Genomic DNA, 71,305 nt, shown 5'->3' with positions numbered 1-71,305 from the left:
AGCCAGAAGCCAGGCTCACATGGCTGGTGAGCACAGCGGTGGTGGTGGGAGCCTCTCCCACCTCTGCGGCAGTGCTAAGGCCCGCTCCCCCTAAGCCGGCAGTCGGACATCCCCCGAGGGGTCCCAGACTGCGAGAGGGTGCAGGCCGGGCTGAGGGACGCCCCCTCTCCCCCCAGTGCACGAATGTCATGCACTGAGCCCCTAGTATGTGAATAAGTTTAATTCTTTCTTTTCTCATTTTCTTTCCATTCCCTTCCCTTCTTTCCTATTCAGGGAAAGAAAGGCTGCTGTAGACATTGAGACATTGAAGCATGCAACACACTGATGTTTTACAGAGGGAAAGGCAGGGGTGGGGGGAGGGCAGGAAGAGATTAACTGAAGAACTTATATGCATAACAAAACTCCGAGCTGTCACCATATGTCAGCTCGCCGAACCCCTACAGCTGGCTTCTTCGGACGCTAGACACGCCCCCTACTTTGCTGAAGGAAGGACCCAGAAGGGCCAAAATGCACAGACAAGGTCCCTCCAGTGTCTCAGCCTGAAGACCTAGTGAGCTGCACCGTCCCATCCGGACGCAGGCCCTCCCGGTGCAGGTGTGTGCGCGCACGCTCATGTCCAACATCACCGAGGCCCCTGAGTCATCGCTGCTCAGATGCTCTCCTCCATCTCGGCCACGTCCCCCGTCCCCCAGGGGCAGATGGCTCCACCTCGACTCACTCCCCTGACTCTCCCCAGGCTTCTCACAACATTCTACAGCAGGGACGCTTTGCTACACATTCCCGGCCCTTGCCAGGATTATTAATTCAACCACCCATCCATTTATTATAAAAATAGCGAACATTTGTGGAATATTCACCATCTGCAGGCGCCATGCTAAATGCTCTACATATGGTAAATTATTTAGTCCTCCCAAGAGTGCTATAAGGTGCATGTATTATTACTTCTGTCATGTCCTTATTTTTAAACTGCTTTCTTTTGGGTTCTTTTCTTTCTGTCCTGATTTTCTCTCTTATACCTTTACCTCTTATTCTTACTACTAGGATCCATGCACTGGTGGGGTCCCTCGGCCTGGCCTGCACCCTCTCACAATCCGGGACCCCTCGGAGGATGTCAGAGAGCTGGTTTTGGCCCAATTTCCACAGGCCAGGACGAGGGACCCCACCGGTGCATGAATCTGAGCACCAAGCCTCTAGTATGCATATAAGATCTTTGGTTAATCTCTCCCCGCACTCCCTCCTCTCCCCTTTCCTCTGAGATTCATCAGTCTGTTCCATGTTTCCATGCCTGTGCGTTGAGCGCCTGCTCCCTGGTGGTCAGTGTGCATCATAGCTACCAGTCAAACGGTCAAACAGTCACTTAGGCTTTTATATATATAGATTCCTCCTTCTACCTAGAATTTTCATTTGCAATTTCCTGTTTGACTGTGAATTGAGGCCGTTCACGTTGTCTGCCCCAAGTTTTGCTACCATGGTCTGTTTCATGGGTATTAACACTGGGACCCCGGCACGTCCAAGCGTGAACATTAATGACAATGGCTTTTCATTACAGAAGCCAAGGTTACATTTGTTACTTCCATGGGTAATTTCCATTCTTAAGTTCATTAAACTCTTAAAAGTAAAAAGGTCAATAGTGATTTATTGTGGTGACAGCAAACTCAATAGCAGCCCTGCACAAACAACCCTCACGCCTTGACCTATGGCGAGACTAAGAGCTAATGAAGGGGACTTCCCAAGGCGGCCAGCTGCCTCTCAGATCGTTTTTAAAAGTCCAGTGTTACATACAAAGAGGACGTTCCCAAGGCCCGCCATGGGGTGAGGAAGGCGGGAGGTGGGAGGTTAGAGCCCCCGCTGCCTGGATCACTCCGCGTCCCCAGATCTGGACCAAGGCTGGTTTAATGTGCTAAACACATGTACATGTGTAGACCGTGCTTTCATCACAGTGTTGTGTCATACTGCCAAAAATAAAGTAAAAAATAGAAAAGCACTCTGGACAGACATGGCTCAGTGGTTGAGCCTCAACCTATGAACCAGGAGGTCCTGGTTCGATTCCTGGTCAGGACACATGCCTGGGTTGTGGGCTCCATCCCCAGTGTGGGGTGTGCAGGAGGCAGCCGATCAGTGATTCTCGCTCATCATTGATGTTTTCATCTCTCTCCCCGTCTCCCTTCCTCTCTGACATCAATAAAAATATACTTACAAAAATAGAAAAACACAAATGTTGGCCCTCAGATGACTCAGGCGAGGAAAGATGGATGGCAGCACAGAAGCAAGCCATCTTCCAGGGGCAGGTCCAGGACAGTGGGGACTCCAAGACCCAGTGCGTCCACATAGTGGCACCAGCCTGGCTGCCAGTGGTGGGAGGAGGTGGGCACTGGGAAAGCTCCCTTCCAGAGCCCCGCCCAGCTCGGTGTGCGAAGACCAGGAGTGGTCATGGCCAGGGAGGGTCTGTGAGAATAGGCTCCCTTCATGCACAGACGCTCACGGCCTGGGACCTGAGCTAAGGAAGCAAATACACCTCACCTGCAGGCTTCCTGCCTCACACCCCAGTCTCTCACCTGAACCAGCAGGGGAGTAAAACCACCCACCATTACCGGGCAGGAAACAAGCCACTCTTTTCTCTCCCCCTCCCCCATCTTCATCTGTAAGATAGAGGCTTCCCCCTCCCTCTTCTCCCTCCCTCCTCCACCTCTTCTTCTTCCTCCTCCCTCCCTTCTCCTCCTCCTCCTCCTTCATCCTCCTCCTCTGCCCTCCTCCTCCCCCTTCTCCTCCTCCTCCCCCTTCTCCCTTATTCCTCCTCCTTCTTCTTCCTCCTCCCTGCCCTCCTCCCCCTTGTCCTCCTCCTCCCTCTCTCCCTCTCTCTCCCTCACCTTGATGTTAATAGGGGCTCAAAAGTAATTACGGCAACTCTCTAAGATACACATTTGCATTTTTCTCTGAGTACTTCCCTGCGTCTAATAGACGATTATAAGCAGAATATGTTGAGGGCACTTTAACAAAAGATTTCTAAATCACACACAGGCTCTCATGGAACACAAACATCGTTGTCCATTGCTTCCCAACCCGAACTGCCAGAAGTGCGGCGATGGGTCCCAGCATCATCTCCTCACCTCATTACCGCCTAATTGAATTAAAGCTAAATGTGAGTTTATGCTGTATAAGTGGGAATCGCAGGTAAGGGACAGGAACACTCTCATTACTGGCCATCTGTTTACGAAGATGCAGCAACCGCGCAATTCCCAGGCCCGGAGGCTGAGAACTCACGGCGCTGGTTGGTAGCAGACCTGAGCCCCGTGCCATCAGCCACCTTCCCGGACATTTCCTTTCCTTTTCTAGAACCACTGCTTCCCCAGTGTCCCAACAGATGCCTGTCCACTGGGCGGGTTCAGTGGATGACTGACAGGTGAGTGAGCGGCCAGCATCCTGAACACAGGACCCTGGGACAGAGGAGGGGGGGCCACTTCCGAGGGCTTGAGGAGCACACGGTCTCCACGAAGACCCTGGGGGGTAGGAAGCATGACCTGTTGGAGGGAAGGTGGGCGGCTCAGCGGGCGACAGGAATGAAAGAAATCAAGGCCCGAGGCTGGGGAAAGGCGCCGGTTCCAACAGAGCACGCATCTGAGGGGAGGTTGAGTCTGGAGGGGAGGTCGGGGACAGGAGCGAGTGTCCAGGGAACCGAAGGAAAAGCCCAGGCTACCAGGGCTTCTGGAACACTCTTCTCCCGGCTGGCTGGAGGGACACGGGGTGCGGCCCTGCATCTGGCTGTTATGATTTATCGGTGCGGGCTCGCAGCAGGTGAGGACGCGGGGTGTCGATGGCACCTGCTCGGGAGTTAATGTTGCGCAGCTAAACAGCATGTCTGTCTATCTCTGCCCGGTGACCGCGGCTCACACCCAAACGGGCTTTTCATTTTCAACATCTGGACAGCCTCACGGGGGCGAGGACGAGGTGCTGCGCAGGCACCGGCGCTGCCATAAAGTCTGCGGAGACGCAGAGCTCGCCGCGGACAGGAACGCCTCTGCCCAGAAGCCTCCGCCGGCACAGGCACCCAGCGTGACGCCGCGTCTCCGTACCGCTTTCCTCCCGCAAACACCCTCCTGGCATTTAACGGCTGCTATGGCGGGAAGGAGGAGAGATTCGCATAAAAAGCGCACTGGCGGGGGGCGGGGGGGGGAGTTTGGGGGGGATACATGGGCTCTCCCCAGGCAGGGCCTCTCCCCCCCCTGGCGTGTGCTCTGCTTTATGACAGCGGACATGGGGGGGGGGCGGTGATTTCAGCGAGGGAGTAACTGTCTACACTGTCACAAATGGGCAAAAGGCATGTACCTCAGGCAGGGAGAGACAGGAATGAAGAATCACCAAGTGTCCCACGGGCATTTGAGACACACACGGAGCCAGTCAGCGCACAGAGGCCGTCTGTTCTCTTTCTTCTCAGAGGTCGCCAGGGTTTCTCATCGCCCTAACGCGGCAGAGATGTTCTGATGAGCCTAAGGCCTTTGTCAACTCTGGGCCACCGCCAAGGCTGGGCCACCTGCTGGACCCCCACCCCATCCTGGCAAACAGCATCTTTCCGGCTCCAAGATGCAGCTCACGTGTGTGCCAGAGCCCGGCCTGCCTGGACCCCCGGAACCGAGCTGGGAGCCCTCTCCTCTGAGCTCCCATAAAACCACAGACAGAAACAAAACAAAACAAAACAACCCGCAAGGGATGCTTCATTTACTCCATGTTCATGACAATCATCCGTTCTTCAGAGCTGTGCTCACGCCCTGGTCTCAGCGACCGCATCTCCAGCTTCTGCCGCCTCCAGCGGGCCACACCCCTGGTGCCATCGGGCAAACTCCCAAGATTCCCTGGGGGAGGCCGGATGCGGAGGACAAAGCAAACAGCATCTCTCTACGTCCGTCCCCCGAGAGTGTATGACCCCGTCCAACAAGAACTCCCCCAGGGAACCTGTCTGTCCTTTTAAAATGGAAATCCATGGTCAAAGCTGACCGACTTTACTAAAACATGCCAGGACCTCTTAAAGCCACAAACACGGCGTTCTTTTAAACGTTTCCTAGACAGTCAACGCGCTCTACGGAAAGATACAGTCTCTACGTCGCCTCTATTTTTTGGCTCCAATTCGATAATAAGCTACTGAAAGCCAGAAGGCTCACCCTTTCAATTCCAGCGTTCTCCTCTGTGGAGCCTGCTGTATTCACTGCATTAACCTGGCTAACCTTTGGTAAATATTGATTGAGTCAAATTAAATTGAAAGGTGGCCCTGTCTGCGTGGATTTCGGAATTGCAAACAGTGTCTGAGTGGTGAACGGGGCCGATTTCCAGCTGCGGTTTGAGGACGGTGCGTTTCCTCCCTCGGGAGCTGGGCTATGGAACCGCTCCTCACCGGTGAAGCGAGGGGTGGGACGCCCGGGCAGGCCTGTCCCCGCGGAGCTCCGGAGCAGGTGAGGGCGGTGCTGCGTGGACGTGGAGTGGACGTGGCTGTTAACTCTATCCCCTTAGCGCTGGGATGTGATGGCGATCTGGGCACCGCCACATGGCGAGACGAGGCCACGTCTACCTCAGTATGTTCCAGGCCTCACCTGTCATCTGTACCCCCCCCCTTGACGCTTGTCTCTCTGTAACTGGACAAACAATGGGTCCGGCTGCCTGTCACTACTGAAGCCAATGAAGCAGAGACAGGGCTGAATCATACATGAGCGTTTGTTCCAGTCCTGCCGGCAGCGTGGGAGCAGCAGGTCAGCCACAGAAATCTGCTCTGCGCCCTCTAAGCAGCTGCTTGTACTGGGCAGAGTACACGGGAGAGTAGGCATGCAAAAGGGCGGGGTCTTCAAAGGGCTCAGTGACATGCAAGGGCCGGGATGAGGGGCCCATAAAACACTTAGGCTGACCTGTCACAGGATGTCCTGAAATTGGGGTCGGTTTTGACTTTAAGAAAAATCAAAGCATGGCCCCATCCGGGAGAGGAGAGGCTTTCTGGCCAGCCTGGCTTGTCTCAGAAGTCGAAGAATTAAAATTCTGAGTCGTAAGTGAGAGGCCCGGATCATCTGGTAAATGAGGGAGGACGACAGGCCAGAGGCACCGCCCCTCCACCCTCCGCCTGGCCTTTCTCCAGCCGCAGGGGAACTGGAAACGGCGCCGAAGAGGCAGAGGGCAGACCGGCTTCTTCTCGTGGCGCAGGGGGTACCGGGAGCATAAGCTAGTGATTCCGCCACAGCAACCTACGTAATAAGAGCTACACGCGACAGCTGCTCGCAGGAGCTTAGATAAAACCAGGGGTGTCTGATCCATGGTGGGCGATCCCCGTGGGAGCAGGGCCCCTTTCTAGGGGGAGGACACCCACGCTGATGTCTGGATGAGCCACCCATCCAAGCTCACGCCATTGCTCTCTGAGGAGGGAGGCCACTGGGATGGGAAAACCACAGGCGTGGCATGTGGCCTCTGGAACTGGCAGCCGCGGGGAGTGTCACGGTGAGCCAGAAACACCCTCTGGAAGCCTGGCTTGGCTCCTGCTACAGCAGGGCTCACAGTCCGGCTGTGCAGTGATGGGAGGACGTGCTCAGTCAGTCACCCAGGAAAGGAAGTGACACACATGCACGGAACCTCGCACTGCCCCTGTTCCAATAAAACGTTTCTCCCCGGCCCCTTACAAATGTTTCCCTAACAGCTGGGAAGAAAGCTCGACAAACACGTGTTGCGTGAGCAATGGTGTGTGCGTGTGCTGTGTGGGTTCCGAGCACCGTTCCCCAGGCCCCCAAAGAGATGGGCTTGGTGCTGGCTTCCCTGAGGGATCTTAGTCTGGCTCAGCCTCCTCTCCTGGGATTCCCTGTTCATTGTGTGTGTGGACTCACAGCGCCCTCTCATGGCCATCTGTAGTTACATCTGTAAAGACTGTATTTCCAAATAAGAATGTACCTACAGAAACTGGAGTCTAGGACTTGGACATATCTCCTGTGTGTGTGAGGGGGGAGGGGGAGGAGGGGGGAGGCGCGCACTATACAACCCACTGCTGTAGTGGCGTTTCATCACCTTCCAATAGCTGGCGGTCTGTAGCTATGCCTATGTCACCGGTGGTCTGTGCCTTTATCTCTGCCAGTCTTGGTAGAGAGGTGGGGATGGGGAGGAGAACCATTCTGAAACACGCAGAGCACTGTGGTCTCTGAACAGGCCTGCCCTCGGGAGAAACTGTTAGCCAGAGCCTATCTGGTGTGGGGTAAGGAACACCAGCTCCCGTCGGGCCTAGGCGGGCCCGTGGGAAAAGGAAAATACCAACTCCCACTCGAGACACTCTCTCCCACCCGCGGGGGAGGAGAAAATAAAAAGAAACACGGCGAGGCTCACAGTCCGGAGTCACAGGCTCACTGAGGGACTGAGACCTCATCACAGGACTAGAGCTGCTTCCCTCCCACACCCCACACCACCCATTTCCAAAGACATGCTGCAGCAGGTCCTGTCGCCAAGGACATCCTGTCCTGCTAACAACAAAAAATCACAGGGGCTACTAAAGGCAAAAGCACAATATGGAGACACAGAGCAAACATCAGAGCCAGGCATGGCGGGGACGTTGGAGTTACGGGACCAGAAATGTAAATCAATTACCACTAATATGCTCAAGGCTCTACGTAGGGTGGGGAACATCCGGCCCGCGGGCCACATAACGCCTGCAAAATCATTTGGTCTGGCCCTGCCAAGGCATTAGGGTTGAGTTAATTAAATATTGGACCAAATAGAGCAGGCCAATTTTTAAGGTGATAATTTTGTATGGCCCGCAAATGGTGTTATAAATATCTAAATCGCCCTTAGCAGAAAAAAAGGTTCCTCGCCCTGCTCTAATGGATAAAATAGACGGCATGCAAGAACAGATGGGCAACGTAAGCAGAGGGATGAAAACCCCCAAAAAGAAACAAAAGCAATGCTAGCGATAAAAGCGCTGTGACAGAAACGAAGACTGTCCTTGGTAGCCTTAGCAGTAGACTGGACACAGCTGGGGAAAGAACCTCTGAGCTTGAAGAAATCTCAAAAGAAACCTCCAAAATGGAAAAGCAGAGAGAATAATAATGACTGAAATAACGGAACAGAGTATCTGAAGGCTGTGGGACAACTGCAGGAGGTACAACATACGCATAATGGGGATAACAGCAGAAAAAGGGAAGAAGCAGAATGTTTCCAACAATAATGAGTGAGAATTTTCCCCAATTAATAATCAGCACCAGACACAAAACTATAGATCCAGGACGCTCAGAGAACACTCAACAGTATGAATGCCAAAACCAAACAAACAAAAACAAAGCTAATCCTATACCTGGCATGTCACTTACAATTTCCAAAAACACCTTATGCACAGAGAAACAAAGGTAAGAGTTACATCCAACCTCACCTCAGATGCATGGAAGCAAGAAGAGAGTGAAGCGAAATATTTGAAGTACTGAGAGAGAGAAAAAACCATGAACTTAGAATTCTGCACCCTGCAAAATCATCCTTCAGAAGTGAAGAAAAAAATAAAGGCTTTCTCAGACAAACAAAAATTGAGAGAACCTGTTTCTAGTAGATTTGTCTTACAAGAAATAGTAAAAGAAGTGTTTCACAGAAACTAATATTGGTCAGAATTTCAGACCTGCATCAGGAAAGGAAGAACACCAGAGAAGGAAGACGGAAGGTAAACTAGTTTACATTTTTGTTATAATAACAACAGTGCGTTTGGTTACATGCTCATTCATGAGTGATGAATGACAGCAATCGCACCAGGAGTGGGAGGGAGAAAATAGATTATTTTCTTATTTTACGGTACTCACACTACTCATAATGATAAAGTGTTATCTGAAAGTGGACCTGGATTAGTTGTAAATGCATACTGCAAACTCTAGGACAAAAACTAAAAAAAAAGAAAGGAAAAACACATATAAGTGGTATGCTAAGAAATGAGAGAAAACAGAATTATATAAATACTCAATCGAAATCACAAAAAGAAGAAAAAGTGTGGACGTCAAAAAAAAAAAAGAAAAAAAGCAAGTTCAACAAAGAGAAAACTAATAAATATGGTATTAATCCAACTATATCAATAATCATTTTGAACATCAATGGTCTAAATACACCAATTAAAAGTCAGATGTTGTCAGAGTGAATAAAAAAATAAGACAACTATATGTTGCCTACAAGAAACCTACTTGAAATGTAAAGACATACAGATTAAAAATCAGTGGAGAAAATAAAGCATGCTAACACTCACTTTTTAAAAAATGGAGTAACTCTCTGAGACACAGCAGGCTTCAAAGCAAAGAAAGGCACCAGGGATTTTACAAGGATAAAGGGGTCAGCTCTCCAAGGAGACACGATAACCCCTCACGCCCATGTGCCTAACAGCCGAGCATGAGACTACGTAGGGCAAGAGCTCACAGAAATGCACAGAAAAATCAATGAGCCCACAGTCCTGGCTGGAGACTCAACCCTCCATCAGCATGGACAGGTGCAGCAGGCAGGAAGTCAGCAGGGACAGCGCCGAACTCAGCGGCATCTTCAACCAACTGGATGTGATTGGCACCCAGGCAACAGCAGAGCGTTCTCCTCACGCCCACGTGGAACATTCACCAAGACGGCCCCCAGTCTGGACCATGATCACCCCTGAGCTCGTTCAAAAGAACAGAAACGATGCGATGACTGCTCCTGGGCCACTACGGAATTAAACTAAAAATTAGTAACGACGATAACTGGAAAATCCCCAAATCCCAAGGGATTGAACGGTACTCTTCTAACTAACACATGTCAAAGGAAGAAATCTGAAAAAAATGTCTTGGGCTCGATCCCCGGGAGGGGGGGGGGGGGGGGGGGGGTGCAGGAGGCCAATCAGTGTTTCCTTCTACATTGATGTTTCTCTCCCTCACTCTCCCTCTCTTTAAAATTCAATTTTTAAAAAGTCTTTCAAGAAAGCAAGCTGGTGTGACAGCATTAATATCCTACATAGAAGACTTGAGAACAAGGAATGTGCCTGAGTACAAAGTGAGGCACTACACATTACCAACCTACTTGATGTATTAGAGATTCCTAGAACACCCAGAAAAAAACAAACAAAACAAAAAAAACCACCGGAATTGTTTCTAGTGTACAGGAAGCACTCACCAGAACAGATCCTATTTTATGGGAGGTTTGGAGGAGATCTAAGCTGCATGTGCTTTGGCCACATGGATTTAAACAAGAAACTGATAACAGAAAGGTATTTGGGAGAAAAAAAAACCTCACATATTTGGAAATTAAACAGCACTCATAAATAATTCAAGGCTCAAATAGAGAGTCAGAAGGATTTGCAATGGAATGGAAAGTAAAATATGACAGTAATCCATGTAGATGAAATACAGATGGGCCTAAAGAGATAGCATCAAATGTTTATATTACAAAGGAAGAAAGTGATTATATCAGTGATCTAAGTTTACACCTTAAGAAACTCGGGGGGGGGGGGGGGGGGAGAAGCAAACGAAACCAAAACAAGCAAAAGAAAGAAAATAAATAAAAAGCAAAAATCAATGAAATTGCAGAGGAGAAAAAAGAAAATCAATGGAAAAAATGGTTCTTTGAAAAGATCGATAAAAATGATAAACCGCTAGCCAGATGGAATAAGGACAATGGAGAGAGGACACAAACTGCCAATATCAAATGACAGGGGACCTGGCTATGGAGCCTCCGGGCATGGCAGGAGAAGAAGTGGGGACAAAGTTATGCCCATACATCACACAATCTTAGTGTAACAGACAATTTACTTACAGGATGTAAACACAAAAGCTCCATCAGAAAGAACTGGATGGCTGAATAGCCCTTTATCTGTGAATTACATTCACAGTTAAATGTGTCCAGACACCATGAGGGAAGAAATATGAAGAATCAATCATCTAAACATCTGTTTGCAGAATCCAGTAAAAAGAACAGTGGGTTAGACCCAAAGAAAAGGGGCAAAAGGAAAGACCAACAGAAGAAGACAATTTAATAAAACAGAGAACGCTTAAAGGTCATGTATGAATGTTCAAGAACAACAAAGTTCTACACGCAAACAGGCGTATCATCCTTGGTCCTGCGCCAGTCATTGCCCGGGGCTCCTCATCTGCTAAAAGGCCTGGAGGCGGCGCGCAAAAGTGGGCACAGCTGACATATGGGGAGCCGTGGACAGGAACTATCCATTGCAATTGGAGGGATTTCCTCAGGGCGCCTCTGGGTCCCAGCACCCCGGTTTCACCGTGAGCGTCTTTAGCCATTTTCAATCTGTACCTCATCAGCTGGCTGGCAGCACCTGCGTCTGAGGGAGACGCTGGGAAAATGAGCTGTGCAAAAAGGGGTCCTGGGTCCTGCTCCTCCCGGAAACCTCTCCCACTCGGCAAGTGTCTGTCCCGCAGACCCCTTACGTGCTTCTGCTCCGGTCAAATACAACGCTTTCCTCCTGATAGAGGAGGCATGGGGAGTCAAGCCCAGAACTACCCACAAGGCCTTGGGGTAACCACTTAACCGCTACAGGCCTCGGTTTACTTTTCTAGAAAATGGATAAAATGAAAATTGTTATCCGGCCAGTTCTGGGGAGCCCTCATCATGTTTGTGTTTCTACTGCTGCACGGACCCAAGACATTTCCCCCACGAAAACACCGCCCCCCGCCTCCGGGCCCTCCCAGCACGAGTCCTCCTTCTCTGTGCTCCAGGACTGTGCCCAGCACGTGAGCCCGTCCAGCTGTGCCCGTGGGACTAACGTGCGGCTTTCTAGGTCAAGTCCAAGCCTGTCTGTCTTCTTATCCTGGTTACAACTGACCTCGCGTGGAGGGATCCAGTGGTTCTCAACCCAAGGTGGTTCCCAGCTCTCCTCCTGAGACATTTAGCACCATCTGCAGGCAGGTCTGGTTGTCGCACGAAGGGCATGTTGCCTTGTGGGTAGAGGCCATTGCTTCTGCCAAACTCCCTACAATGAGCAGGGCAGTCAGCACAGCAGAGAACAACCCCGCCCCCAGTGTCGGCACAGCTGAGGGTGGGAAGCCTGCCTGTGGGCCCTATTGTCTGTGACCTAATCAGAGACCTCAGGGTGGCCTTCCCTGCCCAGACTGGCTTCCCCAGGGGTCCGTCTCAGCCATGAGAAGGGAGTTCCCAGAGGAAGGAAGCTCCCAGCTGGAATAGCAAGTTTGGGAGGTCATGGGAGGCTGGTTGAGCGAGCGAGGCCCTTTGCAACTGCATCCATCTGCTCAGGTGACTAAGGACACGAACACCATGGGGGCCGCCAACGGAAAGTTAGAGACGGTAAGTGAACAGTTGAGCTGACTGCATTCGCTGAGAGCAGGGAGCACAAGGCCCCCACAGAAAGCCCCATCAATAACTAATCACGGCCCTGAAGGAAACGTAAAAGCCGTGAGTCATTTCGCACCATTTACAGACATCTCCTTCTCAGCCCTGCAGACGGAGGCTCTATTTGCCTTTTGTGGAGAGAAAGCCCTCCTGACGGGTGATTGCTGTGGCTTTTAAGGATCTTTGAAAGCGTCATGGAGGGGGTGAGCTCAGAGAGCCCCAGGAGGGTGCCTGCAAAGACGATCCACTTTGCACCGCTCCTGCACTTCCTGTTTCACCGTGAAATGCCACCCAAAGGCACGAGGGCGAGGTTCCGGACACAGGCCTGGACTCACATGCTTCCCCCTCACACAGGCCGAGGGCGTGGGTCTTGGCCAAGGCTCCACTCCTCTGCCCAGACGCCTCGCATCTCAACAAATGGCATCGCTTTCCAAGGAGACGCAAATACCACAGCACTCTCATAGAAATGTGTCCTCACTGATGATTTCAATAAAACCTAACGAGTTGGCTACACGGGACCATCTTTTCCTTATAGCAGCAGCTGGCCGGAGTGCCCCTCTCACAGACTCCTTCTCCCCCTCCATCGTGAAGTTTTGGGGGGTCTTGAGGACTCTGGCTGCCCCCTGGTGATTCGGGGGGCTCTGTGCTTGCCTTAAGTCCAGCTTCCTCAATCATACTCTTTTAATAGTCTCTTAGTCCCATTAAATCCCACCACGGCCCCCACGCACAGACCCTGCCCACCTAGCAGGGAATCTCCAGGTGCCATTAATAGGGTCCCCAGAGGGTTTGAATAGATTTCTCACTTCCAGTGGTACTTTCCAACATTCTGGAGGGGACATAATATGCTGTCTTGATATTTTCCAATTTGGAGATTCCAGCGATTGTGGGACATATTCCCTGGGAATGACAGGTCTGCCATGAGCACAGAACCCAACACGACATACGTCCTGTAGAATAAATGAGTAACTGAACACTCACCATTTACTGAACACGTATACTTACCAACTGCTTTTCACATATTATCTCAATTAACGCTGACAAAAATTTAGCAACATGAGTGTCTTTGTTCCAAAAGTACAACCTGAGAAAACAAACGCTGACCGGGGTTCCACCCCAGTGCGGGGCCTCACAGCTGGATTTTCAACACTGCCTGACCCAAAAGCACCTCACGGGAATGGATAATGGAGGGAACGAGCCAGTGACTGAGGAAGTGAACATAGGAAAGGCCCAGTTCTCGGCCTTGTGTGTTGCGTCAGGGTCAGGCACAGTGACTCCCAAACAGGCTGTATATTGGAGATTTTAAAACAGGCTGCACGGGCTCCACCTGAGATTCTGATGGGATGGGGTGAAGGGAGGGCACTGGGCTTTTTTAAACCTCCTAAGTCAGTGGTCGGCAAACTGGCCCCTTGAGTGTGGCGCTTCTACAAAATACCACATGTGGGCCTGCACGGACAGCGCAATTGAAACTTCGTGGCCCATGCCACGGGGCCAAAGAGCCGCATGTGGCTCGCGAGCCATGGTTTGCCGACCACTGTCCAAAGTAATACTAATGGACACTCGGGTTTGTAACCACTTGGCTGGGGAAAGGACATGTCTCACGGGCCACTTGCTGGGTGGAGGAGACGCAGCTGTGGGCTTATTGCGGAGGCCGAGACTGTGTTCACACTCCATCAGGTGATTCTCCTCCAGCGAGTTCGGGCACCACCGTACTAAAGGCGAGGCAGCTGCTTAAGTACCCCCTGCCCTCGGATTAGGACTGGGCCGAGGAGGGCAATAGGCCTGATTTGGCAGGAGGGTCCAGGGAGGTAAGAGCCTGTGGCCCCACCTGGCGGGGACGAAGGGGCCAGTGGCTGGCGTAAGAAGATGCTCTTGACCCTTTACAGACGGGCCAGTAACCTGGTGCTCTTCAAGCTGACCACCTTTAAGTGTCTGTCTCCGGGGTCTTGGGTGATTGATTTGCTAGAAACGGAAATGTGGGCGCAGCCATGTGATTATTTGGTTTGCACATTTTCTTGGCTGTGACAGTATTTTGCAAGAAGAAAAATCATGTAACAGAGTATGTTAGATTTTGGGGGGTTTTTTTTGTATTGACTCATTTTAATTTCCAACTTAGGCGGGCATGACCATGACGTCAGGTTATGTTAAATAATCTATTCTGTGGAATGGCGCCTACAGACTCAAAAGCTGCCCGTGGGTTGGCCTGGCTATTGTGGCAGGCCTTTAGGCGGACAAATGAAAATAAGCCGTGAACTCTGGCCGCTAATGGAGCAAATTCCATCTGCAGAAACTCACATCACATCTCAGATTAGCCTCCTTCAATGCGAACACGAGCAAAGGGCTTGTCTCGGCTCAGGGCAGCTCCAAGGCCTCACTGGGCGCCTGCTCTAGGCGGCGTCCTGCCCTCCATGCCTTGGATAGAGACGCACCAAGCAGACGTGACCCTGGCTCTCAGGAAACTTATGTTCTAGTTGGACGAGAAAGACGGTGAACAAACATTTTTAAAAATTCATATTAAAAAGCGGGCAAAACCCAGCATAGACCATTTTCCCCAAGAAGACATACAAATGGCCCACAGGCTCAGGAAAAGGCGCCGGACATCACTCATCACCAGGGAAATGCATATGGAAACGCAAAGGAGGGATCGCCTCACAGCTGCGAGAACGGCTATGTGGACCCTGAGAAAGAAGAGAGAACCCCAGAAAGGGCTTCCTACCTGCCGGGAGGGCTCCCCACGGCCCACCGAGGCTCCGGGTTCTAGAAACAGTGAGTCCCCAGCCGCTGCCACCGCTGCGAGGCCTCCCTGGTACTCCCTGCGCCTCGGGGCGGAACTCTAGGTTCCCCACATGCCTGCTTGCCCTGCATTTCCGGAACCCTTTCAACCAATCGGCTCCGACCTGCCCCGTCCAATCAGAATTGCTCCCTGACAACCAGTCAGGAAGTGGTAGTACAGACCAATCAGAGCTGTGTGATTCAGCCCAATCAGAACCGTGGGAATTGGGGCACCTTGTTTACATAAAAGGCCCTTCTGTGCAAAAGAAGTCCTCCCCTTTGGGAGGAGCACCCTTCCTTTCCGTGTTTATTTTTGCCAGAAGCTGCTTTTCTCGGGTTTGCAAACTGCCTCAGTAATGGCTCTCCTTTGTCTTTTCAACACCTTTTGGATTTATTTATGGCTGTTATAAAAATAAAATAAGAGAGAGAGATAAAAGTGTTATGATGTGGAGGAAAAGGAACACTCATGCACTTTGGTTGGGATTGTAAATTAGTGCAGCCACTATTGGGAGAAAAACCGTATGGAGTTTCCTCAAAAAATGTAAAATGTAGCTTAAGAAATTAAAAATACAACTTTCATATGATCTAACAATTCCACCTCTGGGAATACATAAAAAGGAAACAAAATTATTACCTCAAAGAGATACCTGCCTTCCCCATTTCACTGCAGCGTTATTCCCAAGAGCTAAGGTATGGCAGCAACACAATGTCCCTGAGGGATGGAGGAACAAAGAAAACTTGACTATGTTCATGTGAGGCAATATCTCTTTTTAGTTTTGATTTGCATATATATTGGAATATTTTTCAACCTTTATAAAAAGGAAAATCCTGTCATTTGCCACAACATGGGTGAACCTGAAGGGTATTATGCTATTAAGCTAAATTCTAAGTGAAATACGCCAAACAGAGCAAGACAAATATTGCATGTTATCACTTATGTGTGGAAAAAGGAGGAGGAAGAAGTGGAAGAAACAGTCAAATTCAGAAACAGAAAGCAGAAAAGTGGCGGCTAGGGCCAGGGGGTTGGGGGGAGCAGGCGGATGTGGGTAAAAGTGAACAAACTTGCAGTTAAAGGAAAAGAAGGTCCAGGCATCGAAAGTAAACACTGTGGCTAAAGTTGGAGACACTATTGTGTCCTTGCAGTTTGTCAGAGAGTGGAACTTCGAGGGTCTCACCATCAAAAAGATAAGTATGCGAGGTGATAAGATCATTAGTTAGATGGGGCAATACTTTCACAGTGTGTGTGTATATCGAGTCATCACAGTGCACACCTCAAATATCTTATGATTTAGTCCATTACACCTCAGTAACTCAGTGCTGGCAGAGTAATCTTAGGGGGTCAAGGCTGACTTTGGGGTGAGTGGTCAAGGAGGTGTCTCTGAGCGGTGATTCTAAGCCATGCGGGGCTTCATTCCAGCTAAAACGGAAAGCCATTTGAGGCCGTTGAGGGGAGTGTGTGTGCCGCCTCAGCCTATAGATGACCAGGGTAAGGCTGGACCGGCCCTTGTGGTTCTGATTGCAAGAGGCACCTCAGCAATAACCATCAGGAAACTGAAAAATAATGTTTAAAAAGGGGGAGGGGGGTATTGCTCACAGGTCCTGGAAAGTACATGGCACACCTGGGGCCACACAGCAAAGTGGGGGAGAGAGGACATGGGTTTGGGTTCTGCCTTTATTGGGGCAAGGATGGGGGCCTGGATATCTCGGTCTCACTCTGTATTGTGATTAAACTTAAGAGCAGGACTTTAAAATGCAGAAAGAGAAAAAATCAAGTTGCCCAAATAGTTAGTGAAATCAACCTAGATTTCCAAAACAAAGGCACCTGGGGGGGGGGGGGGCAACCTGGCTCTTTGCTGGGTCCTGCTGACATGTGCTTATACACAGCATCTTAAAGTGGGTGCCTCCGTGATCAGCGTGGGCACTTGTGAAACGGCGAGGGCTACGCCCTCCATCTTGCCCCGGATCCTCCATTTTTGGGCAGCAGCCTTAGCCATGTGCTCGGCAAGGAGCTTTTTCCCGGAAGCCCAAGCCTCTGCTAGCCACACCTAGGATTTCTTTAAACTAACCAATGACAATCAAGGGAAGTGTGCGCCATAGACACAACCACATCCTGTGTAACAAGACCCAGACTTGAGCCTGGCCAATTGGCAGGGCCCACAGTCCTCTCTCCTTCCCTTACTCCAACCCCCCTATAAACCCCTCTCCCCACAGAGCTCACTCTCTCTCTCTGCCGCTTGCCGCTGCGTCGGCGAGTGTGGTCGGGGAGCCGAGCTAGCTCGAATAAAGACTCTATCTGCTTTTGCATCGGACTCGGCTGGCTCCCTGGTAGTCTATTGGGGATCCTGAAATCTGGGCATAACACTTGCATGACAAAAACAAACAGGAAACCATCTGTGGGGGGTGACACCCCGGGGGCCATGGCCTCGCTTTGGGAGAAGCGCTCCCAGCAGCTCAGAAGGACTGTGGCGGACACAGTGGTGGGTGACAACAGTGAACCTAGCTGTGCTGCCCTGGACAAGTCCCAGCCTCTCTGGGTTTTAGTTCCTCCAACTATTAAATGGGAACAGCACCTCCGCTGTGAGGCGCTGGGTGAGTCAGGGAGTCCCTACAGTGGAGGCAAAGGACACTCGACCTCCCATCTTGGTGGCCCTTCTGTGAGCTCTGTGACTGAGTGGCATATGCTTGTTAAAAAAAAGAATGGTCTTGCCCACCTCCGAGGATTCCCTTTGCGCTGTTCCTTGGAAAGAAACTAGGGAGTACTGTCCTCCACGGGGGTCTGGGCAGCCCTTTCTGAGAAAGCAAATGTCGAACTGCGGACTGAGTACCATGTGGCCTCAGTTAAGGAGAGCGGCCTTCCTTCTGCATAATTCCTTCTCCCAGCTCTGAGCTCTGCACGCAGCACACCCAGTGGGGGCTTGAGGCTTGAATGGGAATGAATTCATGCTTCCAGTTCATCCCAGCTGGAAATCCTAAAAAGTCAGGCCACCTCTCCCTAAGTCTACCTTTTTGACTTCAGTGTTTCTCTTCTTGTTTCCAAAAACCAATTTCATCTTTATCTTCTCCTGCTCAGATTCCTAGCACACTTTTAGAGGCAGGGAGGGAACCGCCAGCTTGAGCTAGCACTTTGCTATTTGTCAGGCTTTGGGCGCCCTCTAGAGGCCACGGGAATTTCTGCCACAGGCACTGCTCCAGGGCGGGGTCTCCCCAGGGAGGGTTCCCCAAGCTCTCTCCCTCAGTCACAGGCTGCATTGCCTGTGTCCCCTGTGGAGGGGGCCTGTCCTTGGGCAGAGCGGTTAACGGCGCCCTAGGGAGAAAGCCTGTTGCAGGGGAAAGGCTTCTAGCCTAGGGATTTGTCGAGATCCATTTAGCACCTGCTGTGAGTCATTCATTCATTCATTCATTCCTCACATTTTTATTTCAGTATCAGTAATTTTTATGTCTCAGTAGTTCTGGCAAAGGTACCAAATCATAAAACCAACCAACCAACAAAAAAGAAAAACAAAAAAGATGCTGAGAATGACAACAGACTAGACCATTATCTTGGCAGGCATTTTGTTTATAATTTTTATCATCAATAATAGAATGTCACTGTTTTACATTATATATTTATATATTATGTGTGTATATATATGTATATATATACATATACACATGTATATATATTAGGTATCTATACTTCAATAGAAAGAGACATAAAAAACCCTTTTCAAATGAGGCAAGACATGTGACACTTGGCACTCTTATTTACATACAGAGATGGACTTTCTAAAGTTAGAATGGATGCTCAGAGGCCAGAGCAGGGTTACAAAGACAGCGGAGCTCCCCTGTAAAAAAGAGGCGCCCCATGCGGCTGGACGTTTATTGCCACGAGTTCTCGCGAGGTCCAGACAGCAGATTGTAGTTAAAAATGGCATCTGGTTTTGGGGAAGGACAGTAGTCATCAGAGTCACCCTGACCAGCGGCGATGCGGTCGGTCTTCCGACGACCAGGGAATGACGCGGTGCTGATGGAAGTGGGAGCACACAGTGAAATGCACGGACTCCCCCTCCGGCTGGAAAAGGAGAAGTTGCTACAAGCCTGGGGTCCTGCCCTGGCTGGGGCGCTAGTCCAGGCAGGGCGTATAGCAGCCTGCGCTACGCTGCAGGAACCGAATCCCTCCTGGGAGAGGCTGGCACTGCTCATGGTTAGGGGAGTCTATGCCCATCGGGAACTTAATACCCAAAGGACCCCTTGCCCCCCAGATAGAAAGAACAGATGAGAGAGTGAGGCCCCGAGGGAAGCCCTCACCCCTTGGTGGGATCTGCCTTTGCAGATCATCCATCGCCTGCCCCCCTCTCGTTCTTTCTGGAGGCCCACTCTGCTCTCCTGCAAAGTCGCCTCTGCACACATCTCCAGCCTCTGCACGGGGTTGCCAACGCCACGCTGTGGCCACGGGAGGGGCGAGCCCGCGTTTGCTTGGCTTCACGGCCTGAGGTCAGGGGCCAGTTTCCACACTTTCTGAGAATGCTGCCGAAGCAGGAGGAGGGTTCTGGGATGATGACATGCTCAGCGTTCTCTGTCTGCTCTCACGCCTCCAGCAGAAAGGTCCCCTGTGTTAGTCATCCCTGCATCCTCAGTCATGGTTCTCTGGGCTTCCTTTAGCCCATAGCGTGCACTCAGTCTCAGGGACCTGATTAAACATTCTGGTAAGTTTCAAAACTATCCCTTAGGCCACTTACCAATAACGCATGCAGAACCCTGCCCCCGACCATGGTCCTTCCCTCCGATCTCACTATTGCTCCTGCTGTCCTGTAGGGTTTTTGTTGTTTTTAATCCATGGTGACCTTCCCTAGCCCTTTAGTTCCCTAAGGCAAGACGACGTTGCTATTGAAAGACACCCAGCACCTTCCCTGAGCTCCCCTGAGGTTGTGGAATCCAGCTTTCCTCCATTTAGATGCTTTCTCCCTCCACGGACGGAGGAGCCGCTGGCCACGTTCATGGGTTTAATTTTCTGCAATTGCGTGCAATGCTGACCTAGCATTTCTTTGGAAGTACACCCGCCCAAGCGCCACGCACGTGAACATCAGTCTCGGCGCCCCGTTCTGCCAGCTTTAGTCGAAGTCCATCTTCCCGACCACGGACAGACTGAGCCATCTCAATAATGCATGGAGCAAGGTCTGGAGGAGTAGGAAGGCAGCTAGTGGGCCAGCTCTCTCTAGGTTCCTCTGTAGCATCACTTCTACCCCCCTACCTGCAATCACCACCCCCCCCCACACACACACCGCTGGGAGGCCGTGGACTTGGGGTTTCTAAAGCATTCCTTCCCCCTTGCTGAGAAAACAGGAGAGGAGAGCGAGGCCTCGCATATTCTTGAACAAGGTGGCACATGGAGGCTATGGAGGGTCCAATTTACACCAATATGTTCACTCCGCACAGAGGTTAACCTGAGTTCTGAAATGCTTGTTTGCAGGTACTTTAATTTGAAAAATGATAAAGCTATGCGCTAGCCACCCGCTGGACACGCCTGGTGAAGGTGGAGTGCGCCTGACCCCTGCCAACCACTGCGGGTTACAAGGGCGGGCTCCCCAGCTCCAAGTTCTGTGGCTTTATTTTCTCGAATTTTCTCTAGAGCGAATCTCGGATGGAGGAGCCTCCAGGTGGCCAGACAGGTTGGGGCAAAGCCTGTTTTGATCCCTGTGGTTCCGGGCTTTCCCAAACCTCCCAAATGGAAGTTTGGATACCGGTCCGCCCTCCTGCGTCCCTCAGGCCTCCTCTCGGCTCCGCGCTGGAAGGGCCAAGCTCCCGCCGGTGGGCCTTGGGCGGGCCGGGCGGCTCCGGCCGCTACTTGAAGTAGTTGAGTCCCACCACCAGGAAGAACTTCTCCAGGAACAGCTCGGAGTCCAGCACTGCGATGTGCGCTGCGCGCCCAATGAGGGTGTTGGCGGTGTTGGGCAGCGCATGGAACACGTTGTGCCGGATCAGTGTGCAGTCCTTGGCTTCCACCAGGGGGCGCAAGAGGTTGTTGATCATTTCTGCATAAACAGGCCCTGCGGGGAGGGAGCAAGCCAGGGGTGCAGGCTGAACTTAGGGGGACAATGTTCACTGGGTGAATGTAGGGGTCAGGCAGACTTAGGGGAACTCACAGAGGAACCTGGAGAGACACTGGGTGTGGGCGGGTTCCTATCCCTGGGCGGAACGTTTGATGGGCCCCACTAGGCAGAGTTTAAATTTCATGAATGCACGTCTGCTTTTACTATTTTTTAAAATCTATACTTTTATTTCAGGGAGGAAGGGAGAGGAGAGAGAGCTAGAAATATCAATGCTGAGAGAGAATCATTGATCGGCTGCCTCCTGCACGCCCCACACTGGGGATCGAGCCCACCACCCAGGCATGTGCCCTGACTGGAATTGACTGGGGACCCTTCCATCCACAGGCTGATGCACTATTCATAGAGCCACATGGCTAGGGCTTTATTATTATTTTTTTAATCCTCACCGGAGAATATGTTTCTAATTATTTTTTTAGAAAGAGAGAAACATCGATGTGAGAGAGACCCCAATGTGAGGAACATCGATGGCTTGCTTTGTGTGGGCCCTGATTGGGATTGAACCCGCAGCCATTTGGTGTATGGGACCACACTCCAATCAACTAGCTACCTGGCCAGAGCTGAATGTTTGCTTGTTAATTTTTTTATTTATTGATCGGTTGACTTTAGAGAGAGAGAGGAGAGGAGAGAGAAACATCGATTTGTTGTTGCACTACCTGTGCATTCATTGGTTAATTCTTGTATGTTCCCTGCCTGGGATGGAACCTGCCACCTTGGTGCAGGGGAACCAACTGAGCCACCCGGCCGGGGCTGCGTTTGCTTTTTCTTTTCTTCCTTTCTTTTTTTTCTTTGCGTTTGTTTTTACGATTGTGCGAATGAGGCGGGGCTTACCTGTGTGCCTGTCCTTGAGGGCGGTTTTGCACATTTCGATCCTGGCGGAGTGAAATGGCACGTAGCGATCTTGGGGTGAAGCCACCAGCACGACATTTTTAAAATACTGCAGACCTGCAATGAGCCAGGGGTGCTCTTTACCTGGCATTTCAGGGTGCGTCCTCCGATCACACAGCCTGTGCACCTGCCCTGAGAGAGGGCGAGCGGGCGAGCAGACTGACACCAGGTTGTGTGGGTGCATGAGGGCCTTCCGGTCTGCGAGGCCGAGCAAAGCATCTGCCGCTGGAGCTTTAGTGCCACAGGAAAGGGGGGGGGGGGGTGGTGGTGCTCATCGGGGGGAAGCGAAGGCACACAGAGCAAGCTCCCGGACAGGGGAAGCCAGTCTAGCTTCTGCTCCTCCTCTGCCCGTTCCAGTGACAGAGGGGCCTCCAGCACCGCTGGGCCCTTCCTCACTGCGGAGGGGCTGCCCGGGAAGGACCCGCCTCCGCTGTCAACATAAAGGGACCGTGTTTGTCTGCCCTTTGTCGTGGACCCGCACCTGGTGGAGGGGCTGTGAGTGGCCCCCAGACCCGAGCTTGGCGGTTAGGCGCGGAAAGGATCCTGCAGAGACCCCCGCACGCACACCTGGGCTCCGGGGGTGATGCCTTTCACCCGCCACAGGGAGACTGAGTTCTCCGGTGGCTCTGGGCCTCCTGGGAGTGCAGAGGCTGTGCCTCCGCTCAAACCCTCCTGTGAGTGAATCACCTCGCGTGGCGGAAGCCAGCGGGTCGGACTGGATCTCAGCTCACACTCAGGCCCCACCGCGCGGGGAGCCACTCACCTGTCTTCTGGCTGAGCTGGTAGAGGAAACATTTGCGCAGATCGGCGTTATCCCTGAAGGTGAGCTGCAGGAGGGAGCCCGACTTCTTCAGCTTCTGCATGAGCCACAAGCCTGGGAACCAAACCAAACCAAACTCACACACACACACACACACACACACACACGGGGGCAAATAACTGGGGAGAGCAACAGTCAACTGCACCTTTTCATCAACATAAACAGAGGAGGGCAGCAGGCATTTAGCAAACGCATGGGAAGTGAGGGGATGTCTGTACCTTACACACTGGGGACAGAGACACAAAATCGCCCTGTGAAACAGCATGGCGGCAGGCTGCGGAGTCCTGAAATTCCCACACTCTCCGATCTGCTTGTCCCTGCCCCTAAATCCAGGCTAAGGAACCAACCCTAAATACAAACTCGCATAAAGAATGCTCCTTACAGATCCAGTTAGGGTCTAAAAAGCGAAAGTCAACCTCACATCTCAGAGTCCCTCCTCTTCCCGTGGCTATGCCGACACTGACACAGATGAGTATGAGCATCATGTCACCACCACAATTTTTTTATAAAAATGCAAGGACATAAACAAGATACAATGTGCACATATGTGATCATTACTGCCATGTAAATGTGTATCATATATGCATATCATATATATGGTGTGTGTTTAGAGACATATACACACATACACATGTATGTCATACATGTAACCATACATATATACACACATTCGGTCCATTTTAAAACTAAGGAAACGCAGCAGCACAAAGACTAAAGGTCTGGGCTAGAGTCCTCACTGAGTGTCTGGGTTAGAACTTGACGGCAGGCTTGTCATGGGAGTGATGTGATTGAACGCCCTTACTATAGACTCCGCCCCCACAGGCATTTGGCTGAGTCTGCCTCTGGCCTCCCCTCCCCTCTGCCATAACCGAATGTTGTATTCCCCAAGTTCATATGTTGAAAACTAACCCCTCAATGTGATGGCATTTGGAGGTGGGACCTGTGGGAGGTGCTTGGGCCATGAGGGTGGGGCCCTCCTGAATGGGGTTAGTGCCGTATCGAAGAGACCCAGAGAGCTCCCTCCCTGCCACTGAGGACACAGCAAGAAGAGGGCCATCCATGAACCAGGAGCCCGGCCCTCACTAGACAGTGAAGCTGGGGTGCCTAGACCTCGACTCCAGGCCTCTAGGTCTGTGGCCGTCCATGGTGACTGCGACAGCAGCCCCAACGAACTGAGACTCCCATGCTCTCTCCTCTTCACGATCAGCTTCTTGAACCTTTTCCAGCTAGCACCCCAGGGACATCACCTCCTTGTTCCCAGGAAATTGGAAGCAGAAGAGGTCCTGGGTCCATCCAGTCCAACCTCATTCAACACAAACCAAAGGCCGCCTTTCTCAGCTCAGCCCTCTCTCCACCGTCCATGCTGGAGGAGGCTCCAAACTCACAGGGTCCCATCAAGAACAGCGTCTGGACCAACCAGAATGGCTCAGTAGTCAAGCATTGACTATGAACCAGGAGGTCATGGTTTGATTCCGGTCAGGGCACATGCCCAGGTTTTGGGCTCCATCCCAGTGCAGGGTGTGCAGGAGGCAGCTGATTGGTGATTCTCTCTCATCATTGATGTTTCTATCTCTCTCTCCCTCTCCCTTCCTCTCTGAAATCAATACAAAAATATATATTTTTAAAAAGAGCAGCGTCTGCCCCTAGCCTCCCCTCCCCTCTGCCCCGGATGAACTCTGGGCAATGCCCGGCGTGGGAGAGTCTCACCTGTACTGACCAGGGTGCTGTTGTTGTACAGGGTCCCCAGGTGCGGCCCGGACAGCGACAGGAAGGTGTGCAGCTTGCTGAGGTAATAGCGGAACCGGGGCCTCGTGAGGACCGAGCGGATGATGATGTTGCCCAGAGAATGGCCGATGAAGCTGATTGGAGAGAACTCGGGTCAGTGAGTGCGACTGCAGGCCCCCCCGCCTGAGGGTCCCGCGCAGGGAGCGCCGGGGTCAGCGCCCTGCACCCCCCACCGGTTTGGGGCACTAATCCATCCCCACCAGGTGTCCAAGCTCTGGCCGGGGTGAGCGCCAGCCGGGTCTTCATGAGTGGACCCTCCTGTGCCCACTGTGGTCCGGAGAGACATGTGGGCATCTTGCCCAGCTCCCGGCCCCGTCCCTATGTCTTCTCTCGTCCACTTGGGTGTCCGTTCTGAGCACTGAACCGCCCTGGTCATCCACAGAATGCAATCCCATCTCCCATGAGGTCCCTTTCCCCTGTCATTCACTCATCATTCACTCGCCTGCTAGGCACTCGCCACCGCCTGCTCCCTGCCCACATGGGTGGACACCCATCCTACATGCTCCAGTCCTGGTCCCACAGACCACAGATCCAAAACAGCATTATTTTCAACTTAAAGAATTACTATGGCTCTAGCAGGTTGGCTCAGTGGATAGAGCGTTGGCTTGTGGATCAGAGTCCCGGGTTCGATTCTGGTCAAGGGCATGTACTTTAGCTGCAGACTCCTCCCTGGCCTTGGTTCTAGTTGGGGTTCGTGCAGGAAGCAGCCAATCAATGTGTTTCTCTCACATCGGTGTTTCTCTGTCTTTCCCTCTCTTTTCCACTCTCTCCAAAGATCAATGGGAAAATATCCTCGGGTGAGGAATAATAACAACAACAACAACTATGGAAACCCTGTCACCTGAGAGGGACACCTCCAGCCTCTTCCCAGCATGCCCTGTGGTTGCCCCTGACCCCTGGAGGCCTCTGCGCCCCCACTTGTGAGGAGGAGGGCCTGAGACTTTACCTCTGAGGTCTAAACGGGCTGATGCACGTTGAGGGCTCGCCACGCCGCCCCACACCCCAAGGGCAGGTGTTAGCTCTCCCTCCCTGGTGTCAGGCGTAGAGCAAGTCATCTGCTACGGAGGCAGCACACGACGGACACCCCTTCCTGGCAGGGCAGCCGCCCAGCTCTGCCCCCTCAGCTCAGCGCCGGCCCCGCTCCACAGACAGAGGCGCAGGGACAGAAACCCGTGAAGAGATTCCGTGGTGGAGCCCAGAGTCGGACTCCTGGGCGTTGGGAGAACCAACATTCAGACGTAGGAATCTGACCCAGTCCAAGTCTCTTCCTTGGGAGCCACAAACGCTTCTTCTCCCGCACACACTACAGTGCACGTGGGTACGTCCCCTCCGCTCTCAACGCCGTCCACACCATTATTATCTTTTAGAGTTTTTTAAAACATATTTTTATTGATTTCAGAGAGGAAGGGAGAGGGAGAGAGAGAGAGAAACAACGATGAGAGAGAATCATCGATTGGCTGCCTCCTGCACGTCCCACAGTGGGGATCGAGCCCACAACTGGAGCATGTGCCCTGACCGGGAATCGAACCGTGACCTCTTGGGTCATAGGTCGACGCTCAACCACTGAGCCACATGGCCGGGCCATCTATACCATTAAAATCACCGTCAGCTCACCCCAGGGGTGTACAGAAGGCATCTGTGGATCTTGTGCAGAGCAAACACTCAGAGGCACCCCCTCCCCCAGCCCGCTCCCCGCGGCTCCCTCACCTGATCCGGGCGATGGAGAGGCTGTACAGCTGGATGTGCTGGATGATCTCATCCAGCAGCCGGTCCGTCATGGTGTCAAAGTCAGCAAACGTGTCCATCTGGAAGAGGAGAGGACATGGGTGGGCGGGGCCAGCAAGGCCGGGCTCCTCCATCCACACCGTGGTGCATGCTGGGAACGGGCCTGATGCTGGGGTCATGGACTAGAACTCCCTATCGAGGGCTCACAGATTGGGACCCCAGTGAAGAGACTCGGGGACACCAGAGTCTCCTCAGTCAGGGGGTGACGGACAAGGAGAAAGGGACAAGGTGGAGATGCACATGCAGTCCCCTGGGATCGCTGTCCCGTGTCACAGAGGAGGAAACACGTGCCGAGAAGTCACACAGACACCAGGGACAGGGACAGCCCCCAGGGCGGACCCACAGATGTCCAAGGCACGGGTGCTCCGAGCTGTCACCCACCCTGATGCCCAGTGGGTCAGAAGGCCCAGGCACCCGGCTCCCATGCCCCCACTTCTTCCTCTCTCCTCACCCTCCTGAAGGAGAAGCGAGTCCTTTCTCTCGGACCATAAGCACCTGCCCGTGTTCTTCGGCAAAGCCCCCTCTTACTGCGCATCCGCAAACTGTCTGGTGACTTTCAGGGGCTCATGTGAGGCCTGACTCGGGGATCCCCCGCTCTGAGGTCTGTGTCCTCATACCTGGTTCTTCTCAGACATCAGGAAGTCCAGTTTGCCTCCAGGGAGCCCCAGTTCTATGAAGGTCTTTACCAGCCGGAGGTCCGCACTGTTCCCTAAAACGATGGACAAACCCACCCAAAGTGAATAACACAAAAGCGGACACACTAGGGACTTGGCTCTCCTCCCCCCGTTCCCACATGTACCACGGTGTTAGCCGGGCAGATGATATAAACAACTGAAACAAGTCCACCCCTCCCCGACAGGATCAGGGCCTTTCGGAAGTCCCCCTCCATGGCATTACTCCCTGCCCCACAGACACATGGCTGTGGACATTCCCCACAGGACCAGCTGGAGGCGGACTGCCTCCCCTTCTTCCACAGCCAGTGCTGTTTGCTCAGGGCTTTCTGCGAGTGACACCACTCAACGGCTGACATGACACAACGTGCCATCTACAAGTCCCCTCTTAAGTGTCTTATTTAACACAAAGCTTGTCTAGTTCTGCCAACGACAGGTAGTCAGCAGGGCCCCCAAGTGGACCAGGCTGGGTGTAGTTGTCTACACTAGAGTAACAGTGGCCTTTGGAGACAGTCATGAAGGTGTAAGGGCCATGGACACCACCTGCTCCATAGGGACCGTCGGGGGCAGGAAATGAGCCGCTGCTGATCAGGGAGGAGCAAAGGACACACTCCATTCCTTCCTTCACTCCATTATCCCTTCCTCCCTTCCTTTCCTCCCTCCCTCCCTTCCTTCCCTCCTTCCACTTATCCATTCCTTCCTTCATCCCATTTATCCATTCGTGTACTCTATTCATTCCTTCATTCCATTTATCCATTACTTCCCTCATTCCATTTATTCATTCCCTCATTCCATTTATCCATTCATTAACTCCATTCATTCCATTTATCCACTCATTCCTTCATTCCATTCACTCACTCATTCTTGTACTTTATTTTCTCAACAAGTCTGCATGTCAGACAGCTTTCTTTGGAACTCACCATCCAGGCCATGGACACAGACTACCAGGTGAATCCCGTCCTCCAAGTTCTCCTCCTCTTCCTCTGGTGGGAAATACGGCATGTCAGAAGCTAGTACCGATAAGTCACTGTACAGAAATCCATCAATCTTCAGTTCTTTTTTAAATTTCTCTTTGGCCTGATAGAAACTGGAGAACACACCAATTAATCGCACGCCCCGCCCTGCACGGCACGTTGAGCGGGGGATGAGCTGACGGGATGCAGGCGCGATGGACATCTACAGGAAGAATGTGCCGAGTGGCAGAGGCTGGATGTGTGGCCGCAGGGGGATGCTGCTGAGGGGAGCTTTGTTCTGAACAAGGAGGCAGGAAAGGGCCCGGGAAACCAAAGGCCACTCCGGTGGGTTCTGCACATTTCTACGCGGTCCCTGCACTGAGCAGGACGGGTGAGGCTCCGCCCGCTCCGAGGAGCCGCACAAGCTTTACAGAGTCCTTCCAGAGTGGACGCTTCCTGGCCTTGCCCACAAGGCGCCATGGCTGGGCTTCCACCTGCTTCTCCAGCACCATCGCTCAGCCTCCAAAACGAACACATTTCTTAGTTCCCTGCAGGAGTGATGGTGCCTGGTCTCCGTGCCTTCGCGCACTCGGGTCTGCCTGCCTGCAACGCCCCTTCCCCCGGTTACTGGGTCCTTTGCGTGGTTATGTGACAAGGTGGTGGTTAGGAGCAAGGACTCAGGAGCCACACTGCCAAGGCCTCGGCTTTGATGTTTACTGGCTGTGGGCCAATCACTTAACCCAGTGGTTCTCAACCTTCTGGCCCTTTAAATACAGTTCCTCATGTTGTGACCCAACCATAAAATTATTTTCATTGCTACTTCATAACTGTAATGTTGCTACTGTTATGAATCGTAATGTAAATATCTGATATGCAGGATGGTCTTAGGCGACCCCTGTGAAAGGGTCGTTCGACCGCCAAAGGGGTCGCGACCCATAGGTTGAGAACCGCTGGTTTAACCCCTTTGCATTCCAGTTCTTCATGTGTCCAAAGGGAATGACATCACTATCTAATTAGTAAAGTTGGCTTGTGTCTGACATGATATGATCTATGCAAAATGCTTAGAACACACTTGAAACGTATTAAGAAGAATAAATGTCTCTATTACTAGCCATATCATCATTATCATCATCATCATCACCACCATCATCATCAGCATAGGTGTCACCTTCGAAAAGCTTCTCCTGGCCACCTTCTCTATTCACTCTCAGCATCCCCAGCCCGGCTCAGTGATGCACACACAAACCATCCATTTACCCACCTTCCCTCAATTCCTTCTCTCACCTCCCTGCCTCCCTGTGACACTGTGAGCACAATCGTAGTCAGGGCTACCCTGGCCACGCACTGGAGAGAGCGCCTGCTGTGTGTTTGTTAAATTGATGACATGGGCACATAATAGACATTTAATAATCTTTATGAAACAGCGACCCAAAGTCTACCTGCCTGTGCAATTTTTTTTTGAAATATCATGAGTAGGTAACTCCTCAGCATTTTGTAAAAGAAAGATGTCTTGGTACTTAATCAAACACAGAGTTTGTAGATGAGGCAGCCACGGGGATACAAACCCCACACACGGATGAGGGATGGATTTGGACGTTGCAACACAAATGATTAACTTAGGAACTGCACAAAAGGGGCTCGGGAGGCCAAGCTGATAAAGTCATCCCACTGCCTGAAGGGTTAAAGGACCGCCCGTTCAAAATATGCAAATGTAGAGGTGCCATGAGGATCATGAGAGAGGGGACTGCCATAACAAACACTGAAAAGGACACTTAGATGCCCATCTCTCAAGGATTTTGTTAATAAATCATAGTATATCCATACAACGGAGTGTTGTTTAAACACTAAATGCTCACGCAAAATAGATGTATCAACAGATTGTTTCCAGCATGTTAGGCTGAAAAACCTTAGTTTGTACAGAATTATCCTGTTTTTTTGCATAAAAATAATATGTAGATATAGATGCAGATAGAAAAACGTGTGGGAGAACTTACCTAGGGGCTATATGTGAGCAATGAATAGTCTGTACTTCTTTATACTATTCCACATTTCTGACGTGCAGGATATGAATATATGACTTTACTTAAATGAGGAAATGACAGATCTCAATTTGGGAAGAGTACGCAGGACACTGAGAAGGAGATGGGAGCGTCTGCGAGACGGTGTGAGGACAGGTGGGACGCCGGCCGGCTTACCTGAACATCCTCTCGCCGACGCCTTCCTCCAGCGCGCTCGGATGGGTAGAAACAGCCCCGAAGGACCCCAGAGGCTGGTGCGTGATGGGGAGGGGGGTCTGTCTGGAAGAGAAGCCAGCCCTGGCAGGGGTCTCCTTGGGCACCGACGAGAACGGGAGACACGTGGCAGTGCAGGACACAGACAAGTTGACGACCTCCACAGCTTTCAGGCTGTCGGGAGAGAAGGCTTCTGCGGGGGCGAGGGGGGACCCCATGGCAGAAGTGCCCGCCCTAGGCTCCTGGGGTCCCAGGATTTGGGAGTGAATGGAGTGAGTCACAGCGGGGCATGGGGCGCCTGCCTGGTGTCCCCGGTCCATGGTATGAGCTCCTCTCCCAAACGCCGCCTCCTCAATGATGCGAGGGGAGCCCCTCCGCTGGCCTGTTGACCCCAGGTTGATGGCATCCACAGCTGGCGAGCGACTCAGTGCGGGCACCGCATGGTCAGGGAGGCTCGCCATGTCCGACCTGCCGCCGTGGGACCACAGGCTACTCCCCACACCCACGTCTGCAGGCATGCGCTCTGGGGCCTCCGTCTGCACTCCAGGAAAAGCTCTGTCCCTCGGGCTTGCCCATGCTGTGCCTCGTGGTATTTCTAAGTGAACACCTTTGGTTCCAGCTCCTGGAGGGTTCTCAGTCCTGCCATCAAGTCTGCGGGGCCCTGGAGGGTCAGCGCGAGCCCCTTTATCCTGGGGGATGTCGAGGTAACCCGCGCCCTGCTGGTCAGCGTCTAGAGCCACCTCCACGAGGGAAGGGCCAACCCCTGTGTCCTGGATGCTGGATCCCCCATCGCGGGGTGGACGGCCCTGTCCTGAAGCTTCTATGCTGCTGGCCAGCTGGCCCGGAGTTTCAGCAGGACCTGCGCCTGGCCGCATGGCGCCCGCGTCTTCAGCGTCCTCCTCTGGGCTACTGATCTGGGGCGCCGACGCCGACTTGGTCAGCTTGGTGAGCAGCGCCAGCTCCCGCTCCTCCTCCTCGAAAGGCAGGGAGCTGATGGAGGTGAGGGACGCCTGGATCCCGCTGGGCAAGCTCAGGCTGCTCTCCGTGTGCCCGCCCTCCAGGGAGTTCCTGTGCGGGGTGTGTCTGCGAAGCAGCGGGTGTGACACTTCCCGGTCACTGGGCACCTCCAGGGCCCGGCCCCGGGCCTCGGACCAGGCCACGGAGCTCGGCTCACTCTCAATGCCCGAATCCGAGATGAAGGAGAACGATCTCTTGATGACCCCGGACGGCACGGACCCTTCCTCCTGCTCCTCTGGGGGAGGGTCCCTCGGGGCAGCCCTGGCCTCCGGGGGATCCCTCAGAGCAGAGCTCAGTGGCCCGCAAGGCTCCTTGGGGAAGGGCTTCAGACTCAGCAGCAGCATCTTGGCCTCCTGGTCGGCTCCCTTCCCGGGAGCTCTTGACTCCAGGAGCGGGGTTTTCTCCCACGAGACGGCAGGCTGACGACTCCCGCCTGCCAGCGCTGTGCTTGGCAGAGTGCTGTCCAGTTCACGGTTCTCACGGACGCGCCCACCCCCGTGCTGGTCACTCGTGGCCACTGTGGGTTCAGCTCGGCCTGGGTGCTTATTGCTGGACTTGACCTCGAGGTAGGCCAGCGTCGGGCCCCAGCCATCCTCTGGGCCTGGACTCCCTCCAGGCGGGCCGTCATCTGCTAGTGAATCCACCCCAACATCAGCCCTCTGGCCAGTGCGACCTTCACCTGCAGGCACAGCTGCTGTGTCTGGGGACTCCCCAATCGTCAGATACACCTGAGACTCGGAAAGCACGTCCGCAGGACTTGGGGTGCCCACCTCTTCCTCTGACGCCGGCCCACGAAGCACCTCTTCATCGCAGCCCATTTGGGGTGGTTCCGGGGTGGGCAGGGTGAGGTTTTCCCGAAAAGACGACTTTCTGTTTACAAGAGGGTCCTCTTCTCTGTCTTTTAAACTCATTTTGGCGGGACTTGTGGCTGGAACATTGAAATTAGGGTAAACACTCAAGCTCTGCCCTCCAAAAAAAAAAGAAACACCAGCAGCAGTAGCACCATAACTTAGGAATCTGTGCTCACAACGTGTCCAAACGCCTGACTGTACCAGGAGAAATGAGGCTGGACTTAGGCCTGGTTCCTGGGAGGTAATCTGAACCCGCAGCATTTCCCAAGCAATGGAATGTCTGTTTCATGGGCCCTGATACTCATGCAACCAGGTGCTGGTGGTGAGTCCTCTGACAGTTTATGCCAAAGGGACGGCTCTGGCCGGGGCTGGCAGTGCCAGGAAAGCCAACCCTGAGGTTAGGTGGGCGGGGCTGTGTGCCAGGAGACACCACGCCAGCCTCTGATGGGGGAAGGTGGGCTGAGCGGGGCTGGTCTTCTATTTTCCTTTAAAAGCTTAAATCCTCCTTACGGTTTTAATAGATGTTGAGGATTATAATCCCCACAGAACATTAACATGGAGTAAGCCACTGAGACACTCCCATAAAAACGCATGGGACTCTGCGAGATCCTCATCGCACCCCCTCATGTGAAACGCATGGTTGGGTCAAGGACTGGGACGAAGATCGTAGGGAAATGGGTCTCTTGCTTCCCTGGGCACATTCTTTGCATCTCGAGAGGCTGAGCTAATTTCCCTTCCCCCGGGAGCCGTCCCACAGGCCACAGCAAGTTAGACGTCCTCAATGCGTGTCCTGGCATCCTCTCTGCACACATTACAGTACACGCCTATCCCCATGCGATAACCCACATGTAATGTAACACGCCTACTCCCACACTATAACTCACATGTACAGTAACACGCCTACCCCTATGCGATAACCCACATGTAACACGCCTACCCCATGCTATAACTCACATGTAATGTAACATGTCTACCCCATGCTATAACTCACATGTACAGTAACACGCCTACCCCTATGCGATAACCCACATGTAATGTAACACGCCTACCCCCTGCTATAACCCACATGTAATGTAACACGCCTACCCCATGCTATAGCCCACATGTAATATAACACGCCTACCCCATGCTATAACCCACATGTAATGTAACACACCTACTCCCATGCGATAACCCACATGTAATATAACATGCCTACTCCCTGCTATAACCCACATGTAATGTAACACACCTACTCCCATGCTATAACTCACATGTACAGTAACACGCCCACCCCTATGTGATAACCCACATGTAATGTAACACGCCTACTCCATGCTGTAACCTACATGAAATGTAACACGCCTACCACCATACTGTAACCCACATGTACAGTAACACACACACCTACCCCCATGCTATAACCCACATGTACAGTAACACGCCTACCACCATACTGTAACCCATGGTGCATTTCTTGTTCCCACTGGAGAGAAGAGCCTGTGTTTTAGGAATATCTACATCCCAAGGCCAGCACCGGGGCTGCCATGTGGTCATAGAATCACATTCATAAAACGCCTTGAAGAGAACCGAGATGCCGCTGAACCGAGGCAATGAGCCTCCGGAACTGGCTGCATTGGTTTGGAAAAAACGCACCTTCGCCCTCATTTGGTCCCACACACGGCGCACTCACATGTCCTACAGGCAAAGCCCTGTACTCGGCCATGGCTTAGGGAGAGGGAAGTGAGGATGCGTTATAGTCCTGAGCCAGTCTCTGCTTTTAAGGGTTTTAAGAAACAGTAAGGCCTGGGTGGCGTGGCTCAGGGGTTGAGCATTAACCTATGAACCAGGAGGTCACGGTTGGATTCCCAGTCAGGGCACATGCACAGGTTGCGAGCTCGACCCCCAGTAGGAGGCATGCAGGAGGCAGTGGATCAGTGATTCTCTCTCATCACTGATGTTTCTCTCTCTCCCTCTGTCTTCCTCTCTGAAATCAACTAAAATGTATTTTAAAAAAATATTGAGAAACGTACAGAATGGTGGCTGGGTCTCCTGCCAAAGGAAACGTGGGCTGTACCCTGCAGATTGTGAATCCACCGTCTTGCAGGAAGGAGATGAGTCGTGCCAGGAAGGGGGCGGCGTGGGCACAGGCCCCGGCATCTGGGCGCATGGTCTGGTCAGGCCTCACGTATCCCATGTGGATGGAGCAAGAGTGACCAGAGGGAATGGGGGTGAGGTTAGACGGTTAGATGGATGCCCTTGAACGCCCTGTGTAAATGTGGAGTCTGGGCCTCCTAGTACAGGCAGCAGGTGATTGGTGGGTCCTTGGAGCAGATGTAACAGACTGATCAGATTTATCAGGGAAGGTTGAGACAGGTCGTAGGGAGGCCAGTGAGGAAGCCCGATGCTGCCCGAGAGCAACATGCTGCTTTCACTTCTATGACTGAGGAACGATGAGAGGAGCAGAGGGTCTCACGCAGAGAGTGGACTTAGAGTGGGTCACCTGAGAGCCGCATTGCAGCCGTCATACACGGTGTGGACACTAGGTGGCAGGGTTCACCTGAGAGCCAAATGCATCCTCCTTCCTGAGGCTGTGCTGCCCTGGAAGTCACCTGACTTTTCAAACACGCTACAAATCTCAGCTTGCAGCTGCCCTGAAACATGGATAAGCGAGCGACCCAGGGGCTGGCTGCCACCTGCATGCACCCTGACCAGGCCGGGGATCGAGTCTGCAACATGCCCTTGACCGAAATGGAACCGGGACCCTTCAGTCCGCGGGCTGACTTGCTGTCCACTGAGCCAAACCGACTGGGGCTTAAGAAACCCTTTCCCTCACCCGGTCCCACTGCCGTTGGGACGTAAAGAGAGCAATGGACAGGGGCCCCTGGTAAGCACTGTTCTTTTTTTTTTTTTTTTTTTTTTTTTTGGTATATCCACATGGTGGATTTTTTTTTGGCAATAAAAGGAAACGAGATACTGATATGTGCTACAGCATAGATGATCTTTGAAAATGTTATGCTAAGTGAAAGAAGCCAGTGACATATTATATGATTCCATTTATAGGAAAAGTCCAGAAGAGACAAATTTATGACAGGAAGCAGATTAGTGACCACCCAGAGTTGGGAGAATAAGGCGAGTGACGGGATGAAAGCTAAAGAATACAAGATTTCCTTTGGGGTAATGAGAATTGATGGTGGTGATGAAGGCCAATAAAAGCCAGTGAACTGTACATTTTAAATGGGTCAACTGTACACTATGTGAATTGTAACTCAATAAATTGATAATATAAACTTTACAGAGACATGTATTACTTTTATGCTAATAAAAGTTAGTGATTTTATATGTTAGCTGTATATGTTACCATACATATTTTTTTTTAATTTTTATTGCTTAAAGTATTACAAAGGGTATTACATATGTGTCCATTTTATCCCCCCGCCCTAGACAGTCCCCTAGCCTCCCCTATCCCCCAATGTCTTATGTCCACTGGTTATGCTTATATGCATGCATACAAGTCCTTTAGTTGATCTCTTACCCCCCTACCTCCTGCCCCGCAACCCTCCCCGGCCTTCCTGCTGCAGTTTGACAATCTGTTTGAGGCAGCTCTGCCTCTGTATCTATTATTGTTCAAAAGTTTATAATGGTCTCTATTATCCATGAATGAGTGAGATCATGTGGTATTTTTCCTTCATAAGCACTGTTCTTAAGTCTCCAAAACCAAGACACACCTGGCATGGGGCAGTCCACGTATCTGTCCTCGAAGATGACGGGCAGGGTGCTGCCGTCGCCATCTATGTCCAGGCACTCGGCGGGCAGCGGGGGCATGGTGCTCAGGTACTCCGAGTTCCGCAGGTCCAGGGACAGCTGGCTGTGTGACTGCACCCTGAGGGCACGGCCCGGGGAGCATCCGAAGAGTTACAGGCTTTCAACTTGCCGCCCGCCCCCTTCTCCCAGGAAAACCTTCAGGAATGTTCAGCACACTGGGACCTGACCTCGCTGCCTGTCCGCCGCCCTTTCCTCCCCGCCCCCATGGCCCTCGTGGGACTTATGTGGCAAAGGCCAACACGTCTGGGGGACGCTGTTCTGCTCACCAGGGAATCCGGAGAGGGGAGGACCCCATCTGTCAACCCTCTGACTTTTCTGAATAGGTTTTAATTTTTTCTTTAATTTTGGAGAAAGGGGAACTTAAACATTCATCAGTCCCCTCCATGAGGGAGTTCCGTCTTAAATCTTAAGCTAAAGGCATTTCACAGCCATGGCGAAGTCCCTGGGTCTTGTCTCAAATACTCATGGTCACAGCCACACCATCTGCTTCTAACTGCTTTTTGCAGAGGACTGGCCGCAGGCGCCTTCAGGGGCCTGGGAGCCCTGTTCTGTCTGTAGAACCACAATGACACTTGGCATGAGGAGGCAGGGCTGGGACCCTGCCCCGCCAGCCTTGCCTCTGCGGTCCGCCTACCTCCCCCCTGCACAGAGCACGCAGCCCGGTGGGCAGAGGCGGGAAGACCCTGCTCCCACATGGCTGGCGGCCAAGGGCGAAGGGCGGCGGCGCGTTGAACAACGCCGTCTCGAGTGCAGACTCCTAGGGTGCGGCGCGGGCGGGAGGGCTACTCACAGGTTCTCCTGGAAGGTCAGGACAGCGAGCTTGTGGTGCTCCATGTAGAAGAAGGCCTCAGAGAACCTCCGCACCTGAGGGCGAGAGTCACATGCACCGCTCCCCTCACGGGCTGGTGTCCCCTGGTGTTTATAAGGACATCGAGGTCCCGCAGGTCAGCCCTAAAGGGAGGCTCTGAGCCCACACCCCAAGTTCTGGAACAATCTTTCTCTTCCCCTGTAGGGGCCTCTGACAGTCACAGCTCTCGCCTCAGCACGGCTTATGGACAGAGTTCAATGCATGTTTAGGAAGCGGTTCTTACATCGCTTTCTGTCATTTTTCTACTTGGGGCTTATTTCTCCGACTAGAGTATAAGACATGTGAACACGGAGACCGTAAATGCATGCAGACGAAACAGAATGTGCAAAGCCAGCCACGCACGGTGTCCCCAGGCCTCTGCAGACCCAGCCACGGGGTCCTCCCGCTGTGTGCGAGGAGACGGCGCATCCAAGCTCGCAGCACAAAAATACGCCAAGAAGGATGTCTACATTTTTAAATACTTTTCAAAACACGTGTGATACCCCTGCGACGGACTCTGCTCTCATCTGGCAGCCGAGGGAGGTGTGTCATGAAGGCAGAGCCAAGGTGTGAGAGGCTAAGTTCAAAGACATCTCATGCCTGTGCAGGGGGTGGTCTACCCCTGCCTCCCCCCCCCGCCCCCCGCCATCTGCAGAGTCAACCCCAGTTCCCATTCTGCCCAGCAGACCCTCTGCTGGGCCCTCACCCGCAGGGTGTGATGCTCCTGCGTGAGGAAGGCGGTCACGTGGGAGTGCAGCGTCACTGTGTCTAGGAACTGGGTCCACAGGGCCGTCAGGTGGGCGGCCAGCCAGGCGAGGTCCTTGCTTATCTGCTCGGCTATCTTCTCCGGGTTGTTCAGCATCTGAGGGGGCAGAGCGCGGCGGTAAGGCCCCTCCTCCAGGAAGCAACTGCAGTCTCCTCCCTGGCGTCTTCACCGACTTCCCCATTGTGTGTGTGTGTGTGTGTGTGTGTGTGTGTGTGTGTGTGTCTTTATCGTTTTCAGAGGGGAAGGAAGGAGAGAGAGATAGAAGCATCAATGATGAGAACCATGGATCAGCTGCTTCCTGTACACGCCACACTGGGGATGGAGCCTGCAACCTGGGCATGTGCCCTGACGGGGAATCAAACTGTGACCTCCTGGTTCATAGGTCAACGCTCAATCACTGAGCCACACCGGCTGGGCTCAGCTCTGATTTCTTTACCAAGTGAGCAACCATGTCTGCCTGGCATAACCCCAGCTGTTCAGACTGGAGGGGACGGTTCTCCCATTACCTGTAGCTCCAAGCACAGCCGATTCAGCGTTTCTTCAACAGCGAGGGACTCTGGGAAAAGAAAGGACAGCGCACAATAAGACAGACACGCCCTGGCACGCAGCCACTGCCCGAGGACTCTCTTTCCGTCCGTCCCTACTGCCTTCTGGCTCCGGGTGGCAAAGGGGATGAACCTGACTTGGAGCCTGTGATGTCACCCTCCACAAGGCCAACAAGGGCTCCTGGTGCAAGTTCAAAGTGACTCCACCTTCTCTGGTGCCTTTGCAGGTATGTGTGTGTGCACACACGCTCACACTCACACACATATGCTTCACACACGTGGGACACAGGTTTGCATCTCCATTGCACTGATGATGATTGGAAGTCCAGTGAGGTGGAGCCGCAGAGCCGAGAGAAGCTGAGGGACCCGGCGGGTTTCTCTTGTTGACCTTGAATCCCAGGCTAAGGACCTGGCTTCTGGTCTAGGGGCACAGGGGCCTCATTAGAGGACTTTGAACGGGAGTGAGTAGCATGAAGCCAGGACCCTACCCTGGGAGTCACTGCAGGACCCTGCACTCCTGACACGGTGCGGCCACACCCTGCTGTGTGACCCTGAGCCGTCGTCTGACCTCTCTGAGCTTCAGTTCCACCATCTGTCAATCAAGAGGTCCAGTGGTCTCCACAAAGTCTGGTGATGGGCAGGAAGCAATTCATCCCCAGAAAACCATTGTGAGGCCACCGAGGTCTCTGTGGTCATCCATGTTAAAGGGCATATTTGTATTTATTTCTTATTATTTCTTTATATATGTATTTATTTCTTGTGCACTCTTGTAATTTGCAATGCCATAATTATCACCTAATTAAGACAAGGCTATAAACTACCATTATGTTCCAACAGTGTCAGGTATACAGTAGGTGATCAATAAATGCTCGGTGGGTGAGTGAATGAATGAATGAATGAATGCATGCTTCTCGAGTTGCTTGAGTCTTTTCTTCCTGCATCTGCACATCTAAGATTCTCTCCTAGAATGACGCACAGAACAGAAATACCGACCTGAGTAACCTGGTTACTCGGAGGTTTACTGAAGCGTGCGGACTTGCTCGCACCCCAGTAGACAGAGAAAGGGCTGTGGGATGCGTGTCCCCTGGGCCAGCCCTTACCCAGCTCCATGTGTGGCAGCTCCGGGACATCCCTCATGATGAGCAGGAAGTAGGCGCGGAGCCCCCGGTAGGCGTGCAGGAGCAGCAGGCACAGCCCCCGGTGCCACTTGTGAGCGCGCTGCATGCAGTTCTCCGAGGGCACGTAGAAGCTGCCCTGCTGGGACAGAAACCAAAGCTGAGGGCCGTCGCACGGCCTGGGCCTGAGGAAAGTGCCCTGTGTGCGGGAAAAACACCGCCGTGTGCCGAGCCTCTGGCTCCCCACCTTCACAGGAAGACGGTGACAGTGACAGTCACACTAATAGCAGAAGGGGGGACGGAGGTGACCGGCCTCACAGGCTGTGATAACTGAATGCACCCAGCATGGCCTCTCCCCCGGCCCCTAGTGGTTCTCAACCTTCCTAATGCCACGACCCTTTAACACAGTTCCTCATGTCGTGGTGACCCCCAACCATGAAATTATTTTTGTTGCTACTTCATAACTGTAATTTTGCTACTGTTATGAATCGTACTGTAAATATCTAATATGCAGGATGTATTTTCATTGTTACAAATTGAACATAATCAAAGCATAGTGATTCGTCACAAAAACAATATGTAATTATATATGTGTTTTCTGATGGTCTTAGGTGACCCCTGTGAAAGGGTCGTTCGACCCCCAAAGGGGTCGCGACCCACAGGTTGAGAACCGCTGGGCCATGGGGACAGACAGCGGGAGGCTCCCTTTCCCAGGGAGATGAGGAATTCAGCAAGGCCCTCAGGCAAGGGGGGGTAGTGCCCCTGCTGAGAAAGAGAAACGAGCACTAGGAAGAAGGTGGGAGGTGATGTCATCGGTGCTGGGCGAGCATCTGTGCGAGGCTCTGAGTGTGCACACAGGGCCGTGGACAAACCTGGTTTCCCGTTCTGAGGTCCCTTCTGGTTTGAACCTAAGCGACACATTCCACACACAGGGACTGGAATCAAAAGACTTTCCCATTTCATAAGCAAAATTCCATCTCTCAGACGTCTGTGCTCACAGGCACTCGGTGGCCCATGCCCTCCCATCCCCCTCCCCCAGTGTGTTCGGACCGGACGCCAGCACGGCTGTGGAAAAGCTAACAGAGCGTGTAAGCAGGTGTGCGTTGGACTCCCCAGGTCTCTGGAGCAAGAGGAACCCACTGCTGACGAGGCATCTGAAGAGTCCTACCATCTGCTTCATCTCACTGGATCGTCAATTCTGATTTTCAAAATGAACAGAAATATGTAAACATCTCCATATTACCGAGGAAACACAACATAGAGTGCCTCGTTCCCCAGAACCACATCATTCCTGATGGATCCTTCCAGAATACGTCCACATGCCTATGTGCATACATGGGTGCATGTGCACTTCATATGTGCAGGTGTGTCCTGAAAGCACACACATATGTACCCACAATTTGGCGAATGCTCTGGACATTTCTCTGTTCCTTGCTGTGACCACGTCTCATGCCTTGGAGTTCTTTCTTATCAGACCAAATAATAAAGAATCCAGCCCTAGCCCGTTAGGTTCAGTGGATACAGCATCAGTCTATGGATTGAAAAGTCCTGGGTTCGATTCTGGTCAAGGGCATGTACAGGAGGCAACCAATCGATGTGTTTCTCTCACATTGATGTTTCTCTCTGTCTTTCCCTCTCTCTAAAAGAAAATCAATGGAAAAATATCCTCAGGTGAGAATTAAAATAAAATAAAAAATAAGTAAATAATACAAACTCCTATTTCCACTTCCAGATCAAAAGACTGTGGCTCAAAGAGCCTAATGACTTATACGCAGCCACTCCGCTCTGCCGCAGGGAAACACTCCCCAAGCGGAGTGTGAGCGGGGGAAGGCCTTTCTCGGTGCGGCCTGGGCCTCCGGAAGCCGTGGCTGCAGCGGCCAGGTGCCCGGCCGGGTCTGTGTGCACTGATGGAGGCATCATTTAGTCCCGCAGTGCCTCCGTCAGCGGTGACTCAGCAGAAATAAAAGCCGACAGCGGGTTCATAAAGCCGTCAGCTCCAGCGGGGATGGGTCCCTAGTCTGCCTGCTTCGAGGAGCCCCGAGCCCCCCGTTTCTGGCCCTGCTCCCTGCTCACAAGGGCACTTTCTTAGGGCTCCTCAGGAGCAAGTCCTCCCTCATCGGCGTTCGTCCTCACCACCCTTTGAGAGCTCAGCGCTCTGTCCGGTCGGAGGACAAGCGCACCCTGTGTGGCTGAGCACAGGCCTGACGATCCTTGCTGCTCATTGTTTTCCTTCCTGATTCCTCAACGTGCTTTCCTTTCCTCTCTGTGTATGAGCCTGTTTTAAGCAGCGATTTTAAAAATATACTGTTCTGACTCCAAGTCACTGCAAGGCCAGTTTTATTGACTTCCATTTTATGAAGCAAAGCAACAGAGTGCCCTAAAAATTCAGTGGGCTTGGAATTACAGGAATAGCCTGGGGTCAGAGGGTCAAGTTCACCTCCTCCCAACTCTCACCAGCTTCAGAACCTTGGACAGGGCCTTCGATGCCCTCTTTGGGCAAGAGAGAGAGAAGAAAACTTCCCATAAGCAGGACAAAGGCATGGTCCATTAGTCTTAGGGTTATTATCAGTAGGAATTCCATATGAACTCTTCCATATGTGATGGCATTTTCTTTAGTGAATCGCTCAATTCCTACATCCCCGAGAGAGCCGGGCCGATTTAAACCTTTAAAAGCAAGAACTCGCTAGTAATTGGATAAGTTGACATATTAACCCTGAATAATTCAAAACCCTCCTGTGAGTTACCTTAGTGCCAATGAATGATGCATCTTGGGTAAATGCATCCGTTGACTACAAGTATGATTGGGAGTCCCACTGGGTTTTTCTCTATTCTCCAGCAAGGCACAGGGCCAGTTCCATTCCATTCATCATCATGATCATAACTGCTCTAAACTTAGTGCCCTCCTCCCCCTCACACCCTACCCGCTAGGGCAGTGGTCAGCAAACTCATTAGTCAACAGAGCCAAATATCAACAGTACAATTGAAATTTCTTTTGAGAGCCAAATTTTTTAACTTAAACTATATAGGTAGGTACATTGTTATTAACTTAATTAGGGTACTCCTAAGGCTTAGGAAGAGCCACACTCAAGGGGCCAAAGAGCCGCATGTGGCTCGTGAGCCGCAGTTTGCCAACCACGGCCCTAGGGGAAACAACTCTTTTTTTTTCTCTTTTAAAATCCTCACCCAAGAATATTTTTCCATTGATCTTTAGAGAGAGTGGAAAGGAGAGGGAAAGACAGAAAAATATTGATGTGAGAGAAACACATTGATCTGGTTGCCTCCTGCACATGCCCCAACCAGGGCCCGGGCTGAGGAGGAGCCTGCAACTGAGGTACATGCTCTTGACTGGAATCAAATCCAGGACCTTTTGGTCCTCAGGCCGATGCTCTATCCACCGAGTCATACCGGCTAGGGCAGGAAAACAATTCTTCAGTTGAAGGAACCTGGGACACAAATACCCAGTTGTGAAATGTGGAGTCCCATTAGGAGAAGCCTTAGGAAGCTAGGAATGTGTGGTGGGATGGGCAGGGCAGGCTTCCTGGAAGAGGTGATGCTGCAGAGCCTTCAGATGACATGCACAGGCCATTGTACAGCTGTGCCTGGTCACACAGGTCTGCAGACAGATCCTCAGCCAAGGTGACCACCGTCGGGTAGAAATTCCTGAACACTTCGCGTGTGAAAATGCTGAACCCATCTGTTCAGACATTCAGTGTCAGCACTTTCATTGCTCCTATTTCATTTCCATGTATTTTTTTGTTAAAGTTACTCCCCAAACGGTGTGCAATGTTCAGCAATTCCGTGAGCCGTAGGCACATGGCATTCTTCATATTTAATTAAGAACATTCCACTACTCACACTGAACAGGCAAATCTAGTTTTCAGAGCATCACAGAACCCCACACTTTCCTGACGAATGTCTTTGTTTTTATGACCTAATTTGAAGGAAGGCTCTGATTTAAGGAAAACCAGTTCTATTCTCCAATTCGATCAGGTGTATGTGTTTCATAAAAGTCACCATGTAGACATTTTAAAAACATGAGGGATTGTGTGTCACCCTGGATTCTAACACTGCTTTGCAAATTGCAATTTTTGTGTGCACATGAGCAAAACGAGGAATCATTCTACTTCTATTACTTCTAATTGTAACTGTGCTAAAGGAAGTGAGACCAGTAAAAACAGGAGCAGGAAAATTAATTCTGTATTGGCCACACGCCAACCACTCTAAATACATCAACCATGAGAACAAGTGTGGGCCGAGCTCACATCAGTGCAAATACACGCAAGAGAACACTCACTCCAGAGTTATCTAGAGCTGGGTTCGAATTCTGGTTCAAACAACTGCCATTAGGAAGGATGCCTGGACTCTCAGATTCTTAGTTCGCTCACCTGTAGAATGGGTCTCCTACTTGAAAAGGTTTGTGGACGTTAGAAGTCTCAGAGGAGATCACTGTGCTTGCAAAAAGTGAGCACTGTGGGCAGCACAGTCGTTGCTCAGTGAGTATCCCTCCTCCTTTCTGCTTTCTGGGTGCTGGATTTCTTGCTTCCTGAGGTGTCTTACAGCCACCGAGTCTACACCCCAGAGATCCCCTTGAACCTGTTCAGTGACCTGCCTTCCCAAAACACACACACAGAGGACAGACGAAGCAACACAGCCAAGAAGCTGCTTACCAGACGCTGGCCACATACCTTCTGAAAAATCAAATAGAGCCAAACCAGCAAATGAAAAACCATTTCTAAAATCCCCACAATAGCCACAAGTCGAAATGAGCTGCACGCACGGCAGGTGATGACAAACACCCCGGGTGCGTGCTTACTGAGCCAACCCAACACGCGGCCGGGACAAATGACATTAATAACCACCCCGCCGAACACGAGCGCCCTGGTTGCCATGGGAACCAAAGGTAATGTTACACCGCTGGTGCTCTGATGGATCTCTTATTATTTCAATATTTGTAAAGTGATTTCTCAGGATGATCGGAACTATCAAATACATTCAATTACGCAGAAGACTGGAGGCAGCCAGCGTGGGGCTGGTAAGATTCCATGGGCCCTGCTCATTTTTCAGGGAAAACAGGACACGGATCGGGAGGACAGGCTGATATTTTTGAGGGGAGGATGACAACAGCCAGTTCTCCGTTGGCTTCTAGAATCGCTAAGCCTGGAACCTACTCCCGGCAGCTTTCGTCACCGGGGTGTGCACCGTCCTGCTTGTCGACACCCCAAAGTATTGCTGTTACTTTACTGACGGGGGGAAGGAGAGTGAGTCCCAGATGGCTCACTGACTTAGACTCAAGGACCAAGGCAAGGAAGTGCAGAGTCCCTTTAAATGTGGATTTATTTACTGCAAGGCCAGGGCCCGGAGTACCACTGTTCTTTGCAGGAACCCCTGTCAAGTCTGAACTGCTCGGTGAACAGCTGTGCCCACGTTATGGCTTGTATTTGCTCAGTTGGAGCAGTTATGAGCCCAGAGGACGCAGGGAGCGTTCCTGCTGTATGTCAGAGGAAGAAACATCCTGTACGAGGCGCAGGGCGGGGGAGGCGGGGATGCACAGGGCATGGCAGTGTGGGAGGCTGGTGGTGGAACACAGGCCTCCCTCCTGCCCCCCGCCTGCCACTCTGCTCTCCCGGGGCCAGCGCAAATCTGAGACCCAGGGCAGAGAGGCAGGGAGGGGCCTCGGGCCCAGGTGCACCCCATCCACTAGTCTGCTGACTGGATTGCACACAGAGCCCAGTGACTCTGTGATGGTGCTCTGTCTCTCATGCAAACAGCACAGAGGCCTCCAGGGCAATCTCACCCAATCTCCCTTCCATGGGACAATGAGACCCAGAGAGGGCAAGCATTGGACTCAGGGTCACACAGCAGGTTAGTGCTGAAGCCAAGAACAGAACTACATTATTGAAGTCCCTTCATCGAGTGTTCTACCCACGAGACCACACTGGGGCTCCTGGAGTCACATCCGATTTAATTATCATCCAGTTTAATGATGTGGATCAACTAAAAGGAATATAATGCCAGCCCAGGGATTTCCGGATCACTGCTATGCCAGGCTGGAAGCTCAAGGCTTTTATAAGCTTATTCATTTAATCTCAGCAACCCCGAGAGGCAGGCATTCCAACCCCTTTTGACAGATAAGCCAGGAGTTGGAGGGGAAATAATTCCCCAGGCAAAGCTGCGGGCTTGCAATGGGGAGAAGAGCGAGCCTCCCTCAGGCCCTAAATCTGAAGCTGTCAGAAGGGGCTGAGGGTGGGAGGGGCTGAGGACAAAGGGACACACCACACACGTCACAGCAACCCTCCCTCCAGTGCTTGGTCTCATCACCAGCCCCTGTGCAAAGGCCTCTCACAGGAGCCGGTGTGGGAGGAGCTCCTGCTCCCTGATCCTGCTGGGGCTGCAGTCTGTGAGGCTGCAGTGCCATCCCCTAAGGCACCTGCTTCTTAGGGATGTGGAGGCACAGCCCCAGGGAAGTAGTGGGGGGCGGGGGGCTTCATTCTTTGCCTGCAGCCCCTGCCAGGTGGGCAGGCAGCAGTGGGTGCAGCGCTGAGCCTGAAGGTTTGGATGGGCCCAGATGGACGACGCACGGAAGAGAATCAGGTCCCGAAAGCCACCCATGGAGCTGTGCCCCGAGAGCAAGCTCACAGCCGCACCCACAAACGCGCGTTCTATCTGACTCCGGGGGAAACGAGGGTGTCTTCTCTGACACACATCCCCCAAAATAGCCAAGAAGAATTTTAAAAAGGATGCGTGTCACATGCCTGCTAGGAGCCTACTTCAGTCCTGTTTTGACACATGTGAACTCCTGAAACCCTCTCTAAAACACAGTCACCCCATGTTAGAGCTGAGGAACCTGAGGTGAAGGAACCCCCCCACCAAGTCACCTCGTACTGAGCACGGCAGGTGTCTGAGACCAGACTTTTCTCTCTCCCATCACCACAGCTCAGAGGGAGAGATGTGGCCGGTCACCCTTGACCTCCGTAGATGCAACAGAATCAGATGGGCTGAGTGAGCCACAGGGACCCAGCTGCCACCCACACAGGCCTAAGGTTTCTGAAGTCCCCCAGGGCAGCCCCCCTGGCACTCCCATGCCACCTCGGGGAGCCCCACACAACATGCCCTGTGGCCCCCAGAGAACCACATCCTTCGAGGAACCAGGTCAAAGGGGTGCCACACGCAGACCAGATCCTCAGTGTCTGCCCCAGGCCTGGCAGCTGGAATATGTCTGAAGAAGGTAGCAGCAATTAAAACAAGGGCCGGAGGGACAGGTGACGGAGGGACAGAGGTTACCCAGCGCAACGACTCTACGTGGGACGTTTGAAGCAGCTGGCGCTTGATTGAACACCGCCCACCCCCCACACACACTCAAAGTGAAGTTTGCTGGTCTCGGAGCCACTGCCCAGCCCCACGCTGACGTACCTCGGAAGAAGTCGGCTTGCAGTATCCAGCTCCGAAGACCAGGTTCTCCAGAGAAAGGCTGGACTGCTCTGGGCCCGCGTCCGGGCTGCCCTTTCCAAGCCAGGAGCCTCTTCCTGGGCGAGTAAAACTGAAGAGAGAAGTGAAGACGGAGAAAGAGAATGTAGAGCAGTGGTTCTCAACGTTCCTAATGCCGCGGCCCTTTAATACAGTTCCTCATGTTGTGATGACCCCCAACCATAAAATTACTTTCGTTGCTACTTCTTAACTGTAATTTTGCTACTGTTATGAATCGTAATGTAAATATCTGATAGGCAGGATATATTTTCATTGTTACAAATTGAACATAATTAAAGCATAGTGATTAACCACAAAAACAATATGTAATTATATATGTGTTTTCTGATGGTCTTAGGCAACCCCTGTGAAAGGGTCGTTCAACCCCCAAAGGGGTCGCGACCCACAGGTTGAGAAAGATGATTCCACCAAGTCAGTTCCTTGGGGAAATGGCTGGGGAGCCCACAAGACAAGTCCCATAGAAGGGGCGGTCCTAGTGGGATCATGGCTGTCAGACTGCTGTGACGAGGAAGCCCACGAGGTCGATGCCGGTTGGAGATGCTGTAATCTGTTCCATGGACAACTGTACAGGCCCCGCCCAGCTCGGCAAGTCAACAGGAAGACCCGCTGATGGGCGTGAAGGCGATGGTCACAGGCAGATAAAAGGGGATTCGGAAGCCGACGCAATCACTTGGATTTCTCATATTTGGGTTCATGACCACCTCCTTCACCTTTGTGATTTTCCTCCATTGATAGAGTGACAAAGTCTCCGTGTTCTCATGGCTTCTTTCTCTCCATCTCTTTTATTAATTACCCTAACGTCAATTGTCTTCCATTGTCAAGACTATTTTATGAGCATTCTTCTTCCTGCAGGGAGATTCCAAGCCTCTGATGGCAAAGAGGCCCTGAAGATAAATACCCTCAGATGACATCATGAAGCACAGGTGCCCAGGAGGGACCCTGCAAGGGAGGGAGACCCCGTGTCTGCTTAGAACGCTGGCGGGGAGATGAAGCGAGCACTGTATTCTGCTTCATTCATGTAGTCAGGTATTCGGTGGGCGCCTGCCATGTGCTGGGCTGAGTCGGGGTTAAGGTAGCAATGTGATTACGGCACAGCCCTCAGGGTAAACACACTTTGGTCTAGAGCAGTGGTCTCTAACCTTTTGTTGGTCGTGCCCCACCTAAGCATCTTTAAAATCCTGATGCCCTAGCCCCCAGTGACATATAATTCTTATTATTCAAAAAGTGACTCCTAGTCACGTGGAGGAAGTTGAAAAGGCCATTAACTTGGTCTAAACAAGCTTCCAACGAACATGGCATCCGTGAAAGAGAAAAATAAAAGAACAAAATGACAGGTGAAGTACTGAGGAAGAAATCACTAAGAAATTGTTTAAAAATAATAATACTATGAAGTGATATGAAGAAATAGCAAATAAAGTTTCAAAAATATAATAGAGACCTGACATGCATAAATATGTCACAACATATGTTTATATGCTGTATATGAGGCCCCTAGAACCATAAGACATGCAAAAAATTCAGTTAATAACTCATTCTCAAATTATCCCCTTAAAAATCAAATTGCCGCCCCCCCCCCCCCATGGGGAGTGTGCCCCACGCTGGGAACCACTGGGCTAGAGAGAGGCAGGCGGAATACGAGAGGCGAACTCAGGCCAGTGAGTGTAGAGCAGTTTATAAGCCAAACTGGGTGGAAGGATGAGGAGTGAGGGATGTCGCCACAGTAGAGTGTGGACAGGTATTAAGAGGCAGCCAGTGTGCCCAGGCGGCCAGGGTTCGAGCCAAGCAGCAGCGCCTATCAGCTCTGTGACATGGGAGTGGGTTATTTTTATTTTTTTGTTAATCCTCACCTGAGGATATTTTTTCCATTGTTTTTTCAGAGAGCGGGAGAGGGAGAGCGGGGGAGGTAGAGAGAGAGACATGTGTGAGAGACACACATTGATCGGTTGTCTCCTGCTCGCACCCTGACTGGGGCTGGGAGGGAACCTGCAACCAAGGATGTACCCTTGACCAGGAATTAAACGTGCGACCTTTTGATTCCAAAAAGCACAGGCTGACAATCTAACCACTGAGCAACACCGGCCAGGGCTGGGAATTGTTTTTAAACATCCCGGGGCCTCTGTTTTTGGGGGTTATTATGAGGGTTTCATGGGGCCAGACGAGTGCAGCTTTAAGTGCTGTGGCTGATGAATAGAGATGACTCCATAAAGGCTGGTAGCTATTGCCGGCCACACCACAAAGGAAATAAAATCTAACATGGTCATTATTGTGGTTCTATAGCTATTGCTGATGACACCACAAATCCAATCAAGGGTAATAGACTCTTCAGGCTGATTTGCTTCTAACTGAGATGTGAAGCAAGTGTCCAGCTTGCTGGGAAGGAACATTCCAGAAGAAATATAGCATATATTTGAGCAAGGAGACATGTGGCACATTCGGGGGACAAACTATAAATTAATAAAATAACTCATTGCCTGGGTGGCATGACTCAGTGGTTGAGCATCGACCAATGAACCAGGAGGTCAGAGTTCGATTCCTGGTCAGGGCACATGCCCCGGGTGCAGGCTCGATCCCCTGCATGGGGGTCATGCAGGAGGTAGCTGATCAATGATTCTCTCTCATCATTGATGCTTCTCTCTCTCTCCCTCTCCCTTCCTCTCTGAAAGCAATAGAAATATATTTTTATAAAATGCCTCATTACCTGATGAAAGCATGGTCTTGATCCATTCAGTGGATCTGAATCCCTCAACTGACACCCGATGGTCCTCGAGAGGGTGAAACTGGGTCTTTCCTCTGTCGGCCTCAGGAAGGGACGGGTCTTTCTAGGCTAAGTTTTCATTTCACACCTGCTTTCTTCTGATTGGATTTACCCGACGCCTTGGAAATGGCTTTTCTAGAAAAGCCAGGGCTTGCCCTATTTGACAGGCATTTCCTATGACATTCAAGGGCTGTCTTTGTTCCCAGACACTGTGAGCGAACAAACAGAACCCTTCCTGCAGATGAGAGGGCGGGAGCCAGTCTATTTTTACCCCCGAGGAGGAGCCCGAGCCAGTGTTTCCATCGAGCTCCTCTCCTGCGAGTGGGGAGGCACCAGAGCGCTGCCCTGCCCTGCCCGGCCACTGCCCGCCCTGAGAATCACGAAACCTCGATGGACAGGACCCGTTCCTGTTAGAGAGGAAGAGCAGGAGTCTCAGGGCCGTCGCGTGACTTCTCAAACAGGCCCACTGAGGCACAGCCGAGCCAGGTGTAGCAGCCAAGTCTTCAGGTTGGGTCTGTGCTCTTATCCGACCCGGGCCTGTGCCCCCTGGGCTCCTGGTGCCCTCAGCTACCCCGGCAGTGCGGCTCTGCGCCCCACCCGCAGCCTGGGAGGAGCACCTCTGGTCAGTGCTGACCGACGCTGCCACCTCCGTGTCCCTCAGGCCCCTCCATGGTGGTGTGACCAGCAGGTGCCCTCAGGCTCCCGGCGCCGTACCTGATCAGGGGCTGCTGCAGGGCCACCAGGGCGGCGTGGACGGTCACCGAGATCACCGACAGGTGGAAATAGTCGAACATGACGGGCACCTGGTGGTGCAGGCCTCGGCGGGGGTGGAAGTGTAAGCCGAGCGTCCGGCTGCTGATCACAGGGGCCCCCGCCGCGTCCCGCAGCCTGCAAGGCAAGCGAGTGGCTCGGGTGAGTGACGGCGTCATTGCTGCCTCCGTCCAGGCAGGTCTGGGTGACAGCCTCACCCCGGCCACCCGCCACCATGCCTCAGCCATCCAACCCCTGCGAAGGCCGTCTGGCGGAAGCTCTTTCCCATGACGGGCAGATGGGGAAACTGAGGCTCGGAGGAGGGGAGAGAGACACCCCGCTGTTTCCTGGCAGATCTGGGATGTGCGCTCCGCTGTCACTGCCTCCAAGCCCACCGCCAAGGATGGAAGGACAGCCAGACTCTGCCCGAGGCTCGACTCAGGGGGGACCCTGCCTGGCCCCCCATCCACACTCACTTTATTTCCCGACAGATGCCAGCACTGAGCTGCCTCTGCGAGTCTGCATTGTCCACTAGACCCCACCTCTTAAGACCAGGGGATGTGACAAATTCAACTTCATACCCCAACACCTAGCACAGTCCATGGCAAACTGTAGGAGCTGGCCAAATGTTGGATTATTAAAAGGAGCAAGTGAAAGAATGCATGCACCCTACGCTCATTGCAGCCTTCGTTTACCGTAGCCACGATATGAAAGCCACTCCAGTCAGTAGGTGAGAGGATTAAAAGGCTGTGGCGCACACACAGTGGACCATTACTAGGCCATAAGAACGAGCAAAATCTGCCCAGCCAGCGTGGCTCAGTGGTTGAGCATCGACCTATGAACCAGGAGATCACTGTTCAAGTCCCAGTCAGGGCTCATGCCCAGGTTGAGGGCTCCATCCCCAGTGTGGGGCGTGCAAGAGGCAGCCGATCAATGATTCTCTCTCATCATTGATGTTCCGCTCTCTCCCTCCCTCCCCTCCCTTTCTGAAATCATAAAACATACTTTTTAGAACATTTTTTAAAAATTAAAAAGAGCAAAATCTTACCCTTTGTGACAGCATGGGTGGACCTAGGAGGTGTTATGCTAAGTGAATAAGTCAGTCAGAGAAAGGCATTTCTGAAGATGTTCTGAGGTTCATGGCCATGAGGCTGCCCCAGGTGGGGAAGGGCTGGGGGAGGGAAGGTGGTGCCAGGATTCACAAGTTCAAGGGCACTCACTGCTGCTCGCTGTCCGTGAAGTGCAGGTCCACCTTGAGCTCAAAGTCGACTTCACTCAGGGCCTCTTCCACCTGCGGGAGAAACAGAGCTCGCGGGAGTTCGGGGTCAGGTCTGGGAACTGTGAGTGGGGAGGCTGAATCGGACACCTCCGGCAGGTCTGTCCCAACGTCTAGAAGAGCAATCTCACCAGGAAGCAGTGACATGAGATCACACTGGTCCATGCATGTGCCCGGAACTCTGGTGGGACAGGGTGTCTGTGAGCATTGCATGGGAAACGGGAGGGACTGATGCAGTCAAATTTGGGGAGAATCCCATTGGCCAAAGAAATGCTAGTTAAACAATGTTTCTACATTGCAGGACCTCAAGAACCTCGTTCCCCAAACAGATTTGACATGAAATTATTATTATTATTATTATCATTATTATTATTTTATTGATTTCAGAGAGGAAAGGAGAGGGAGGAAGAAATATCAATGAAGAGAGAATCTTTGATCTGCCGCCTCCTATACACCCGCTACTGGGGATTGAGCCTGCAACCCGGGCTTGTGCCCAGACCAGGAATTGAACTGTGACCTCCTGGTTCATAGATGGAAGCTCAACCACTGAGCCACGCCGGCTGGGCAGATGTGGAGTTATTCTAAGCAGAAGAACCGTGTCCCAGGCCAGCGCCTGCCGGGGGAGCGGGGAAAGCCACCTGGCTAGCGGCGGGTAACACTGGAGGTACTGTCACCTCTGCCCGTGGGCACCCTCGCCCGGCGGACACCATGTCCAGGTGTACAGGGAGCCCGATGCTGGGGCAGTGGCGTCGTTTCCCGAGGTGGCTCAGCATCCTGAGGAAGCCCATCCTTTGCCGCGAGGCCCGTTCCACGTCACCATTTATGCTTTAAGGCGCTTCGGCATTTTATGGCCGCGCCATGGCTGCGCCCCGTCTGAGCTTGCCAAAGCTGCTTGCGTTCATTCGCTGGCGCCTGCCTGTCCTCCCTGCCGATGCTCACACCCGTCTAAGGATGCGCCCGCCCTCCCTTCCCCACGGGAAGCACCGCCGCCCTCCCCGCAAAGGGGAGCCGCTTGCTCAATACCAGACCCCACCACCGGCCCTACTCAGCGGGGACCTCTGCTCCCCCGTAACCCACAACACCCTGCCTGTCTCGATCTTCGCAGTCAAGGCTTCCCATTACTAGTACATTTGTTTGTTTCGGGTTTACAGCCCGGAAGCTTGTGAGCCAAATTCCATCTGAAGACATATTTGGCTTCGTCCTCAGAAAACTGCAAACATTTCAAAATCAGGCAATTGCACGTTTCTATTATAGATTTCAGCTCAGGAAAGAAAAAAGGAAGGAAGGGAGGGAGGGAGGGAGGGAGGGACCCCTGATCAGGCCATGCAGTTGGAAGCTCCGCTTGGCTCAGGGGCTCCCTGAGGCTCTGACTGCCTCTGCCTGTGGCTGAGCCCCGGCAGCTACCCCCCCCCCCACCCATTTCTTGCCCAGCACCCCGTCGCCTGGCATCATTAAGGGACAGTGTCACTTAGATTCCTCTGGCCCTGGTGCAGGAACAGAGCCGCCACAGGAAACACGAATGCATCTTGAGGAATAAATAAAGCTCATCTCCCCCCACCGCTTTGGGCTTCGTTCCTTTGCCAGAATGTTCTCAGCCTGCAGGGATGGCACTGTCTCACCTCTTTGGAAATATATTCCTGGAAGCTTAACTCAGGCTGAGACATATGGGTGGAATTTATCTTTAGGCCCCCAGTGTTTTAAAATTTGTTGTAAAAAAAAAAAACCTTTAAAAGTTAACATTTTGCTGGGTCCAAGGGCTATGAATAACTTCATCTCCGCGCTCTGTTTTGCATAATCAGGAAACTCGCTGTGTACACACAGCCCAAGCGTCGCAACCTCCTGCGCAGCCCCAGGAAGTGAGCCTGGCACGGGAGCCCCCCAACCACCTTGTGGGGGAGCTTTTGCCCGGAGCGAAGATGCACGGAGGAGCGCTCCAGATCCAGGCTCACGGCAGCTCCTCTGGGACTTGGAGGGAAGCCGGGCCGGGATGAGCGGGGCTGGACTGAGCCCAGTTATGACTTCACCGATGTCTCCAAAATATTTCATTGCAAGGTGTTCCAGGATGAAGTCACTGCCCTCTCTCACCATTCATTTCATCGCTGCCTGCTGAGCTGAGCTCTGGGCCGTCCCACGGTCCACCATCGGAGGGACACACACACACACACACACACACGCTCACACTTGCACACACGCACACACACGCTCATACATGCACACATTCACATGCACATGTACTGGGTCTTTCCATGGCTCCGCCTTTTCTTGGTTAATGCCATCACCTCCCTTCAAGGGTCCTTTCCTCCCTCCTTCCTTCCCTTCGGTTCTTTCCTTCTTTCTTTCCTGCACCAGGAAGCACTTTTGTCCACGGTAGTGAAAGTGCAGCAGCTAGTACTTACTGCAGACTCACTCCCAAGCAGGCAGGGAGCTCCCAGCCTCCACATACGGTCTTATCTAACGTGGACAAACCATTGCGCTAAGCAGAACAAGCCAGTCAGGGAACGACCAGTATCACAGGATCTCCCTCACAGGTGGAATCTAATGAACAAAATCAACTGGCGAGCAAAACAGGTCCAGAGACACGGATGCAAGGCACAGACTGACAGAGGCCGGCGGGGGGAGGGGGGAGACTAACCAGAGAACTTAGATGCACATATGCACAGCCCATGGGCACAGACTGACAGAGGCCGGCGGGGGGAGGGGGGCGACTAACCAGAGAACTTAGATGCATATATGCACAGCCCATGGGCACAGACAAGCTAAAAACATGCCACTGTGCCCTCTGGCAAGAGCGGAGGCCGCCACTGCCTCCCTCCCCGTGGCCTTCAGAGCACAGGACATCTGGCCCACTGGCCTCTCCAACACCACCTCCTGCTCGCTTCCCCGCACTCACTGTGCAGGTCACCGTGACCCTGCCGCTCTTCCTGGAACCCCACCCTCCTCCCGCCCGCGGGGCCTGTCCCCCAGAGCTCTGGGTGCCCAGGCTCCGCCTCAGCACTGGGGTGTCCGCTCGGGTGCTGGCTCCCAGGGAGCTGCCCCCACCCCCCGAGCCTGTCACTTGTCCTGCGGGAACTTGTACTGAGCTGAGCTCTGGACCGTCCCATGGTCCATCATCGGAGGGTCTCTCCCAAGGCAGCAGTGAACCTTTCCCAGTGGCCGCCAGGCGCTCGCTCCCACTTTGGGTGGGTCCCGTGGAGCTCACAGGATCCATGAGGAGCAAACGCCTCCTGTTGACACCCTTATAAATGCATGTCACAGCCGGGCGAGCAGAGCACACGTGTGGGAAGGCTCAGGGACGAACTTACCTGGTTTATTTGATTACATTGGGGCGTATGGATCAAACATGAAAATATAAGCCCCAAAGCACCAGGGATGGTCTCTCCCTCGCCATTTTATCCTGGGCCCGGCATGGGTGTGCTTAACGGGGCATACATCCCGGATGGGAGGTGGATTCATGAGCGAGGAATGAGTGGGAGCGTTTCACTTCTAGCCACGCAGGGGAACGTGGTCACCACCTGGACCATGAAGGGTGGGGACAGACAGCCACGGGAAGGGGGGGATGACAGGTGGCCTCAGGCATAGCACCTGGGACTGTGAATAGCAGGCAGGCCTCTTGGTCTGTGTTCCGGCTGGGAGTACACGCCCCTCATTCAAGGACGCCCAACAGGAAGTGCTCCACAGGAATGCAGCGATGGGGACTGAGGGGCCTGGGGAGTGGCAGCAGTGGGTTCTACTCCACATATTCCTCTGACGTGCGCTAATCTGACGCGCAGGGCAGCTGTGTGATTGTGCTGTTGTTGTCCATCCTCACCCGAGGATGTTTTCCCATTGATTTTTAGAGAGAGTGGAAGGGAGGGGTAGAGACAGAGAGAGAAACATTGATGTGAGAGGGACACATCAACTGGTTGTCTCCTGCACACCAGCCTGCAACCGAGGTACATGCCCTTGAACACACTCGAACCCAGAACCCTTCAGTCCACGGGCTGATGCTCTATCCACTGAGCCAGTCTGGCCAGAGCTGAACAGGGCATCTGCAACCAAGATTCCGGCAATTAATGCGAGGCTCCCGGGCCTCTGGGCGTTTACTCTTGCCGTTCCCCCACAGAGACGCCCTTCCTCTTCCTATCAGCCTGAGGAACGCTTGGCGTGTGCACCCCAAAGCCAGCTCCCCTGAGAACCACTGGCGTCCCCCAGAGCCCAGCTCCCCATCCTGGCTCACTGGTGCTCACTTGCACACACAGCTAGTACAGTGGACTCGTCGATCAGGTGCTGGTACACGGACCATTTCCCTGATGAGCTATCAGTCACTTGAGGGCAGAGGAGCTGCGGCCTTCGTCGGGGTCGCCCCTCATCCAGAGGCTGGGCCCAGAGCCCTGCACGAAGCGGGTGCTCACAGACTCCCATGGGCTCACCCACAGGTGGCCTAACAGGACAAATGGTCAACGGAAAGGTGGATGACAGTCCACACGTCCGTCAACGGCAGCATCGTGGGCTGGGAAACGAGCGAGTGTAGGAGTGAAAGAACGAGCACCTAAGTGAGTACAAGCAGGGAGGTGGGAAAATCTCGCATCTGGGAGACGCCAGAGCAGACCTCCCGCTCCCCGGACCGCTCACCCCTTGGCGGACACAGCAGGCCCTGGCAGGAACCGCGCCTCTGGGAAGGAACCAGGGCGCGTGGCCGCTGGCGGATCCACAACTCACCCGTTCACCGTCCAGCAGCAGGTGAGCCCGGAAGACGGCGGCGTCGCCTATGGGCACCTCCTCGTTCCTGTACAGGATCTGGAAGACGCGGCTGTGCACGGCGCTCTCGCGGACGCAGGCCGCGTGCAGGCTGCCGGCCTCTGCAAAACAGGAGGGCGAGGGGCCGTGAGCCCCCGGACCCTCAGACCGCAGCCTCCTTGGTGTCGGTCCGGCACGAGAGCAAGGCCCCACCCCGTTCCCCTTCCTGCCGTGTGGCCTTGGTCAGGCCACGGAATCGGGGCGTAAATGAGGGAGAGTCCTGGCCGCCCACTTCTCATGATGGACATGCGGCTCCTTGAGATGAGGGTAGGAGTGTGTGTTGAACTGTGCAAGTCTCCCCACCGAGCAGACTCCCTGGCGAGCCGAACGTGGTCCCAGGACGATTGCTTCCTGGGCATTTCTAGAATCGGGGACCACGGGGCCACCTGGGGGCCCAGCTGGTTAGGTTTCCGGGGAACGGGCAGAAGAGAAAGCCACTTGCAGGAGACGCTCACTGGGTTTTTCCAGGAAATGAGCGGCGTGACTTTTCCTAGCGCCTGTGTTTTCTGAAGTCGGGCCGGGCACTCACTGCGGGTACCGAGACTGACCTTCTATGAGGCCATGGAGGCTGCCACGCTCCTGGGAGACCCTGTCACCACCAGCAGGGACCCTGCACAGGAGGGAGGGGGCTCCCGGGGGAGAAGGGCCCAGGAGCCTGGTGACTTTGTCTGGAGTGTGGAAGGTGGGGGTCCCTGTGGGACTGGACAGACTCCTCCCCGTAAGGAGTGGGCCTATCCAGCAAGGACACCTATTCCCAGGAATAAGGGTGCCTCCACAAAAGCTGGGGCCCCGGGGATGACTCTGGGGGCTCACACAGGCCCACGGGGTCATGAGTCAGAGGTCAGCTGGGCCACACTGTGACCTGGGCCAGCTCACCAGGCACAGGCTGAGATCTGAAGACGACGATGGATATGTGAGTGTTGCTAAGGGGTTATGACCTGGGGTCCAAGGTGTGGGCCCTCGAGGCCGTGCATACACGTGGCCCAGCAAGGAATTCGCCATGGAGAGTACATCCTCCCCATCTGTGGGGAGTATGACCCATCCCATGATGCTGTAACCTCAGATAGCACCTGGTCCTACACAGGGGTGGGCACAAGTGGGTCCGCAGTTGTCCGCGTGGAAAAAGACACGCAGGCTGTGATGATGACAACGGCTTTACTGACTGAAAAGCACATCACCCTGCACCTGCCAAGCCCCTGCTGTCCACGCCTGTATATACCGCTTCTCCTGTGTGTACACACCTATGCAAATGTGCCCTCATCAGCCAGGCACAGCAAGTGGAGAATGAAATAGAACAACCAGAACAATACACTGTAATACAAGGTATGTGACTGTGACGGTGGTTGAGCTGGCCCTACGTGACCGTGGAGAAGCCCCAGTCCAGGTGAGGGCTTACCACAGACCCGGCCCCCACAGTGCCAGGCCGGGCAATGTTTACAGAACGCACCCAGGCCCAAGGATTTGGCAGAGGCGTTGGATGAGCACAGTGGGAGGGAGCTGGGTCTGGGCTCGGGCAGCCAGCCCGCTGCGGCTGCCTCTGTTTCCCCTGCGTCCCTGCGGGGACCAGCCCCACTCCCTCCCCGGTCCTGTGCTGACAGCCTGCACTGAACCCACCTGAACACAGGGTGGGCTTTCTGCAAAGAGCAGAACCCAGGCTCCATCTTCTCTCCTGAAACCCACGCTGTTCTCAGGCCATCAGGAGACCCTGCTATGTGACTGCGTTCCTGCACCATCTGCTGGGCCATCTGCTGCCTGCAGCCGCCAGCACGCACCTGATGTTTGTAAGCGCGGCAGCACCCTCTCCCAGCTGTGTCCCCTGTGGGTCCAAGGAGCACAGAGCCGCTCTCCAGCCCATGGAGACCATGGAAGGCGGGGCCAGCGGGGACTGCTACAGAACTAGTACGGAGCCCTGAGAGTCACTGCTGAGCGGGCGAGCCCGTGATCACTCTGCGCCCGTCTCTGCAGGGACAGAAGGTCCCTCCGAGGCCAGTCCCACTGCCTGGGGCTGAGCCACACCTGACCAGCCCAGAGAAGTCAGCAGCCTCAGCCCCAACTCAGCTGCCCCCCCCGCCCCACAGCTATGACTGAGTGGCGCTCCCCATTCACAGGGTGTTCTCCCTGCACCCTCTCCTCTATGCCTCACCTTCCCCTATCAACTCCCTGACCTGGTCCATTACCTGGGTCAAGAAAGGGGGCAGGACCATCCAAATTGGTTACCCCAGGAACCAATCAGAGAGCAGCATCCTGTAGGCCACCTGCTGGGCCAGCCTCAGTCCTTGATTCCAGGACGGGACTGGGACTATAGGGAGTGTGAGGCCCTGGGGGCAGGGCCAGGCTAACTGGCCAGTGTTGGGGGGGGGAGGGGCAAGGAAAGGTCAGGGCAGTGGTTTCTCTCTCTCTGTCCCCTCACTCCCTCCCATTCTTTCTAAAAATCAATGGAAAATATATCCTCTGGTGAGGATTAAAAAATAGATTATTAAAATACTTAAAAAAATAATTTCCTTTTGCCTGGCTGGCATAGCTTAGTGGTTGAGCATTGAACTATGAACCAGGAGGTCACGGTTCGATTCCCAGTCGGGGCATATGCCCAGGTTGCGGGCTTGATCCCGTGTAGGGTGTGTAGGAGGCAGCCCATCAATGATACTCTCTCATCATTGATGTTTCTATCTCTCTCTCCCTTCCTCTCTGAGATCAATAAAAATATATTTTAAAAATAATAATAATTTCCTTGTTACTTGACCATTTCAAAAAAATCATAAACACTGTAGAGAAGGCTAGTTGTGCACACTTGATGAACCAAAATTAGCCACCAAGCTGCAGCAGTGGCCCCCAAACACCCCCCTCTGTCTCTCTCCTCATTTATAAACTCTCTGAGATGGAAAATAAAACCAGACGCCTCCTCCCAGCCCTGGGCCAGGTGCGCTCACTCCCCTGCCCGATCAATGGCCATTCATTAGCGCCATGGCTGCCGATCGGGGAAATATGGGCCAGCCAATAGCACCTATCGCAGGCGGCGGAAAGGCACATTTACTCCAGGGAAGAAAAACAAGAACATTCATTTTCAGGACTCGCGACTTCTATTGTGCGTGAAACTTGAACAATATCGACCTGACCTTCTCCTCTAGACTGAAGTGATCAATCCTGGACGTGTGCTCACGAGCAGCCTTCGGGTGGGATTTTGGGGGAAGGCAGAGGGTCCTTTAATGAGGTCAGGAAGTGAAGTTCCTGTCACTCATGCCTCCATCTGCCCCTGCCTCAGCACATCAGCCCTGAGGGCGAAGGCGGGATACCACGAGTTTGAGCTATAGAGTTTCTTTCCTCATAGAATTTATACAAAAGTAAGAGGGGAAAAAAGAAAACCTCAAGTAGTCATTCCTTGTGATGTCATAAATGCTACAAAAATAAAAACTGGCCCTAGCTGGTGTGGCTCAGTCAACAGAGCATCAGCCTGTAGACTGACTAAAGGGTCCCAGGTTCGATTCCCGGTCAGGGCGCATGCCTGGGTTGTGGGCTCCATCCCCTGTGTGGGGCATGCAGTAGGCAGCTGATCAATGATTCTCTCTCATCTCTGATGTTTCTATTTCTCTCTCCCTCTCCTTTCCTCTCTGAAATCAATCAATCAGTAAATATATATAAAAGAAAAAGAAAAACTGAAGGAAACGGAAATATGGTGCCTTAACTTGGGGGGTGGGGGTGTCAGCTGCTGGTCTGGAGGTGACAACAACTGTTCATACAGGTTATTAACATTGAAGCTTGGCAGGGGCCGCAGCAGACCCTGCAGACCAATGAGAAAAGCAGGCTCCAGGCAGGGCTCGCAGAGGGAGCGGGTGCAGCCCACGGCTCTCAGAGCCCCTGGGATGCAGGCCTAGAGCAGAGGCACCCCTGCTCTCAGCCAGGCCGGGCACTTGGGCCCCCTGGGCTCCCATATTCCTGTAGAACCACCACTGGGTCACAGCAGGAGTTGGGGGTGCAGGCAGGGACAGGGACAAGCTCCTGTCTTGGGCAAAGTGCTCCCCGGAGCCCAGGACGATCCTCCCCAGTGGGCCCAGGTGCCCGTGACCCACAGTGGCACTGAGGTGGGTGGCCTGGGAGGGCGGTGCTGGGTGCAAGCAGGCAGTGAGGAGGAGCTCATAATTAGTCAGAAGTAGCCACTGGACAGGGCTGGGACTGCCCTGCAGAACCTGCATACATCCCTTCTGCTGCTCCAGGGGACTCGAGGGGCGAAAGGTGAGGAAGGAAGGGCTAGGCATTCGACACGGAAGGAACAGCAAGAACCAGGAAAGCCTGGAGCCTGGGGCCCTCACACCACTGAATTCTGCTTCTCTCTTTTTAAAATATGTTTTTATTGATTTTTTGAGCAAGAAAGGGACAGGGATAGACAGAAACACTGATGAGAGAGAAACATCGATCAGCTGCCTTCTGCACGCCCCCTACTGGGGATGGAGCCCACAACCCGGGCATGTGCCCCAATAGGGAACCAAAAGGGCGACCTCCTGGCTCATGGGTCGATGCTCAACCACTGAGCCACCACAGCCACGCTAGACTCTGCCTCTCCAGACACCACAGCCCACGCTTCCTATGTCCCAACAAGACCGCTGCATGAATGAGCGTCACATACGTCAGCGGACCCCGCGTGTTTGGATTCTTCCTGGCTCTTTGTCAATCCATCACACCTGTCTAGTTGTCTGTATTTTTCTTTCTTTTAACTCGGAAATGCATGCAGGTAGCAGAACATCAGTCTGGATGATCGCAGGCCAGGGTGACTGCCCAAGAGCCCTCCCATGGCTGGACACACAGAGGGGCCCATGAAGGGGTACAGGGGGCCCATGCTGGCATCAGACGTGTCAGTGGACACATCTCAGAGGCTCCCTCCCCCGCCGAGATCTCAGCAGGAAGCAGGGCTCACACCCCTCCTCTCAGTCAAGATCACCGACCTCCTTCTGGCAGAAACAGAATGGGAGGGGGCACAGCACAGGCAACAGCAATGGGGAGCTGCAGACCCCTGAGGGCACACTGTGCCCGCAGTGACCCACGAAGGCCTGCCGGTGGGGACGAGCCCCCCTCCACCCCCTGCTCACCTGTCTGCCCAACGACGGAGGCGCTCAGTCTGTGGGGGATCCTTGAGGACACCTTCAAGGCCACGCGGATCTGGTAATACCTAAGAAAGAGCAGAAGATCACACTACTTATTGCTGGCTTCTAGAAACACCTAGACTCAATCCTAAGGGCCTAGGGGACCGGGGATGTTTCCAGACATGCGTTGTCATCCGGCCCCAGGGAGGCTCGCTTCATAGCATGAACAGTGGGAAAGGGATGGGGCGGGACAACTGAAGACAGGAAGCTGAGTTCACCTGAGAATTAAAAACTTGTTGTCTGGACCTAGCCAGTTTGGCTCAGTGGACAGAGCGTCAGCCTGCGGACTGAAGGGTCTTGATTGAGAATCATGGATCGGCCGCCTCCTCCACACCCCCTACTGGGGAGTGAGCTCGCAACCGGGCATGTGCCCTGACCGGGAATCGAACCGTGACCTCCTGGTTCATAGGTCGACCACTCAACCACTCAGTCACAGGGGCCGGGCCCACTTCAGCATTTTACACATTGGCCCCTAAATCAGTGACCACACAGGAGCAGTAACAGCCCTCGCAAGACAATGAGCAGTGGCCACCGTGGCCATGGCGCGAACCCTGAAGCACTGGGCCCACAGAATGAGAGACAGGCTGGTGGAATTCCGGGGCCAATACCCGTCAAACCCTCGTTTCTACAAATGCAGAATGACACGTGCAGTATTTCTTTAGTAAAAGACCGATGCATGTCCACAGCTGCATCGTAACAGGAAGAGACGGGGATCCCACCACTGCCCCGACCCCACATTGCCACCAGCCGTGACCTCCCAACAGCGTCTTCTCGGGACAGAAAGGGGGCGCCCGTGGCCAGAGGCCTGCACCCCCTCCTATCCGACAGGCCTCGGCGCAGTTACAGCCACGCTCGAGATTTACAAAGTGCCAGTGCGCCCATGCCTGTATCAGGACTCGCGGATGCGGTCTCGTTTGATCCTCCGCAACCCCCTGTGACAGCCAGCATCTGAAGTGCCAACCGAGCAAAACATCGGCCATTGTTGTTTTCCAATTTTGTTTCTCATTGATTTTGAGAGGAAGGGAGAGGGAGAGAGAGAAATATCAATGTTGAGAGAGAAGCATGGATCGGCTGCCTCCTGCACACCTCACACCGGGGGTTGAGCCCACAACCCAGGCATGTGCCCTGCCCGGGAACTGAACCGTGACCTCCTGGCTCATAGGTCGATGCTCAACCACTGAGCCATGCCGGGCGGGCAGGCCATGGTTGCTATGGAACCACTTATCCACAGCAGGGAGGCGGCCAAGGGCACCGGGCACTCACTCCAGAGAGGAGTCTTGTTGCCACACCTTCTGGAGTCCCATTTGGTGACAGATATCAAACCCTTTTCCAACCAATTCCAAAGCACCGTCTCAATTCTTCCTCCTTAAAACACTGGAGACCAAGGAGCCTTCCTTCAGGGAGTGACTCATCATTTGGAACTTCAGATGTGTCTACAGAAATATGTTGGAAGAAATACGTTCAAAACCAGAGAGAATACAAATGCTACCCTTTCCTTCCTTTGTGTCCCTTATAGCTCTTACCACCACGCGGAGAGAAAAGAAAAAAAATCTAACACGTGCTCTCAGTTGATTCTGGAAATCTCCATCATGACAGCTGCTGGAGGAGACAGCCGTGACCTGTTCACCTCTTTCCAGCAACTAACACGGAGCTGGCGCATGGCTGGCACTCACCCCGTGCCAGAGGAATGAATGAATGAATTTATGAATGAATGAATGAATGAACATGCCCCAGGAACAGCGGCTCCCTCTACAAACCCCAGGTTATGCCTTCCAACCCCCACATGGCCCCTCTGTGAGCGCCTGGGGACCCACATGCAACAGAAGCAGGAATGTATTCTGATGGGAACAGGGCTCTGTGACATTTAGTGGTAATCATTTGCCCGTCCAGTCTGTTATGAAACAGCCGGTCTGACCCAGGGACACTGGCCAGGACCTCAGATACTCACCACTGTGTTTGTGAAAAGGTCAAAACCAAGACTCTGAAGTCCGGGAGCCAAGTCGGCAAACCTAACAGGGTTCCTTGACTGAGCCCCTTCTCCACAGGTGACAATTCCTGTGTCAGCTCACAGAACTGTCAGGACAGGCGGACAGGCGGACAGGCAGACGGGGCAGTGCCACTGGCGTGATGCTCAACCCCCATATCTCATTAGAGATAAAACATCGTTATTATTTCCTAGGACATGTGGGACCCAGACATCGTCCCCCACCCACGATCCCGATCTTTCCTCTGGCCTCCCAGACGGGGAAGCTGGGACAGGACGAGGGTCTGGGTGGACGAGATGCCAAGATGCCTGCAGCACACCGTACCTGACGAGACAGAATGGCAGACCCAGCACTAAGGCTCTCTACAGTCTATGACAGCGGCCGCCAACCTTCCGGACCTCACAGACCACCAGTGGGCCGCAGGCCAGGGGTTGGCGACCACTGCTCTCTGATATGGGGGCGCCCCCTGGTGGGGAAAATTCTCTTTCTTTGAGTCTCCTGAGGCAGTACTGCACAGTGGTCAGGGGTGTGGACTCTGCAGCTGGCATGTGACCAGCTTGCCGGTGGAAGAGCAGCTGATCCTGGGTGAAACTCTCAGGCCTGGTAGGGGAGCTGGGGACGTCCTGACAAGTAAGGGGGGCCTTGTGTTCAAAAGGAACCAGAAAAGGCAGTCCCAGGAAGTGGCCGCTATATTTTTACTCTACGCTCATCCACTGAGCCGTCTGTTCTCACAGTATCCAGCCACCATGACAAGACCGCACGGCATTTTGTTAAATTATTGGCCTTGCTAGCAAACAACAAAATATTTTGTCATGTCTCACTTGGCTGCCATTGTTCGCATTATCTGGTGGTTCCTGCCCAATGAGGCAGCCCAGCTGGGCTTTCTGATCCCCGTGGGTGGCCAGGTGGCCACGCTGCTCTCGGAGAGGTGCGACTGCCAGGCTCCATCGCCCGGGGAAGCTCCGTTTGCCGGTGAAAGGAAGGTTCCTTCCGAGAGCCGATACCCAGCGGGACTCCACCCAAGCCCCTGGCACCGGCGATGCCCACAGGTGGCAGCGCATCCCCTTTGATTTGAGGGAACCTTGACTTTCCTCACCTGCGCGTGGCTTGATTGGCTTAATTAGTCCTGCTTCTGCAAAGCTGGAGGGGACACGGGCAGTTGGGAACCTCAGACCAGAAAATCTGCTGCGCAGCGTCGCCCCACCACCGGGGTCTCGGCAGAGAGAACATTTCTGATTGGCAAGACCGCCCCCGCCGCCCCGCCGGCCCAGCAGTCAGCGCAGGACAGGCTGGGAAGCAACCCGGCTCCGGGTCTTCACGCAGAGGGACGAAGGTAGGGTGTGAGGACGCGGTGGCACCCACGCTGCGGCGTTCACCCCCACAGGCCCAGGTAGTACACTGGATCGCCAGGTACGGGGGCGCGTGTCCTGGAGCAATCATTTAGCCTCCGAGCACAGACTTTCTCACCTGGATAATCAATCGTTGATTGTATATGACGGACAGATGGGGTATGGCACATGGAAGCCCCGGTGCAGGGCATGAGATCGTGTAAGTACCAGGTCCTTTTATAGCTACTTTTGTGCCCTGGTCGGGGGCTTAGTGGTTGAACATCGCACCAAAGGGTCGTGGGTTAGATTCCCAGTCAAAGGCACCTACCTGCTGCCCGTCCCCAGTTGGGGCAGGTGCAGGAGGCAACCAGTCATGTCTTTCTCACATCCATGTTTCTCTCCCCCCCCCCCTTCCCTCTCTTCTTTCCACTCTCTCTGAAAAGCAATGGAAGAATATCCTCAAGTGAGGATTAACAGAAACCAAGAAAAGCTGCGTGTGCTTTTTATCAGCGTGTTGGCTCACCCAGGTGTTGCTGAGGGGCGTAGTGGACACAGAAAGGGCGGGGAAGACCCCAAGGCTGCCCAGATCGTTCGCACAGCCCCTGCCAGGACCCAAGACAGCTACTTTGGGCTCATCGTCCAATCCACTGCACCAATACATTGGGGTACAACTTAATTATTGAATATGTATTGATATTAAGTGATGAGAAAACACCTCCTACCAATAGGTGGGTAAGTTATCTTGTTACTTTCAGGTACTTTGTCATTATTAACAACACCAATGGCAACATCAAGTAAGAATAAAGGTCACCAGTTCTTACAAGCTGACCTTGAATCCGGCCAGGCAACTTCCTTTCCAAGACCCCCATCTGGGCCCCTCCCCCAAACCGCTGACAACCTCACCAAGAACGGAGGGGGTTCCCACAGCGCTTCCCGAGGCCACATGATTGGACGAGGGTGTTAGTCCACAGGGAGCTTGAGTAGGACCTGCCCAACTCTAACTTCTTGGCTGCAGTGACCAGTCCTGGTGCTGAGGGAGGCTGGGCACGTCTGCCCCTCTCTGCTGCAATCTGGGGCTCTGAATCCCCTCCAGGTGTCAAACCTAGGACAGCCGGTAGTCGTGACACACCTGAACACTCTCAGCAAATGAAGCCTCAACTCTGGTCCCACCAGGAGACACTGGAGAGGACTCGGAGCACCGTTTGGCTTCTGTGGTGTGTGGGGACCAGGGTGGGCTCGGGCAGCGTCGGGGGATCGAGGGGAAGGTCTTGTGCAAATCCAGGCGGGCGCGGTGGTGCTCACACCAGGCGTTAGCAGGTGAGGCATGTCATAGGCGGAGGTTTTGCTAGGGTTCCCGGCTGACTCGGATATGAAGTGTGAGACAGACAGAGGTCAAGAGTCGCCCTAAGATGCTGTCCTCGACAACCGGATGGAGTTGCCAGGAACCGAGATGGGTTGTGACGGAGAGGTTTGGGAGGGGGGCGGCAGACAGATGGTCAGAGTGGATATACTGAGTAGAGGCGAGGCCTTTTGGACAGCAAGATGGCCACGTGCAGCCGAATGCCTACCTGGCAAGTCCCAAAGTCCTGAGGAGCCTGAGCTGATGACATAAACCAGGACACCAGTGGCACAGGGACAGTATTTACCCCCATGGAACCAGGGGACCAGGAAGTGAGTGTAGATAGAGGGGCATTGCCAATCTGGTTGGTTATAGCCTGAGATGCTGAATGGGATGCATTTTAATCAAAGGCAGGATTACTCTGCCTTAAACATCCAGAACCACGCCCAGGCTCCTAGCTGCACATGCCTCGTGTTCAGTAAGCACAGTGCAGCCCGTGGACCAGAGCTCCATCCATCTCCTCCCCCTCCCGCTCCCCATCTCGCTGCCTCTAAGCACTTGAGATTAAAGACTGATCTCAGCTGGGGCTGCGAGAGGCCGGCAGGAATCCCGTCTTGGCCTCCATGCCTATGCCTAATCCTCAGGGTTCAATCTGTTTTCTCAGCACCGGGCATGAAGACAGCATTGGGCTCCTTCTTTCCTGGCTATCAACCCGGCACACCGCCTCTACCTCACACCACCTCTCACGGCTCGACAGCCCGCTGCGCCACGGGGACGGGGACAGCGGCGGTGGACCTGAGCTTTCCACAGGCCCCACACACGACGAGTCTGTCGGATTGAACTGCAGCGAGAAAGCTGTCACACAGCAAAGAGAACAGACCGTATATGCGCCCACCACACTGACACCCTTGGTGACCAGGTGAGGCAATGGGTGTGATAAGCAACCTTAGCATCATCCTTTCACAATACAGATGCCCATCAGATCATCACACTGTGTACCTTACACCCCCACAAAGTCACATGTCACATATCTCATGAAGCTCGGAAATAAAAGCAGAACTCCCCAGGAGGCCAGGGGCAGGAGCATGCGTCCATGAGGTCCGGGTTAGTGTGCTGAGTGAAAGCACCTGCTAAATCCAGGAAGGAACATCCATCCCGCCCGCCCGGCTCTCAGCAGCCAGGATGTTTAGCCCAGAGTCCTAGAGGTGGTTGGAGGACAGACAGGCTGTCGCGGGCTCAGGGCACCTGGGCAGCAGTGCAAATCCCAGACCCCAATTTACCCCAGGACTTCTTTTGTAAAATATTTTTTAAAATTTATTTCAGAGAGGAAGAGAGAGATAGAAACATCAATGATAAGAATCATTGATTGGCTGCCTCCCACATGCCCCCCACTGGGGATCGAGCCTGTAACCTGGGCATGTGCCCTGACCGAGAATCGAACTGTGACCTCCTGGTTCATAGGTCGACGCTCAGCTACTGAGCAACCATGTGACTTCTAAGAAGGTCCCTGCAAAGCAAGCGAAGAAGCTGAGACCTGAGGAGGTGAGTCACTTGCCCCGGGCACCTGGCCAGTGACAGAGAAGTGGAACCCGAACCAAGATCTCTGTCCCTTGGGGACAGATCTACGGGCTGCCCCATGCAGGCCATCAGTGTCCGCGGGAGGCCCGAGGGAGGGCCACTGGGATTGTGAGCTGGAGGGGCCCACACCACCCGGGCATTCGCTCTGCATTGACTCAGCCATGAGGTAATCCGGCCTGTGGGTGGTTCTGGGCTCAGCATTTAATCTCTGCAGGAATAGTCAGCCCCTGCAGGCTCCTGTCCTTGCAGACCTGCTGAGTCATCCACAGCCGGGACTCAATCGAGGACCAAAGGCCTAAGGCAGTGTGGGCTCACGGAGTCCCAGACTCCACAGGGACAGGGTCACTATGAACAGGAATGTGGATTTGCTAGAACATCCTCCCGAGAGCCCATCTCCAGAGGCACCGGGTGGCCCACCCCTGCTCGCTGGCCAGAGGCAGGATGGGAGCGCTGCCAGGGGGAGGGAAGAGCACGTTTTTATGAAAATAAGAATTATGGAATCAGAGAGAAAGAATGCCTCTTAGAAATCACTAAGCTGATCTCTACCCCTCGTGCTGGATGGAAAGGCGGGTGGTAACAGTCCTGTCACACTGATTTCAGCAAAAATAAAGAGAGAGAATGGCTTGGTTTGCACCAGTGGGAAGTCATGTGACTGAAATCGAGTGTTAGACCAATGGCTTCTGGTGTGAAAGTGCTACCCACTGGCTATCCATGGGGGAGGGGGGGCACTGTCTTTGCAAACAGGTCCCTGTCAAGGCCCTGGCACTGCTGGCCTTTAGTCCACCTGCTCACTGACCGCCCCATCCTCCCCCTCTGCAAGCTGACCACCCGGCGTGGCCCTCAACCACGTCTAACCCCCACTCCCTCTCCCAAGTGGGGAGGGCACAAAGGACCAGCAGACTTCACTAAAAGAAGTGGAAGAATAAAAAGATCATTCTGACAGCAGACAAATCAATTAATTGATCTCTGGCGAGCCAAGGTAATCGTATTTCAGAGTCTATTAAGGCCGGTCAGGGCTGCTTAGCGAATTTCACAGGGAGCTGGCTGTCCCGCCAGCGATGGCAAACGTCGGGGCATACACACGATGGCAGCTTCTTCCGGAAACCACCTGACCTAACTCAACCCTCTTCCCTCTGGTGGGAAAGGCAGGGGCGTTCCTGAGCATCTGGCCTTTCGCATCAGATCTGATCACACGGACTGGAGGGCCTCTGCACAGTGCTCTGTGGACAGGGCCCAGTTTATCCCCAAACCATCCAACACCGCTGAGCGGACAGTCCTCTCAGCGACACTGTAGAGACAGAAGACGGATCTGAACCTCGGCTGAAAAACTTCACTCAGAGGGGAAATCGGTTCCATGGAGAGCCTTGCAGGAGTTAAGATAGAACATGAAATGCGAATTCATTTTCAAGGACAGATCTTAGTTCCCATTCAGCGAACATACCAGCAATGACGGCTCACCGTGCCATAAACAGGCATAAATGAGTTATGAATATGTTGTGTGTGATTCTGGCTTTAATTGAGCCTAATCCGATACTAGATTCCAGGGCTGAGCCTGGCTACACGAGATGCCTCCCCAGTCCGCATAGATCTGGAAGAACAGCACCCAGGCTTGCTAGGCTCTATTTCTGTCCTCTCCTTTCGACCTCCTTTGCCGATGGCACTGCGGTCTCCTGGTGTTTGGGACAAGTCACCAGAACGTCCTGCTACGCCCTAGCAGCTCAATTCTCCTATGCTCGGGATCCTGAGCTCAACCCAAAGCTAGTATCTTGGCTGCCAGGTTTAGTCATTTGTTACACAGCAGCAAGCCAACAGGTGCTACTGTTCTGCTGTTAACGTGCCCACCTCACACGTTCGGTGTCTGTAAACGAACGCTTCCTGGCCCGTGTCATGGGGAAGGAATGCAGGCCTGTGAGGACACAGACGGGTCCCCTAACCACGCTGCGTCCTTGCTATTATGTGCAATAACCTTGAGAGGTATAAGTCTACGATGAAGATGTATTGAGATCTTGCATGGAAAATGCCAAATTCAGAGTACCCCCTCAAACACTGAGAGCAACTATTTTTTCATTATGTCTTTAAGAAGGATGGTGTAAATCCTCCACTTTTGAGAGAGCTGGGCCCAGGTTTTATGACGCGTGGTTTGGAAAGACACCCTATCAGCATTGAGCCCACAAACACCTTTTTATGAGAACTGCACACGCTTCATTTCCCATGAGTTCACTTTCCTTTAACACGGACTGGCAGCTTCCATGGACAGATCGACTATGGAGAGAGGGGGTGGGAGAAAGTATCATTGTCCAGTCTCTCAGTATATGGTTTATCTTTAAGGACACTAAAGGCTTGGGCGTCCCAGTTGGCAGGGAAAATGATGAAAATCCTTTCTTCATTAATCCAGAATGTCTTGGAACCTGTCCTCCCTACCTGCACCCCCCACCGCCGCCAGGAGAATGAAACACCCCCATGCACACACTCCAGGCAGAGAACACTCACCCTCTGTGGAACAGATCCACGTTATAGAACTTATGAAGCTCCACAGAGAACTCTACCGTCCCTTGTACTTCAGACATGATCTTCTTGGTTCATTACCTGAAAGGCAAGAGGGAAATGTACAGCGTGAGCTCCCACCCGCCACACTGAGGCCGAGCTTCCAGAACAGGAAGCCCCGCAGCGCCCATGCGGGTGGGTGAGCGTGGCCCACGAACGGGCCTCGGGAGTCCGCTGGACGTCATCACTCCCACTCCTTTTCTAGGGAGACGGCGAGATGGAGTGAGCTGCTTGCTGCCACACAGCTCACCCTGGGAGGGCCAGGACTGGGGCCCAGACACCCTAATTCTAAAGCGGGACCCAACGCATCAGGCTTCCCTTCCTCACTGTGGCGTCCTAGGATTCTGGAGGCCTGGACTCCACGTCCATTAGCATTGAAGAATTATGGGTGCTTTTCCTTGCAATATTTCTAAACTGTTCAATCCGTTATTCACGCTTCCTAACATGTTTTAGAACATTTTCCGTTGCCTCGGAGGAAAGTTGTTAAAAATATTAAGGACTATTTTGGAGAAATACCACGATCCCAACCCTTCCTGAGATACTGCTTGGCATCCAATCCTCTGATGAGCATGTTCTCTTTTAAAGTTTAAAATGTCGTTTTTCTCTTAGAGCAGTGGTTCTCAACCTCGGCTGCACATTAGAATCACCTGGGAATCTTTTTAAAATCCTGATTTCTGGGCCTCATCCTCCGGAAATTCTGTTTCTTTGTTACTAATGTTGTGGCCTCACCCCATAACAAAGAAACAGAATTTCCGGAGGATGAGGCCCAGAAATCAGGATTTTAAAAAGATTCCCAGGTGACTCTAATGTGCAGCCGAGGTTGAGAACCACTGTGTTAGAGCATCAGCCTTCAGAGTGTGTGGCCTTCAGAAGATGAAACGAAAACCAGTGTGTCGATCCTCACACCCATCAGCACTCACTTTAGGAAGAGGGCGCGGAGCTAACACACCCACCTGGACGGCCCACCTGTCACCTCCCCACGGAGGCGTCCCCAGGCTCATGGGTGCAAGGCAGCTACACAGGAAGCCCTTCCTCACGGGCGCTGCCGCAGCCCCCTGCACAGGCCCCCCCACGGGTGCACCCCCAACAGCCCTGACCACATGGCGTCCCGGAAGCAGGGTAGG

The 71,305-nt window shown here is 53.2% G+C and overlaps 1 protein-coding gene across 1 annotated transcript; it reads right to left on the bottom strand.

Moving 5' to 3' along the window:
* Positions 1-20,147: 20,147 nt before the first annotated feature.
* Positions 20,148-70,226, bottom strand: FAM135B (family with sequence similarity 135 member B). The gene is made up of 19 exons (XM_036338394.1): positions 70,128-70,226; positions 61,354-61,433; positions 56,198-56,337; positions 51,444-51,514; positions 50,188-50,361; positions 46,644-46,770; positions 39,219-39,372; positions 38,080-38,129; positions 37,514-37,669; positions 36,751-36,824; positions 35,864-36,018; positions 30,253-32,233; positions 28,025-28,191; positions 27,051-27,142; positions 26,356-26,453; positions 24,571-24,722; positions 22,807-22,917; positions 21,987-22,100; positions 20,148-21,095 (listed from the first exon to the last, which is right to left on the bottom strand). The coding sequence occupies exons 1-19, from the start codon at positions 70,202-70,204 to the stop codon at positions 20,890-20,892; spliced, it is 4,179 nt and encodes a 1,392-aa protein (XP_036194287.1). The 5' UTR covers positions 70,205-70,226; the 3' UTR covers positions 20,148-20,889.
* Between the last annotated feature and the right edge of the window lie 1,079 nt (positions 70,227-71,305).

This window comes from Myotis myotis, unplaced genomic scaffold (assembly GCF_014108235.1).
Source record: "Myotis myotis isolate mMyoMyo1 unplaced genomic scaffold, mMyoMyo1.p scaffold_m19_p_16, whole genome shotgun sequence".
NCBI classification, from domain to species: domain Eukaryota; kingdom Metazoa; phylum Chordata; class Mammalia; order Chiroptera; family Vespertilionidae; genus Myotis; species Myotis myotis.
This window is presented reverse-complemented; position numbering and strand designations above follow the sequence as displayed.

Bases quoted from the DNA above. Each gene is read 5' to 3' on its own strand.
- FAM135B (XM_036338394.1), bottom strand. From the start codon at position 70,204: ATGTCTGAAGTACAAGGGACGGTAGAGTTCTCTGTGGAGCTTCATAAG. The intron at 51,515-56,197 runs GTGAGTTGTGGA...TTTCTCCCGCAG, and splicing joins TGCTGCTGGACGGTGAACGG to GTGGAAGAGGCCCTGAGTGA. The intron at 37,670-38,079 runs GTAATGGGAGAA...CTGCCCCCTCAG, and splicing joins GGCTGTGCTTGGAGCTACAG to ATGCTGAACAACCCGGAGAA.